Raw genomic sequence first — 72089 nt, 5'->3', positions numbered from 1 at the left:
GCCACAAAGTAATTCTGTATGTGAATAAAATATTGCAAAAAAATCATGACTGATATTACATGGATAAAAAAGTGTGGACATGTTAAAAATGCGAAGAAATCACGTGAGTGACGATGGTCATAGCCCGGAAAAATTTAAATGTTTGGATGTTTCATACTAGATCTCAAAAGCGATGCATGATGCAGCAATTAGGCCCGCTTTTGTTTGTGTTCAGTTGTGCAAAAGCTTGCGATTGGCCTTTGTTAAATCTTTCTAGCTCCATGATCATTGCCACGTTTATATGATAAGGGGTTAGGTCCCCCTTGCACCCACGACACCCATCGTCAAACTGGACCGCATTATTAAGGCACTTAATGCATCATCAAAGTGATATTGATATCCAATCCATATTACGAAAGTTAATATGTTCACAAAGTTGCGTTACATCTATCCTAACTAAATTTAAACTGCATGACCTGATATACAATGAAAGGGCGATACCCTATTTACGTGGAAAGGCGATAACCCAAAGGAAATTTGCTAAAAATTAATATTTTTAATTTTTAGGGGGTCTAAAGGAGGATGAAGAAATTCTCCATATTATTTAAATGGGTCCTTTTTATACTTATAATCTCATATTTTAGGCACTTGAAATTGGAATAAAAGCTTTAAATTCGGTATGCTTGTATGTTCCCGTTAGCGTTAGTTAAGTAAATGACCAAAAATAAAGTTTTTCAACCGTACAGAGGTTTCATGGAGAATTGAAAGGTCTTTCCAATGTTATTTATATGGGACATCTTCTACACACCAAAATGTTTAGCACTTCCGGTCGGATTAGAATGATATAATTTGGCATGATTGTAGACTTCCGGGACTAACCCACAGAAAAGTTGCCAAAAGTGAATATTTTTAGTTTCTAAGGTATCTATTGGGGGGATGAAGTAATTTCCATGTTATTTAGATGGGTGTTTTCTTGCTATACAAAATCTTATCTTTTAGGTAGTTGAAATAGGAAAAGAAACTTGAAATTTGTAGAATTGTAGGTTTTAGATATTCCAAGCCATAGACCAGGCAAACACGGAGGTCTGGGGGTGGAGCTCCCAGATAGCCAAAGGTTAGTCTATCATATATAACGCAACCTTGTGAACATAATAATCTCCGTAACTGGGATCGGATTTAAATGACACTTTGCTGATACATTAAATGCCTTAATACCGTCGTCCAGTTCGACGATGTATGTCCTGGATGCAAGGAGGACCTAACCCTCTTACCATATAGACATGGCAATGATCATGGAGCTAGAAAGATGGAACAAAGGCCACTCGCAAGCTTTTGCACAACTGAACACAAACAAAAGCGGGCCTAATTGCTGCACCACGTAGTTTTTCAGATCTAGCATGAAACATATCCAAACATTTACATTTTTCCGGGCTATGACCATCGTTACTCACGTGATTTCTTCGCATTTTTAACATGTCCACACTTTTTTATCCATGTAATATCAGTCATGATTTTTTTGCAATAGTTTATTTACATACAGAATTTCTTTGTGGCCAAAGCAGCAATTTTTAGCACTATGCCCTCCTGAGATATTACGCCCCAAAAATGGCATCAAAATCATAAACTTCAAATTTTGGACCCCCATAAAACTACAGTGTCAGTAGTATCATAGGTGTGGATATTTCTACAGACTCTTTACATGCAATAGTGTTCAGCACAAAACTTATGAGCCCCCCACTTTATCCCATTCCAAAATACAGCCCGTTTAAAAGTGTAATTTTCTCAAGTTTTTCTGGTGATTTCATGTATTGGTTTGCAACCTTGCATATTTATTTATACTCAAAAGCTTATATTTTCCGTGCAGCTCAGTCTCTTGCCTAAACATTCGTTTTTTTGTGTGTGTGTTTGTCTGATTAATACATCCTGAGCAACTGTAGTTTTCGTAAACACTTGCAAATGTAAAAATTGGCACTCCACCGACAACAAAGATGGCCGTCATTCAGGAACACTTGTACATACGACAACATGAATGATGTTATTGACCTTCTCATACAAAAGGTTCACCACACTCAATTTTTTATAATTTTCGGAGGTGCTCGAGCAAACAACTTTGGACCACTTCGTATGGATTGCCCCTAATTGATCGATGAAGGTTTGTATACCTACTTTCGGGCCAGCCTGTATATCTCACCTCCCAAAGTTGCGGGGTTTAATTTAAATTAAACCAACATTGGAAGCGTCACTGTTCCTCTCACCTACACCGAAGACTATAGATTCGACACTATTATCGGTCATTTTCGATCATTTTTATATATCTCCCTCTTCCCCAAGATGCGGGTTTGAATTTGGATTTAAACCGTCTCGGAAGTATCACTGTTCATCTCAGCGATCCCAAAATCTATGGATTCGACACAAATATCGGTCCTTTTCGATCATTTTTAAATATATTCCCTATACCTTCCATAAGTTGCACCGTCAAAGTAACGTACCTAGTTTTTGGAGCAGTCAAGGGAAGGACGATACCATTGGGGGAGCCCGCCCCCGTGCCACAATTCTGGTGTTGTTACTGTATATGACACGTGGATATATACTTTAACTTTACTTTGGATACTTTAACGTGGGACCCGAACCACGTGAACTTCCACAGGAAACCAAACCTGGGTCACCCAGGCCAAAGCCGTGTACGCAAATGACTTATCCACGAGGAAGCTCTTGTCTTAATCATAAACATCAAATCACATTCATGGTTATTATGATTATTATTCGTTTACAAACAATTAAATTGAAATAATGCAGTTTAAATTTCAATTAAATCATCAGAATATGTTACTGTAGAAACACAAATATTTATACTCAAATCTAAATATAGTTTCCGCCTTTTTCGTGTTTTCAAGTAATTAAAACGAAACAATTCATTTTTTATTTGTAATTAAATCGCTTGTACAGTAGCGACATATGTTGGCGTCAGGCAGGCAGGAACTACAGCTAGCGACAACTATTAGCGAGACTGTTAACTATGAGCAATTACCGTAACGCATGGACATGTTTCTCTTTTTAAATAAGGATTTGTTGACAGTACGTTTGGCAGTATTTCTACGTACTCTTACAAGAAAAGTGGTTGCGTTTCCGCATAATTTCTTTCATGATGATTACAATTTTTCCAATTCATTGTAGAAGCTTTGATAAACGTCGATTCTATCTAACAATATCAAAAGGAGACAAATTTCTATGGAGAAAAGAAAGGTTTAGTTGAGAGCTTATTAATAATTTTAGTACTGAGCTATGTTGTTTGGAGGCTGCAGTCATGTCATGGGACATTAAGAAGATAAAATAAATTGTGTATGCAGAATTTTTCGCAGACAAGTTGCCACAGGCGCCGGTATTAAAAATAGTAATGGAATGCTGCTTTTAATCCTACTGAAAGACACACAGAACGAACTCAAAAAAGAGGTCTAGAAACATGTTGTCCTGCCCTCACCTACAAACCATATGCGATCTGGAAGACAATGGAACGAAGATGCTTTTGCCTTGATAACAACAGATGTCTAGAGTGAGTTTCTGGATTGTCGCCAATCAATGGCTTTTCCATTGTTTCTTACCTTCGCTGTATCTATCACATTCAACGTGAGTGTCGGGTGCAGGTGCAAATGTTACGACCACATCAAAGCAATTTGCAGGAACATCCACTATCTCGATCCAGGACTCCTGCTTTCCATTACCACCTCCGACTCAACATGTCGTCGAAGCGAATGATCCAGAATACTGCATATGATCTGATTTTATTTGAGGTGCAAACCAGCGAGGAGCGAGACACCGAAAACCACAATAGTCAGTGTCAATCAGAATGATTTTGATCGATCTTCCTAGTTCTTCTCTCCAAAGGTTAACTTCACAAATATATCCATAGTTCATCTTAGAAGCATTCCTTTGTCTAGGACACAATCAAAAAGATATGTGACCTAAATTAAACAATCCACATACGCATGGGTTTTGTTCTTGTTCTGTTTTAAAATTCATTTCATGTCACTCTTGGTTAAGCACAATATTTTATCTTAGTGACAGTTACGAGTTTGCACATGTAGGAAGTATTCGAAAGAACTTGAATGTGGGATGATCATAACTATTGAAGTTACGCTTGAACAGTTATTTGGTCGCTTAATTTACGGAGTATAATTAGCATAATCAAGATAATCGTGTGAACCCACGTTCTTTTTGAGTAATCGAGCCGAGTTTAGTTTCTTACATAACTTAGTCTACTGTTTGAATTCCTGACTCAGAATCACATTTAAAAAAAAAAAAGTGTTGTTCGTCAGTTCAAAGAGTGTAGGAAGATTATTTTGCTTATAAAAGTTATTTATATGGTACAGTATTAATAGGTACAACCAGTAACGTATTTAGGAATTTTTTTGGGGGGGAAAGGGAGGACTATGCACAACACGTGAAAAAGCACTTATGATTTTCCTTTTCACCCTTTAAAACGTAAACACACAAGGGCGTCATTGGAGAAGCAAGGTGGGCAACTACTCACCCGAGTTTGGGAATCAAATATATTTTAATCGATTGTCTAGTAATATATTAAGAAAAAAAGTGAAACTCGTATGTCGGTGGAGGATTTCCCCCCCTCCCCCAGACAAATCTGAAATGATGCTCCTGCAAATACATGTTAAATATTTGTATTTTCATTTCAACTTAACTGATTTCATTTTAGAAAAAAAAATGGAACTATTCAGTTTTATCTGTACTCTTTTACCTGGAAGAAAATGTTGAGACAAGTTGAAGCTGAAATATGCCGATTGCAGTTTTAATGGCAAGAATTGCAGACTGGTGAATCTTATGTGATATGATACATACAAAAATTTAACAGTAAATCTAACCTTTCATTCTATTCATAGAAGAAAAAGGAAGCATTCTCTTGGTTCACCTAATATCCCGGGCTACTTATCCCCTCACCCTCTTGATTTTCTTTAATTCAAACATTTACTTTTCTTTATAACTAAACGATGTAAATATCCCTTTGCTAAATATAACTAAAGTCCCGTTAAGTTGATATCCGTCCAAGTTGTCCTTTGGCGCGGGAGACCCGGGTTCGATTCCCGGCGGAAGCTCATGTGGTTCGGATTCCACGTTAATCAGTAGGTCCACGTCTCACATAGCCTCGCTGCTGAAAGGGACGCTAAACTAAAATTCAACTCAACTCAACTCCGTCCAAGTTGGTGTGTAACACCAGTTTCGCTTACCAGTTCCTCTTAGTTTTGGTGTTACTCACGATGGCCGACTTGAATCACAACTAGCAATAGTCGAAAGTATGATAGGAGACATGAAAGAAAGTAACATCTAAGTAAAAAAAACAGAAGAGTAGAAAGGACGAAAGAAAGGAAAAAGAACGCAATTCTTATATGGTATGAAATTTGACAAATGCAGTATTATTTCTGAACCAAGAGCGTAAGAAAATTTTAAGTCAACGAAATTCTTAGAAATGTTAAAAAGAATTTATTGTTGTAAGTGGAATGCGAAAAACTAACAAATTTATTTCGAAGAAGGGGGTTGCTTAAATCCGATAGCCCCCTAAATATCCCACTGGACACAACAGAGAAAAATTTACAACATTGTAAGCACTTAACGATATATAATTGCTCAAAGATGAGGCTTTTATTAATCAGTATACCTCATTAAGGTGAACAAAATTATATGGGTTCAGAAGCGCAAACGCGAGAGATCCAACGGGTTTGGACCCCCCAAACTTCCTAACTCAACATGCATTTATATACTTACTCATTAAAACTATATTGTTTAACAAGGAAATGATTGACGTAGGATGAAAATTTAATCATACATCTCATCTGTACTCTTAGCCTTATAAAAATAGCATAATTATGTCATTGTTTTCTAAAAATAAAGGGTTAGCGTAAGTGATTTATTCGTTTTAAAAAGGCTATGAAAGATATATGAAAAGAACCACAAACGCGTCTATAGTGCTTCCAAAATGTCTTGAGCTGTGGCAAAAATGCAAGCTACAGCTCACACCCTCGACCCCCCACCGCGTTGAGCCAATAAGGATTCAGCTGTTGCTAAACGAGAGAGCCTTAGCGAAAGAGAGTGGAATTCCTTCAGCCGATAGCAGCGCTTGGAATGGAAGACTAGGTGTCAAGTCAATGTGGTAGATCTATAGTTTGTCTTGTGCATTCCAGGTGGCAGCACGAATCCATTATCTTTCCGATCGGGAGTAGCAGTACGAAATTAGCAAATATCGAAAATGGAGGGAAAGCGAGAAAAAAAGTTTTTGCGTGCTTGAATATGTCAGATGTTCGTATGCTATAGCTGTGCAATGCGCTTTAACAGGTTGACTGCCAAAGTGATTTGAGGGTACTGGTCCCAGGAGGCCATAAATTTCTTCTTCTCTTTGGTTCGATTATGGATAGTTATATCACATTTTTGTCGCGATTTTTTGTTTCTCCCGAAAATGTACCAATGGGAGCCGGGGACCATATGTGATGCTCATGGTCTCACAGTAATTTCTGACAATGAGCATCATATATGATGCTCAAGAACGTGAATATGTTATTAATTTGTGATATCAAACATGAGCATCATATATGGTGCTCATGACCCCAGAGAGAAATAAGGTGAGCACCACATATGGTGCTCACGGCAGTCAAGAAAAGAGTATGGAAAAGAACCGCTATGTAAAGAAAGTATTTTGCGCTGTTATCGGCAATTGAAGGACGCTGGTTGCTTGTGCGAAGGGAAAAGCATCTGGCCTCCCGGATCTCCTGGTTTAACTGAATTCTATACTAGGACCCATAAAGAAGATGATAATCATGCCCATGAGCTTTTCGAGAATTATCCGGTACTACTATCGAGCTAGTTTACACCTTAAGAATATTATTTCACTATAATATTTTCGAACTTTTCACTCGTTTTCGTTTCCTTTAGCTACTCTAACATACTCGTAAATTACTCACATTCGTCCATGTAAACATTTACAAATCGACATTTTGAACACATAAGTTAACATTTAAATCAACGGATAAACAGTTATGATAGTATAGTAATGATATACTAGTTCCAATTGACTGATTACTGAAATGCAACCTTGCAGCTTAACGTCACACAATTATGCTTGTTAGGCTAAGGAAGATGTATGATTGAGATAAGTGAATGATGATGGAGTAATTGGTGGAATGAAATGTGGGAAGAAATGGGAGTACCCTGAGAAAACCCACGATCTTGTCCATCACACCCCACGCAGCAGAGGTAAGCACTCTACCACAGAACCACCATGCTCCCCCCTATTCAAATCAGTAGTGGTAAAAAGTATATTAATTAGGTTTTAATATTAATTAAAGAGCCCACGCACAAGAGTATTTATAAATGACTTGATTTGATTTTGAGTTCAACTTCCCTTCCAGCAGCAAGGCTGTATGAGACGGGACCTACTGGTTAACGTGGAATCCAAATCACATGAGCTTCTGCCGGGAATCGTATTTATAAATGAATATCTCATTAAAGTCATATAATATTGCGTAAATCATCTCCATCAGAACATCCTCAAGAGAGGTATTGAGAAAAAAAACCGTTATCCCGACAACGATATTCTGTACAAATATACGGGTTCCATAAGTTTACAACATAAATCTGTACGGAGCATATGTTATCCATATGCAACATACGTATTATCTTTTTCCTACTTAAATGATACACCTTGTCGTTGCAGAATGTCTTAAATCTAAGTCTTCCGTATACGTGTATTGAATTCGTACACTTACGTATGTTACATATGTAATCTAAATGTTATATACGTCCATCTTTATGTGAGATCCTTACCGCAAAGAATGGCGATGCAAGGTCAGAGATTTTTTTAAATAAATAATACGTATAGAAACATTTGGTCCCCGTTGCAGACAGTGCGTTCAGAAAGTAACTATGCACCTGCACGATTACAAAATGGACACAATTATACAGTGAGATATTTTTCCAAGTGATGCGATGCAAGAGAATGTTCACGTAACAGTTTGTTACAACGTTGTATGCAGTTGGATCCACTGCAGTTGCTTTGTCTGAGTCAGAAGGATGGTGTGTGTGGTGCATAGTTTCTGCGAGGTGTATAGTTACTTTCCGAACGCACTGTATATATATATATATATATATATATATATATATATATATATATATATATATATATATATATATATATATATATATTACTTTTCAGCAGAAATACCGAAACAAAAAGCATTTCAAGTTTTCAAGTTTATATGGTTGAAACTTGTTTGGATTATTCGGATACTATGGATTCACCCCGTAAGAGCTACTTACATAGATGTATACATACATCTTTGAAAAAAAAAAACGCTTTTTTTTGTTTTTAAAGTTCATGACGTTTGATGATTAATAACAATTCACATGTGATTTGAAATTCTGTTTCGAAGCTCGTCTTCTTTTCGAGCCGAGACGAGAAATTACTTGTCTCGTGAAAAACAGTAATTTGCGTAAGTTCGAGAGCGACAATCCCCTCGGAAAGGGAAAAATGTGGGATTAGACGTGTTACATTCCCGTAAATTCTGTGTTCTTCAACATATGATAATATTCAATTTGTGTCTGTCACCACGACCGTCCCTAGGCAATTTGCCGCCCCTTGCAATCGCATCGTTTGCCGTCCCCCTCCTTTCTCCAGAAAAAACAAATCCTAAAAGCCACGATTTTAAATATGCTACCCCACCATGAAGAACGAAGGGGAGGGAAAGGTCACTTGCAATCACAAAGGTCTAAACACTATAAATAGAGTCTCGTTTTGTAATAATTTCTTATGTTAGTGAAAGACAAACATCCTCGTAGAGGAAAGATGGTAATCCTTTATATATAATTCAATATCGAGTCTCAATTTAATATATCAGTTTGCAATTCCAGTGCAACTAGCTCTTTTATCTTTATTTCTTGATTTTTCTTATACATCTGTTAAAAAAAATAAAAAACCTTGTTTCCGCCTTCAATGATTAGGAACTTGTTTGTGACAAAGACAAGACTAGTTTTCATATCAAAACTGTGATAAGTAACTAAATGGAACTGGTGTTCGCTACTGTTCGAGAATTGAGTTCTTGTATTTGACAACAACCAAACAGTTCATACTGGGATTTGTTAGAACATCTGCTTTAGCACAGTCCATGTGACCTTAAACTGATGCGACCTAAATATGATTTATGAATGTAGTAGTCCAATAGGTCAGCTTAGTAAATTTAAGTAGCATAATCATGAAATCTCTTTCCAACAAGAAATATTTATTTTAAATAATATAGTTAAGACGGATTTTGCCGCATCTCGAAACTTACCACCCCGTGCAAATGCGTGTATTGCACATACAGTAAAGCCAGCTTTGCCGGTCATCACTCACTAGTATTATGCTAAAATTGCCTGTAATTAAAAATAATGACAACTTGTACGGATGTCTGTGTACCTAAGGTTCTTGTTTGTAGAGAAAAGCTACTAGTATCTAAAAGTTTCGTAAGAAAGACAGAAGCATGGTGCTCTCTGCAAGTAGGAAGTAGGAGGTGTGAAAAGATAATTAAGCGAAAAGGAAGAGCAAAAACAAGACAGAGGGATAAAACAAGTGAGAAAGAAAGAAATCGTGAGTAGCTTTGCTACAAGTTGACAGTTTTAAATTTCAAATTCCTTCTCATTTCTCCTCTTGTCTTGCTTTCTTTCCCGTCTGTCCTACTCTGTCTCTGTCTTCAAACCTTTTCCATCTCTTACACTGTGTCTATGTAGCGGGTTGTTAATTTCTATCAATAGCGCAGTGACTGAGAGCTCCTGGCTTGGCTATATCAATGGATGACTTTCCCATTTAATGGCTCATTTGCTGCATTTCCTTCGCGGCGTCTGCTCAAAGTGCAGCTGCTTCTGAGAAAAATAGCCTTAATTCGCATGAGCTCCTCGCTGAGGGAGGACACTCCTCGATCAAATGACAATGTTGAGAACCATCTAGTTCGCGTCCAGTCAGTGCTTGCGTGTTTGTAATCTTAGCCAAAGAGCAAAGGGCAATTAAAGCCGAGAACGCCTCTGTCACTTCATACGAAATGAGGCAACTAAAGAACTCAGCATTTGAAGGGATTTATTTAAATTTATTTATCACACCACAGACGGGTCACTACCTGCTGCACTTTTTCCACCTACAAAGCAATTGTCTGTAACAAACGCCGTGAGTGACATTTCCCAATTTTACATAAAATAATGTCACCTAGTTTTAGTGTAAGATCTCGGAAACGGATTCTAGTAAATACGTAGGTAAATGATTGGAACGGCAGAATCCGAACGTCGCTAAATAGTACGTGCTAGAAGCATTCGCAGAAACCTAAAGATAAGGAACAGGTCGAACATTGAGCGCATTGTCAATATTATCTAGATATCTAAAGTACAGGTAAAAGTTTCCCCGTTTCAAAACAGGCCATGAAGTCCTGAGGGCTGTGTGTGTGGAGGTAGAGTTTTCACTATTTTTTGACTTTAGCTCACCTCTAGTTTGATTCTAGTTTGTGCCAAGTGGGCTTTGTGCTGGACACACACCACAGGCGTAAGGTTTTCACGGTGTTCTGTCGTTTCCTTCTACTTTCTTAATTCCGCAATTTCATTCATTATATTATCATCATCGTGTTTCTTAGTCTCGGTACATAATGTGGAATGAAAGATTAGCATCTTTATTTATTTATTTTTTTTAACTTTTATACTCAGAGTAATGATACAGTCAGCTTCAGTCTCCTGCATTTTTAACATCCTGGATGAACATAAGAACTGTATTAGATCTAAAATAGAACGAAAAAAATCAGCCTTACCACGGGGCGAATTCATGCCCCTTAGTTGCAAGAAAGACACCTCACTACTACATTATCATGGCTCCCTCTAGAAATATACAAGGGTGGATTGGAAATTACATGGCCTAAAATACAAAATTAGAAAATATTATGATAAGTTATGTTTTATTTTTCCACGAAATCCCCCTCGACGAGATTCATTTGTCACCTCTCCGGTAACGTTTCTATACCACTTAAAAAAATGATTTTTTGAGGCCAGCAAAATATCTCAGTACAGCACTTTTCACCTTTGCATCTGAAGAAAATCTCTGTCCCGCAAAAACTTTTCCAGATTTCTAAACAAGTGAAAGCCTGAGGGGGCAGATCAGACGAATAGGGCGGGTGATGCAACAGTTCGAACCCATAGGCATAAATTTCTGCCATGGATGCAAGGGACGTGTGAACGTGCGCATTGTTCTGGTGAAACAACAGCTTTCTTTGCAACATTTCTGGCTTTTTTCATTCTGATTTCCTCAGGCAAACGTCCCAGAAAGGTGCAGTAGTATTCAGAATTGATAATATTTTCCTTTTCCAAGAAATAAGTCAGGAGACTGTCACTAGCATCCTAAAAATTTGATACCATAATCTTGTTTCCTTCAAATTGTTTGGTTTTCTTTGGGACTGAGATAAAGGTCGTTTCCGTTGCTTCGATTGTTGTTTTGAATTTGGTTATGATGGTGTACCCATGTCTCGTCCACAGTCGCAAACCTGCCAATAAGCTTCTACGGATCACTTTCAAACAATTCCAAATAATCACTGGGAAGGGTGAGTCGATTCTTTGGAAGTTTTCAAGAAACAATATCAAGGCGCATCCAACGGTACTAGAGCGGTTTCCAGAAAGTTCCGGAATATTGATTAAATCGAGTTGGAATTTGCTGAAATTGTTTCAAAGTAGACGTATCTGTCTACACAAACAAGAATTTTAGGAATGATCTAAAAAAATGGATCAAAAGATTGCGATTTTGATCAATAATTAATTAGCTTTTGGACCACTGGCCACAAGATTTTTGAACAGACCCTCAATCGAGGTTTTTATTTATTTATTTATTTAGAAATAAGGACATCATATCGAGTTAAGAGATAGTTTCGGTTTGGCTACACTATATGTAGTTCTCCAGGTATAAAACCTATAATTAGGGATTGTACCGAGTCCGAGACGAGACCAAGACTAGTCTCTGACTCGGTACCATCTCTAAATATTTGTTAATTTAATTGCTTACTTTTCCACCTCACAATTGTTTTCACTTTACATTTTTTTTTCAACTGTATGTTTGAAGGAAATGCTGCATCAAATAGTCTTATCTGGCTTTTGTGTTGGAATTGGTTTTGCAATAAATTCCATGCCGATTTAAGCAATGTTCCGTTACTTTTCGGAAACCCGCTCTAGTAAAATTAGATATGGCTTGATGTTATCTCTTGGAAACTTTCTTAGAACTACGTTTCTCTCTCTTACCGCTCTTTTAAAATTGAGAAAAGTACTTCTGGTCATATACTCTAACGTTACATTCAACATGCAAAAATTTTCGAACGCGCTGACTCAGCTTGGTGATTAAGGTGTCTTTTTCTTCAGTACAAAAAGCTACGTTGATTAGTAGATATTAATTTTCTGTACTGCTGTGGGGGAGTTTTCAGTGGAAAATGGAAATGGCTTTCTATAAGAATTAAAGGATGACTTTGGTCATCTCCACAATTCAATATGTTTTCCGATAATTTCCATAGAACTCTAATAGCACTAAGTTCCCGTTGGTCTAGTGGCTACCTCATGTGCCTTTGGTGCACATGGCCCCAACTTCAATTCCCGGAGAAGGAATACAAAAAATAATTTCACAGTCATTCGCTTTCGTAATCATCCATCCCCTTTACCCGGTAGGTCATAGTCGTGTCACGTTAAACTTAAATATTCATTATTTTTTCATAATTTTCATTTAAGAGTCTTCATTACGGCGAAATTAAAATACCACTAATTTTACAGTAATTATGTGATATCTTCAAATATATAAAAGATAATTGAAATATGGAACAAGAGCGCCCTAGACAATATTATCTTGCGTGAGGTACCATTATCACAAGTCACCTAGTGGCTTTCTGTTGTCAGCTGTTTAGAAACGCGAAAATAAATGTCGATTTTCAAAATGGCTCGAAATCGAAAGCAGATAAGTAAGTTGTGATAACGGTTCCTTATGTAAAATAATATTGTCTTGGGCGCTCTTGTTCCACATTTCGATTATCTTTTATCTATTTGAAGATACCACTTAATTGCTGTAAAATTAGCGGTATTTTAATTTCGCCGGGACGAGGACTCTTAAGAAACAAGTGAGTATTGTTTAACAGTGTGAAACTAACAAGACCTCCAACCTATGCGAATTCAATACTCAAACTTGAAGTAGTACATCTATAATTAGTAGCTGCAATAGATTAATAAGATCAAAGATAGAACCTGTTCCTCGGACGCAGACTCCATATCAAACAACCAACACTCGCCGTCCCTTACAGTTTTTGTTCTGTGGTAATAAGCGTTGGAACCAAAAAATCGTTATTTTCGTCCACTTCAGTTTGATTAAAGAAGTAAGGGAAAAGATAGCACCTATTTTTGGGACACAGACTCGATTACAAAAAGCCGCTTCTTGATATCTTTTACCGTTTTTGCTCTACGGAAATCAGCATTGAAACCAGAAATAATAGTAAATTTGAATCACTTCTGGTTTTGGTAAAATGTAGATATGTTGTTTTAAGACGCTGAATCGCTTGCAAAAAAAATCTCACTTTCAATTACCGTGTTATTATGTGGCGATAAACAATGAAACCAGGAATGCCTAATTTTAACTACTTCTGGTTTGAAATCGAAGACGTTCAGACGTTCCCCTATTTATGAAATTTAATATCATTGGACAGAAGAAGTGAAAAAGACGTAAGCTCCAGAATAGCGCAGGTTAAACAAGCATTCAATAGGAAAAAGAGGACTACTAACATCAATAAATGTGTCGCTGGACGTTCGTAAACGATTTATGAAGACACTGGTATTGTGTTGGGAAATGTGTTGGAAAACACATTTTTTGGAAAAAAAAATGGATAAAATAATCTGTGATTAAGTGAATTTAAAAAAAAACGAACTATTAAAATGTTTTGTTAGAATAACTTGGCCTAAGGGACAAGATTAACAAATAATCAAGACCTCTTAATTATTTAAAGCGTGATAAAGTTGGGAATATAAGGAGGATCCAGGATGGCTACGGAGAAACGGAGGCAGCCATAACAAGTAAAAAAGTTATTCAGCCATGTGGGTAAAAAAATTCCACACACTCATGTAAAATCATTTCCTATTTATAAAACTTAACTAAAAAATCTCAACAAAAAAGTTAGGTCTCCTTACAAAATTAGTCTTATAACCAAAATTTATATTTTGTAAATGTTCTCTCATTTTTTTTTTTTTTTGTATATCTTAATCATTTATTCTGTGTAAATAAAATTTAAAAACTAAATATTATTTAGGTTCTTTTACTAACTTCTATAAAAAATTAAAACAAATCCCTAATAATTATATAACAGCATAAAATACTGTCTACCAATACTCAAAAATTTTATATTATCATTTTTATTAATCAGTATGGAGCGTGGCGCTTTACGGACCAGAGACGTGAACATTGAGAAAAGCTTAAATATCCAAGCTGGAAGCGTTTGAAATGTGGTGTTGACCTAGAATGCTGCGCATATCATGGACCTAAAGAGAAAGGAATGAAGACGTACTAAAAGCAGGGGTAAAAGTGAATCTGAAAATGTAAGGGGGGGGCGGTAGGTAATGGCATGACGTCACGCTGTCCTTCCTGCCTATATTTGCCTATTGTATTTTTTTAGGAACTGGGGGACGCCGTACATTTAGTTTCGAGGTGGGGGACGGCGTCTCCCTGCGTTCCCCCTCACTTCTACCCCTGACTAAAGGAAGCTAATGAAAGATGGAAGATCATGAAGATAATATAAAAAAGAAGAAATAGCATGCTTGGCAGTCTTTATTCGGCACTCTGATTGGATCACCGTGCTGATAGAGGGAAAGACAGAAGGAAAACCAGGAAGAGGAAGACCAAGTATAGAATATTTAGATATAGTTACGAAAAATAAACCTTATCAAAGTATAAAACAGCTCTTCCGTAGGGAGAGAGTGGTTTTAAAATTTCCATGTTGTCCACTAATCTACTGTTGAAGTTAACAAGAAGAAGCAGGTTTGAATAGAGATTCAGTGCAAAGGATTAAATCTACGAGGTGTGTTCAAAAAGTATCCAATGTTTAGTTGGCAAAAATACATTTATTAATTCGGAAATCGAAAATACTAATCCCCTTCAAAGTAGACTCCTTAGTAATGCATACACTTCACCCAGCGCTCCCGCCATAGTTGGAAACACTTCTGGAACCCAGTTTTTGGAATTGTGAGCAAGCATGCCGTCGCATTTCCGCATGATGTCTAGGGATGGGCACGAGCGAGTTCGAGGGAGTTTTCTTTGAAACTCGGCTAGAAAAATATCCTTTAACTCTACTCGAAACTCGACTCGAATTCGGGTTCGAGTTTCGAGCCGAGTTGAGTCAAAACGAGTCAAATCGAGCTAGATTCTGTGTGTAGTTTCAAGTACTGTCTTCAAGTATCCTTGACCTGACTTGACTTGATTTTGAGCTTAACGTCCCGTTCAGCAGCGAGGCTATATGAGACGTGGACCTACTGATTAACGTGGAATCCAAATCACATGAGCTCCCGCTGGGAATCAAACCCGGGCCTCCCACGCCAAAGGCGCGTACGCTAACCGCTTAGCCACGGAGGAGCTCTCAAGTATCCTTCATAGATAATAACAGTATAATTATCAATGATACTACTACTAAAACTTATAATAATAATAATAATAATAATAATAATAATAATAATAATAATAATAATAATAATAATAATAATAATACGTATTACTATTATTATAGCAATACCGTATATAATCATGAAAGAAAGGTGGTTTGTGTCTGAACACTAAAAACTAGTTGACTGCCGATCTCGGCCGTAGAGAAGCCTTCAGGAGACAAGGACATCGTTCAGGAAGGTCTGGGTTTGAGTTCCGGAGGAGCAGTTATTCGAGCTCGAGCCAAAAATTGTTAAAAGTTAAAGGGAACCAGGCAAACATGTTGAAAACTGCTTGGTCCGAGTTTAGGGTTGTCAACAGCTTGAGTGGCTCAGCTCACAGCTTATTCACTATCGAGCCGAACCGAGAAGTGAGCCGAGCTAACAACTCACCCATCTGAGCCGGCTTGAGCCTATGGCTCACCCGAAATGAACCAAACAGAGATGATGGTTCACTCAAACCGAGCTGGTTGGATCCATTGGCTCAGTTGAGCCGGGTCAAACCTAGCTGATGGACTCGTTTCAACGGAGCTGACTCGAAGCAATGGTTCACCTGAGCCGAGTCGGTGGCTCATCTCAACCGAGAAGGCCTGAGCAGTTCGCTCAATTGAACCGAGACGAGCCGGTTGATATCAGTACCCGGATGAACTCGTGCATGGGCTCAAAAATTCGACCGTACAGGTCTCAGCCTTGATTGTAAGAAATACAATATATATTGTTATCTCGTTATAGAGAAGAGACGAGATGCGAACAGTGTTCCCTTTCATGAGCAACACTAAAGTTATTCCATATTACTGCTTACATTTCTGATGGTTTTCGCTTTCTAGTCTAATGAGGTCATGATTTCGAAACGAGTTAAAATGAGTTGAACGAGCGAGCCATTCATCAAATTCGACTCGACTCGAAATTTAACCTCAAAAACAGTGACTTGGCTCGAAACTCGATTCGAGGTTTGAGTCGAGTCGAGTTTTAGCTAGACTTGTACCCGTTCCTATTGTTGTCTTCTCTTGACTCAAATTAGATCCCTTTAAGTGGCATTTTCAGCTTGGGAAATAACCAAAAGTCACACGGAGCCATGTCGGGTGAGTAGGGAGCATGACGACACAAGGAATGTTGTGTTTAGCGATGAAAGCCTGAATCAAATTTCGTGGACACTCTTCTCATGCATAAATTCTCGTTCGAAATTGAATGTACCGATTTGATTCAATGATTTTCGCTTGAGTATCGCCAAGCTTTTGGCAAAATTTGATGCAATATCGCTGCTCAAGTTTTTCTGACAGAAACTGATATCCGAAGACCGCTCACTACACGTTTTCACTTGTTGACCGACTGCCAGAGACTCACACTTTCTTAGGGCGGGAAAAAAGAAAATTCGCGATTGCGCATGAGTGTACCCTCTGCGCTACACTGAAGAAAATCTCCCGCGCTTCGTTGGTTTACGTAGGAAAAAGTAAGGTTCGATACTTTTTGAGCACACTTCTTATTCTTGTGGCGCCAAATCGATTGCAAAAAGACAGCATCTTGAAAGCATTTTCCGTTTTTGCTGTACTGAAATCACTATTGAAACCGGAAGTAATAGTAAACTTGAATCAGTTTCGGGTTTGGCAGAGTGTCGTTGATAGTCGTGTTATGTTGTCTTGAGCTGTTGTATCCTTTGCAAAAGAAAAAGCGTCGTTAGCAAATGTTACCGTTTTCGTCCTATGGCGATAAACATTGGAACCGGAAATGACTAACTTTAACCACTTCCAGCTTGAATAGAGGGTTAATGGAGTATATGAAACCTATTCTTGCGACGCTGAATCGATTGCAAAAACCTATCTTGATAGCATTTACCCGTTCTTGTTGTACGGAAATCAGTATAGAAACCGGAAGTAATAGTAAATGTGAACCACTTTTGGTTTCAACAGAGTGCTGTGGTTAGTCATGATATATTTTATTAAGACATTGAACTGTATGTAAAAAAATCGCTTCTCGCTATTTGTTACCGTTTCCTTTCTATGGGGATAAACGTTGAAACCGGAAATGACTAATTTGAACCACTTCGTTTCGAATAGATAGTTAACGGAAGAGATAAAACGAATCCTTAAGACGCTGAATCGATTGAAAACAAAAACGCATTTAGTTTTTGCTCTGATATCTCTTGACAGACGGACAGACGGACGGACAAAGTCATTCTATAAGACCTCCGACACTTCTGTATAGCATTGTCTGGAAGTGAGGGGTCTAATATCAAAACCTACCATATCCAATTTTTACTTTTACTACCATATTCTGCGTATATTGTCTTAAAAAAGCGTTATTATTGCTCAGTGCTCGATTTTGTGCGTGCGAACATTTTTGTAGACAACAAGGAACGTATTTCATTGTTGAAAGAACAAAATTAAAGTCGCTTGTTATAACCAGGGGCGGATCCAGGACCGACTTCTGGAGGGGGCGGTTGGTTGTCATATTGCTACTTTTAAGGGCTCCAAACTTTTGGATGGGTTATATTTATATATATAAAATAAGAAAGTTTCCTTTTCTGGGGGGGTGATCGCCCCGATCGCCCTCCCCCCCTGGATCCGCTCCTGATTATAACAGAGCCACATGTTTTTCTCATTTTCTCAAAAAGTGAAAAAATGTATATGCTAGGTTTTGATACTAGACCCCTCAAGTCTAATATATTCGATCTTGATACATTTCGGTGTGAGGTTTCTCAATAATTTTATCTCCATGACGTAAACATCAGTAGAAAGTTGGTTTAACTCCCCCAGCTCTTTAAAACAAAGTTGTGACATCTTTTGTAATGTTATTCCATTTTTATACAATATTAATATGTTTTCTTTGAGATTTTCCCACAATTCTCACTGTATGGGATCGAAAACTATCAAGATAAGAGAGTGTCGATCTTTGAGATTTTCTTACAATTCTCAGTGTATGGGATTGAAAATTATCAAGATAAGAGAATAGCGATCTTTGAGACTTTCCCACAATTCTCAGTGTATGGGATTGAATACTATCAAGGTAAGAGAATTGCTATCTTAGAAATTTTCCCACAATTCTCACTGTATGAGAATGAAAACTATCAAGATAAGTGAATGGCGATCTTTGAGATTTTCTTACAATTCTCAGTGTATGGGATTGAATACTATCAAGGTAAGAGAATTGCTATCTTTGAAATTTTCCTACAATTCTCACTGTATGAGAATGAAAACTATCAAGATAAGAGAATGGCGATCTTTGAGATTTTCTTACAATTCTCAGTGTATGGGATTGAAAATTATCAAGATAAGAGAATAGCGATCTTTGAGACTTTCCCACAATTCTCAGTGTATGGGATTGAATACTATCAAGGTAAGAGAATTGCTATCTTTGAAATTTTCCCACAATTCTCACTGTATGGGATTGAAAACTATCAAGATAAGAGAGTGGAGATCTTCAAGATTCTCCCACAATTCTCAGTGTATGGGATTGAAAACAATGGAAACTATGGGATTGAACGATTTTCGCCCCCATAATGCAGGAAGGTTTGTGTTTCACAATATCTTTCGTAATGAAAAATAATATTATTAAACTATAATTGAATGGGGTATATATTTTTTGACCCTTCATAATCATCCCTCTTACCTTGATTTAAAGTCACTCAAGAATAAAGTAAACATTCTTTCAACTGCCAAGTTTTAAGAATGTTCCAAAATATTGTTCGTAAAAATTATTCAAAATATTTCACTATAACTCCGTGATCGTGGGAAAAGATGTATTCTTTCTTGGTGGAATATGACGTAGCTACTTTTTTGAGTGTTGCAATCATCTCTATAGAGTGTTTACCTCTGGTAGGCTACGTGGCAGGGGCGGATCCAGGACCGACTTCTGGGGGGGCGGTGGGTTGTCATATTGCTACTTTTAAGGGCTCCAAACTTTGGGATGGGTTTTATTTATATATATAAAATGAGAAAGTTTCCCCTTCTGAAGGAGGGCGATCGCCCCGATCGCCCCCACCTGGATCCGCCCCTGGTACGTGGTGTCCCTGGTTCGATCCCAGCTTGTGAGAGTGGGATATGTGATGGACAAACTTCGTTATTCATGGGTTTTCTCGGCGTTCTCCCGTCCCCTCTTACTTTGTTCATTCCCAAATTGCATTCATTTATTTCTCATAATTACCGTCTCCTTAATCTAGCCGGCTAACCGTCGGACATAAAACTGAAAGGTTTCATTTTGTTAACCATCTCAAGTGCTGCTCCAGACTTTTTTTAGTGTAACGTCTGACGTTTATGCTCCCAGACTAAAGAATGGTGTTGGTGATGATATGATCTATTGAAAATGTGGGAGAAAATAGTAGAACCCTGAGAAAATCCACGCATATTATATTTGTTCATCACAAGCTCACTTAACGCGAGCGGGAATCAAACCAAAAACCCGATGCACAAGAGGTGTGTTTATAGCTTAAATTGGATGGACAATATTGAGTTGAGTTAAGTTTTGAATTTGGCGTCCCTTTCAGAAGCGATGCTATATGAAACGTGGACCTACTGATTAACATGGAATCTGAACCACATGAGCTCCAGCCGGAAATCGAACCCGGGTCTCCCACTCCAGACTCGTATTTGGGCAATAATGAGAAAGTGAGTATGCTACCCTTGATTTTAAATGAAACATGTTCTTTGAAAGTTTCGTTTTTTTAAAAAAAGAAAAATATTGAATTCAAATAAATTCCACGGTAAATCAAAATAATAAATAAAACATTTGAAACAAACATTTTAAAAAAGTGCCTTTAACATTTGTAGAGAACATTTTATTCGTTGAAGATCTTTTATCTGGTGAGAGGCTAGATGGAGACATTAAATGTGGCTTGTAAGACGAAATAAAAACAAATGTAACCGGGCATTCACGGCGTTCAACTCTGGTTGGCCGGTTTCACCATGAATTACTCTGCCTTCTCAAGTATTTCCCGTGTCACAGAGCAGTTGAAGCCACGCTTGACAAACGGGGCTATTTTCGGCGTTTAAAAGAATTTGAAGTCTAAAAGGGAACAATTGCGTTCATTCTGTTCCTTACGTATCTTTAGTCCGTAACATCATTATAAAAGTAAATACGAAAATAATTAGCATGCATTTAAAGTTTAAAATTCTTCACCTCGATCACTATTTTTGTCGATATAACTTCCAGACGTATCGTATTTCTTTCACAGTATTATGGTATTGTTTTATATACCAGAGTTTTTCAAACTGGGAACGAGTCGCGAGGGAGGTGAAGAACATAAATACAATTAGAATATACTGGTGAAAAATACAGGGTGTCTCAAAAGTCCCCTGACGAAGGGTAACTCTGTTATTATCAGAACTACAACAAAATGTACGAGTGAAATCCGTCTCCAAATATAATGTTTTCAATACTAAGTGAAGGTATTTTTTTCTAAATCTGGCGAGCCGTTTTGGCTGTACACTCTTTATGCGCTCGCATCTCTTATGGATCAACCTTTACATCAAGAGTGAATTTCGTGCATTTGCTCCTAATATTTCCTGAATTTCGCCAGCTGGGGGCTTTGACCCCAGACACCCTTGATTGCTCGGCCTACCATCTCGCATCTCTTATACCCACAATTCTACTGAATTTCAAGTTTCTTTTCCCATTTCAACTATCTAAAATATAAGATTTTATATACCAAAAAAACGCCCATTTAAAAATTATAGGAATTTCTTCATCCCCGCTTTAGACCATTTAAAAACTAAAAAATTATTCAGTTTTAGCAATTTTCCTGTGGGTTAGTCCCGAAAAGCTACAATCATGCTAAATTTCATCATCTTGATCCTGCCGGAAGTGCCTAAGCATTTTGGGTTGTAGATGATGTCCCAGCTAAATAACATGGGAAAGATTTTTCAGTTCCTCATAAAACCACTCTACAGTTGGATTTTTTTTTTGAAAATTCATTTAGGTAACCTAACGAATACGTACAAGCATACCAAATTTCAAATTTTTATTCTAATTCCAAGTACCTCAAATATAAAATTATAAGTTCAAAAAAAGTCCATTTAAATAGCATGGGGAATTTCTTCATTCCCATTTTACACGCCCTAAAAATTAAAAATATTCACTTTTGACAATTTTCCTGTAGGTTAGTCTCGGAAAGCTATAATCATGCTAAATTTAAACAATGTATCCCTACAGGAAGTTCCCAATAATTTTGGTGTGTAAAAGGTGTCTCATATAAATAACATGGGAAAGATTTTTCAATTGTCCATAAATCCGCTCTAAATTTAGAAATTTTTATTTCTGGTAATTTACTTAGTTAACGCTAATTAAAAAATGTAGAAGCACCCAATTAAGTTAAAATGGAATTAAGTTTTTATTCAAATTCCAAGTACCCAAAACATGATATTATAGGTGCAAAATAAGGTCCATTTAAATAACATGGGGAAGTTCTTCATCGCCCCTTTTGGACCCCTTAAAGATTAAAAATATTCACTTTTGGTAATTTTCCTGTAGGTTAGTCCCGAAAATCTACAATCATGCCAAATTTCAACTCTTCACGTCAAACGGAAGTACCCTTTTTTATTTTATGTCAGTTCATGTAGTTTTATATAGGCCTATAGTTAGGATCAGGATAGGAAAGTATGTACGTGAATGTGGTGTATTTTCTTAACACATTGAATCGATTAAAAAAAAAAAAACACTTATCGTTATATTTTACCGACTTTATTATGTGGTGATGAAAATTGAGGGAGCAAATTTTTAAAATTTCTATCACATCTGGTTTCAATAAAGATTTAACGAAGGGGATTGTACATATACTTTGGCTTGAATCGATTCCAAAAAAAAAAAAGTACTATATTTGATCATATTAACGTTGAAACAAAATGAATAGTTTCTGCTGAAAAAGATACGTTATCCGGACACCGGTATATTGTATATACATACAGACCTATATTCAACCATCAGTTTTGGGGGCAGAACATTTTTAGGGTCATTTTGTTTTCACACTCTAGTTCTGAAAATTTCATAAATTTATTATACAAGTTCATATAGATTCTCTATGTCTGTATATCTGTCTGTTATTTGCGATTTTTTCAACCTTGAGCCCTCCATTCAATAGAACATCAAAAACTATCTAAGAATTTTTCGCGTCACTCTTACCGTCCCCGAGATATTGGCCAAAAAATGGACGATTTCCAGAGATTAAGGAGCCATATTTCTGGAACCGTAAGTCATAAAGAGATCATATTAGTGTTGGTCAATACCTAAGAGGATGGTGAACATTTTGGTACCAAATAGTAACCGGTAGCCACTGGACAACTGCCTACTGGCCAACTGGCCATCGTTCCCCAGATGTTGGCCAAAAAAGTTCGAATTTCGGGAGATTTAAGGAGCCATGTCTCGGGAACCGTAAGTCATACAGAGATGATATTTTGCGAGAAACAGAAGAAGGTGCGAATAGAAAGATTTACTTTTACATTTAGGAACAATGACAGTTATCCTTTCCGCTCCATCTCTCCATTCTTTTTAAGTTCGTTCTGGCAATGCTCTTGGAGCATTCCCAACTGGTTCTACACTTATTTGTTTTATATAATACTTTCCATTTCCACTTTGATTATTCACTTCGCTATCCCAATTTTCTACATCCTTTCTTTTTTTTTTATTGATATTAAAAGTGTGGCAAAAATGTTAAATATGGCCCTTTGTATAAATGTGAATTAATTATGGCCCTAAACTATAGCTAACTATTATGGTCTCGTTACATATTTATCTCATCTTGTGAAGCTACAATTAGTAAAGCGTGGCACGGTGGTTCAGTGGAGCGCGTGGGGTCCCTGGTTCGATCACGCTTAAGTAAGTTGGTGGTTTACAACATCGTGTCCTTGGGTTGCCTTCCACATTCACATTCCACCAAATTTTCCATCGTCATGCACTTGTCTTAATCATCGTCTCCTTTAACCTACAGGACATATATAATCGTGGGACGTTAAACTAAAAAAAATCATTTCATTTTCATTTTACAACTAGTAAAGACTTTATATGACTATGTTCATTAATCCCCTTCCCTGCAGAAATTGTAGGCACCAAATCGATAATATTACCTTTTGCTACAGAACTACAGTTGAAAATCGCGGTAAGGACAGTGATGTATCATTGTTACGTTTTCCTATATTTTACGAAACGAACTTCTGGGAGCTGTCTTCCATAATAATTTTCCCTGTGAACATCAATTATGCTAGCCATAACAAGCTCTGTAACGAAGTACAACCAATGAAATGGTTTCACATTTTCTAACACTATGAGAAATGCAAGGTATGAGTATACGATATATGGTATGTGAAGGGGGAAGGGGGTACGCGTCGGTTCCCAAGGCCTTTCAAGTACACTTAGAATCACATATCCACTCACACATGATAACAAACGCCTCCACAATGTGCGAGCGTTATTCCCACACATACTGGGACAATACTGTGGTGGGAGTGCGTTTGCACAATCTGTGCCACCCTTCCCTAAGGTATGAGGAGATCGTATTGGAGTCCCTGCGGATCTGCTTTGGGCAAGCAGGTGATGGCGTCTGGAGGCGTGGGTTCTCACGGGTTTGACACTCAGCTAGTTATGTCAATAGGTAAATCCTCTTTCCACTCTGCACACAGGAATGGAAGAGCCGCAGAAAGGAATTATGTAAGGATTTCATTTCTCCTTTTCAATCTGTCAAAAGAAACCTAATGTATAATGTTTGAATTGCGGCTATTGAAAAGTGGAACTATTATCATTTCAATAGAGTAAAAGAATGAACGATCTTGTTAAAAATCAACAATTTTTCAATTCAAGTGATTTTCGCGGAAGTTTTCCAAAGCCTGTATCAAGTCCTCTTCTTTCGATTAGTTAGAAACTTGGCGTAGGTGATAAACTCGATACGTGTAAAAACTTTCCATTCGGGTTTTCTCATAGTCGAGTTATAAAATTTTCTTCCACGTAAGAACAGTAGATTCGTCCTATTTTATGAATATATTAGTCCCATTTTTAAGGTAAAATTTACAACTAAATATGTAAAATTTTAATCAAAAATTGCTCTATTTGAACTATACCACTTATTTTGAGAAATGATTTATTTATTTATCAATTTGTTGGATTATTTTATGTGAATTACTATCAGAAGGCCCATATTTTTTACAGAAAGAATAAGATTTGGTGAATATAAAATCAAAAGCTTGAATATTATACATGTTCTACCCTTTCGAAAATACTGCGACAAGTGTTCGTTCATAATTAAGGAAACGTTTCTATACCAATATTCACGCCATCCACTTAAGCAAATTCTCACACTCATCATTCCCCCCCCCCCCAAAAAAAAAAAAGAGAAAATAAATAATTGGAATTTGGAATATTATTGTAATTGCTCTCTGTTCCCCGGAGCGGAATTTTCGAAAACACTGAAACACATATCCCGTGATTTTTAATTGAGTTTATGTAACAAACTAGTTGGCTAGCTGGGGGATCCTTCCGTAGACCCCCGCGTTTCCTCGGCCTACGGCTTTGCACCTCTTTAACGCACCACAATTCCACAGAATTTTAAGTTTCCTCTTTTATTTAAACTATCTAAAAAATAACATTTTGTATCCCAAGAAAACGCAGATTTAAATAACATGGAAATTTCTTCATTCCCCTTTAGACTCCTTATAAACTAAAAATATTCACTTTTGACAATTTTCTTGTGTCTTAATTCCGGAATGCTACAATTATGCCAAATTTCATCATTCTAATTCTGTTCGAAGTGCCTAAACATATTGTGGTGTAGAAGACGTCCCATATAAATAACATGGGAAAGATTGTTCAGTTCCCAATAAAACCACATTTAAGATGGAAATTTTTATTTTTAGAGATTTTGTTAAGTGGTCCTATCGAAAACCTACAAACATACCAAATTCCAAGTACCTAGAACATGAGATTATAGGTCCAAAAATGTCCTATTTAAAAATGGGGAATTTCTTCATTCCCATTAGACAACCTAAAAATTAAAAATATTCAGTTTTGACAATTTTCTTGTGTGTTACTCCCGAAAATATACAATCATGCCAAATTTACTCATTGTATCCCTACAGGAAGTGCTCAATAATTTTTGGGTGTAGATGTCCCATATAAATAACATGGGAAAGATTTTTCAGTTCTCCATAATACCACTCTAAAGTTGGAAATTTTTATTTTTAGTGATTTTGTTAAATAATCCTGTAGAAAACGTACAATCATACTAAATTTCGAGTTTTTGTTCCAATTCCAAGTATCTAACACACCAGATTGTAGGTAAAAAAAAAAAAAATTAAAAAACGTAATTTTCAAAAAGTTAGGTGCTGTATCTTTCATAACTAATTGCTGTAAGGAAAACGCTTTGATTTATAGTTCAACTAGCTGAAATACCCATTCTATGTAAACAATCCATATAAACAAACTGAACAACGAAAGAAAAAATATCGGCCATTTTCTACTACTTTTACATATCCCAGTAAACGCCCCCTGAGACCCCTGTTTCGAATTTTTTAAAAAAAGCCTCTGGCCCCCAGCTGATGGAGGCTGTACAGGTATTTGGAAGTCAACATCTGTGGGAGTATCATCATTCATATCAGCGACAGCGAAAATTATGGATTTGACACTAATCTCGGTCGTTTTGGATTATTTATACATGTTTCGGTAACCTCCCCTCTCCGGTGAACCCCGGCACGCAGCCGAATGGCGTGAATGCAGAACTTAACGCAATCAGAGTGTCACCATTGATCTTATCAAGCGCGAAAACTATGAATTTGACACTAATGTCGATCATTTTCTACTATTTTTACATGTCCCTGTAAACGCCCCCCTGAGACCCCTGGTTCTTAAAAAAAAAAAAACTTGGTCTGGGGCCTGGACCAAGGTAACGGTTACCAAAATTTGGTAACTCTCGGTCCACTTGTCTGGTCCCCAGGCTGCACACACACATACACAGAGGCAGAAAGACACACAAAGGAACTATTTTATTTATATTAGATTATGAAATAAAAGATCATATATGAAATAAACAGTGAGCTCACAATTTCAATTTGAAAACTGTCGGGAGTTTCTGCTAGATTCTGTAGAAGCACAACAGAAAGTAATTCATATGTAGTCCTTCCTATGTTTACAATATAAGTCACTCCTCAGAAACAAAACAAAATTAGTGCTCCAGGTGAGGCTTGAACACACAACCCCGGCATAGCTCACAAATGGTGTCTTATAAATACCGTGCGCTAACCGATTGCGCCACTGGAGCACACGAGCTCTAACCGCTGACAAGTCCGTTACTCGCTTTTTACGTAATTTTGACATTTTAACCAATTACGTTTTTTCTGTTTCCTACAACAAACAGTTGAAATGTTTGTGTTGTTTGGTTCTCTTTTATTATTTCAATAGGGAGACTTTTAGACTAATAGAAAGAAATATTTCTCGTCTAATAAAGGCAAGAAACAAACATGGTTGGCCCTAGGCAATTTGCCGGCCTGTGCGATAGCATCATTTGCCGCCCCAGCCCCTTTCTCTACGAAGAACAAATCTGAAAAGCCACGATTTTAAGTATGCTACTTCATCATGAACAACGAAGGGGAAGGAAAAAGCACTCGCACTCAGAAAGCCTCAATCTCAATATATCAGTCTGCAATTCCAGTGCAACTAACTCTTTTATCTTTATTTCTTGATTTTCTTTCTACATCTGTTAAAAGTTCAAAGAAAATAAAAACGTCGTTTCCATCTTCAATGATAAAGAACTTGCTTTTAACAAAGACAAGACTAGTTTTCACATCAAAACTGTGATAATTAACTAAATGGAACAGGTGTTTGCTACTGTTCGAGAATTGTGTTCTTGTATTTGACAACAACCAAACAGTTCATACTGGGATTTGTTTGACGATTTGCTTTAGCACTGTCTATGTGACCTTAAACTAATGCAACCTAAACATGATTTATGAATGTAGTATTCAAATAAAAGTTCAGCTTAGTAAATTTAACTACCATCATCATAAATTGTGTCTCCAACAAGAAATATTTATTTTAAATAATATAGTTATGACAGATTTTGCTCTCCCTTGAAACTTGCCACCCCATTCAAATGCACGTGTTGCAAACACGGTAGAGACAGCTTTGAAAAAAAAATGTCTACATAATTTTGTTTAGTAGTTGTAGTATCGTCTCATTAGTATGATAAACAGTATCACGAGATCTAATATGACTTTTAAACTGCAACTGTGATCGGCTAGCGCGTTCGTCTGTTAATCGAAAGTCTAGTGATTCGCCTCCACCTGCAAGCGAGTGGCATTTTTTTTATGTTTGCTTGTGGGTTTATTAAAAAATTTTAAACCTTATTTGAAAATTCATGTAAACTACTGTTTCGTGTTATGTTTGCTTTCTTTCGAAACATTTCAGCGAGAAGATAAACGTTAATGACATGAAGTAGGTTCATAATTACTTTCAAGATTCGTAATTACTTTACTTTGAACATCGAGGCTATGAAGCAGAGCCCTGCACGGGCCGGGCGCGACGGTTTGGTTCTGTGGTTTACCCGGCCTGGCCCTATCCGTTTCAAGTATATCAAACTAGACCGGGCCCTAACCGGGCCGGGCACATTCCGGGTCGGACACAATTATCATAGGGCTGAACCGGGCACGTGCATTTCCAGGCCGAGCACTGTGAAAGACTTATCGGAAACTAATGTTGTCAGCCTATGTTGTTAATCGTAATGTGTTTGGGAAACTGATTCTTTATTCGAGACTGCAAAGTACTGTACTACCAAGGACGTAGCCAGAGTTCTGGGTCTGCGAGACCATATTTGCAAATGAAATAACACACACACACACACATATCTATCTATCTATCTATCTATCTATCTATCTATCTATCTATCTATCTATCTATCTATCTATCTATCTATATATATATATATATATATATATATATATATATATATACACAAAAATAATTGTGTGTGTGTGTTATATTGTGTACTCACGATAATTCGCTGAATCGGGCAGCGCGGCAACCGCGGATAATCAACACGAAAAATCGTATGGAGAACTCACCAAAAATTGTTTTAAATTAAACTTTAACTACTCTTTCGGGGGGTTAGAAGAGAAAAGTGAACCTCTCATACGAAATGCGATAATGAAACAACAATTTAAAAACTATGTGTTAATAGTGTTGTTTATTTATGCAAGGACATCCAACTAGAACATTAAGAAACGCAATACTTCATATAAATACTTTTTGATACATTTGTACAGGGTGTTTCAAAACAGCACCGACAACGTTTGGGAGGTAATTCCTGACACCAAAATAAGGCAAAAAGTATACACCAACTTGGGTGCACAAATGCTTCCTTTCAGAGTTATAGGCTGCCAAAAACATGAAAAAAATGAACTTTGAAGGTCCATATCTCCAATACTATGGGAGCTACCGTAGTCGGGTCAATACTTCACTTACGAACTACTATATGCCCAAGTTTCATAATTCTGTGGTACTTCCACAACAATTTTTATAGATGTACTTTGTGAGTACTTCAGATTATATGCACGCAGCCAAATTTCCTCTATAAAAATTGTGGAAGTATCGCAAGATTCTGAAACTTGGATATTTGGTTAAAGCACATACTAGTTCCTAAGTGAAATCTTGAACCGACTACGGTAGGTCGCATAGTTTTTGAGCTATGGACCTTCAAAATTTATTTTCGGCAGCCTATAACTCCGAAAGGAAGCATTTGTGCACCCAGGTTGTCTTATCTTGGTGTCAGGAATCACCTCCCTAACGTTGTCGGTGTTTTTTTGAAACACCCTGTATATACTGTACATTTTTGCCTTGTATCTTTATATACTTTGTAGCTTGAGAAATAGTTACAAATAATATAGTACGTAATAGGTAACAGGTAATACATCAACTACCCTAAAAAAAAAAGTGACAAGACTTCCATGAGGTTACCTAAACTGAACACACAAGCTCTCATACTTATATTTTTGCGTTAAAATGTAATATTCTACATAGTTAAAGAAACATTATAGTCTATATTAGACTAATAAACTTCAATATAATTTCAACTGACTATCGTGTAAATTTAATAAGCATTAACAAACTTTAGCATTTATTAAATATCTTGAATACCTTCATATACATTTTTATTGTTCACAAAATCGTTAACGTCTTTCTTGCATCTCAAACATATGAATATTAAAGAGGCCTACAATACTTGAACGTCCGTAAGCATAAGAAATCTAATCAACGAAGTACATATAAAATAATAATTGGTAAAATATTGGTCTAATATTACACCACCACTTTTTATGCTGTTCTTGCATCCATCTGACAAGGATATGCCACATTGCATTTACAAATTACTTGCTGGACACAAACTGTAGCGCATCTGCGACGACTTTCTGAATAGGCCTATGTCAATAATTTTATCTTCTTCAGGCTTAGAGGCTATCTCTTGTTCTATTTCAAGTGCGGCTAATGCTGATGTTCTCTCCTGACCATACTTACAACGAAGATATGATTTGATCATTGGCGTATTTAGGGGGGCTCCGGGCTTAAGCCCTCCCCCCGAAATTGTATTTACTATATTAAAGTAAATTACATATCTTGCAGAATTTTCATATTTCCAGGACTAAAGTTAGCAAAGCCTCCGAAAGAAAATCGTAAATACGCCACTGGATTTGAGAGTCTTATGCATGCTGAAAGAACACTCACAAGAAGCTGATAACACAGGTAGCGTCAAGACTATTTCCAGCAAATTCGTAATTTGGGGGAAAATTGCCTTGGGCAGAACAGCTCGCAGGTCCGAGATATTTGTAATTTCTTTCTCCATAAGAGATTCTACGTAATTTTTACAATAATGAATTCAAATTCAGAAAATCTATTTCGAATTGCGTAGCAAACTCTTCTATTGCCTCCTTCATCAAGAACAGTTTTGTTTTAGGATGACATGCCACCAATCACATATATATTTTCCTTGCAGAATTTTCTGACAAACTCGTTAACAATGTTGTCATCATTCTCCTAAATTTTCCAAATAAGTACAGATAACGATCACTAAAGTTCATAATTGACTGCTTAAGAACATGTTGGCCCTAATTGATATATCACGTGAGTACTTTTCCATTTCAAAAAAAAAAAAAGATCAAAATGGCGGATTTCAAAATAGCGGCGGAGGTTCCTGATCTACTTTGCCCATTTTTCTCTTGTCAATATGTGAAATTACCACTGTTTGAATTGTCTATCTTTCACTATTTTTACGATTCAACAGTTTATTTGATGTATTTCCCTAACATAACATAGCTCTTCTCCCACCAAATTTGACCCCCTCCCCCTCCGTTCCTTATGGCGCTCAGCCGCTATAATTTTGCACATAAAAATATTTTCACAAACTCTATCAGGTGCACTATGTCTCATCCTGTATCTCAACTCATCCATTTGGCCCCTTTACTTGTTGGTCGGTTATAAAAAGTGCATTCGCATAGATTTTTAGCCCTTGGTACCTCAAGGCGACTATAAGGCTGGAATCACTATGGGCTGGAAGAACCTAGCAATGTTAAAAGTGACGACTCCCAGCCCCAAAGGTACTGATCTTATACTCAAATTACCGTTCACTTAATGTTTAAGAAATAGGCTATAAATTGGTTTAAAAAATAACATTTTCTTAGAAGTACGAATAATTTCAGTTTAGTATGGATAATTTTTTCATTTATTGTCGGATAAAAACAATTTGTAATATAATTTTAAATAAATATTTCAGTGTGTCAAACCAAGATTTGGGGGAACCGGTGCCTCCTGTGCCCCTCCCTAGCTAAGTCCCTACATTTCCCAACAGCTTTCCAACGATATGCTACTTGATCCCGTTACAATTTGCAAGTTATGAGTTGGACCCTGCCTGAGACCCTGTGGGTGACCCTGGGACAACATTTTCCACTTTGATGCGTTGTACTTTTGAAACGATGACAAACGTGTTTTGCTGTTTTGGCATCTGTCTCACCGTTTGCGATTTCTAGGGGTGGCAACGGACTTTCTGGACACCCTGTATATGCATATAGCTCGTACAGTATACGAATTCGGAAAATTTTTATTACAGTTTTGTAATAGGTATTATTAGTGCTTTCGATTGGTGTTTAAGCAATCTTCCACTTCGATATATAATCTCCCTCTCTTCCTTTGTCAGTGACAAAGTGTTCATCTCTGGTGCGTGGGGTTCCTGGTTAAATTGCAACTCGCACCATGTGGGCTTTGTGGTGGACAAACACTGTGGGAGTCGGTTTTCTCGGTTTTGTATTTCCTTCCACTTTCTTCATTCCACCATTCCATTCAGTCTCATGATTATCATTTCCTTTAGCCTATACGGTTCATGCCTGTTTCGCAGATTCCTGTTTCTCCGAAAGCCTTAGGCTATGAAATTATCGCACACGCAGACAGTCGGAATTCCAGTTTGGCCGAATCCCGTTTGGCAGAAAACTAGTTAATGGGAAATTTACGTACAGAAAGGGATTTTTCCTATCTAAGTCTTCATTTTCTCACGGTTAATTTATGCAATGTTGCCAATTTTAATGTCCACCGTCGAGTGTTATATTCAATTTAGATATTGTTAACTACAGATTATTTCTTTTTTCCTTTCCAGGAAACTTCTAAATGAGCTCTTTCGTGGCTAAGCGGTTAGCGTACGCATATTTGCCGAAGGAGACGGAGGTTCGATTCCCGGCGGGAGCTCATGTGGTTCGGATTACATGTTAATCAGTATGTCCCGTCTCATACAGCCTTGTTGCTGAAAGGGACGTTAAACTGAAAAACTCAACGCAAACTTCTAAATTGATTGTGCTAATTCTTGATTCTCACCTTTCATTAACTTTTAAATAGAAGCATATAATTAAAGTTTTAATTTTGCTTACCATTTTCCTGACTTGCCCATCCTCAAAGAATATCTGTGATTGTACATTTTTTTTTCATTTATTTATACAGATGTGTAGACATTATCAGAATCTACAATCTTAATCCCGTCCCGTATAAGATATGGCGTTCCCAGGAGCACACTATTCTGGAAAGAAAGAAAAAATGGGGAGGGAAGGAAGCAGCCTGGGACCTGTATGTCAGGTACCATCCGGCATTTGCCTGGTGTGAATGGGGAAAGCCCAAGAAGAACTTCATCCACGATAGCTAGCCTGAAAAAGCTGTTACACCTTTTCGTCCGAGTGACTCCACTGGAAATCAAACCCGTAAGGGGATATACTTTTAACTACTAAGGGAACATTATTGGCATTCTTCAAGTAGATGTCATTTAAAAATAATTTCATTTCTCTGTTAGTAATAGAACATTACTTACATCATTTCTCTATCATGAAACAGCCAATATAATTTTTAAGAGATGAAATTCCACACAACACATTCTCTCTTCAAAGGAGTTCTCAATAACATTTTTTTTTTTTTTTTTTTACAATTCATTCGGCCGGTACTGGAAGTTTATAAAATATGAATATTTACGAGGAAACGGTTTTAAGTGTAAACAACCGATTTGGCTGGGGTCGGGATATGCGTTACGGGAAACCAAAGTAGGAGACACGTATTTTGGCGTTTGGGCCCATACGCAGAAATTTCCGAAATACAGGACCCCAAAGTGGCCCTAAATGCTATAACTAGGAAACGAATGACGTTACTTGTACACAACCGGTTTGGCTGGGATCCGGATATGGGTATTATAAGCCCAAGTCGAAGACATGTAGTTTATCTTCCGACAAAACCTGACAGGGCGGCAAACTTTACTTCCGCCACTGTGCCCGGTTTCCTGACAGCACACGTATCGATTAAATATTAATGTTCACTCTCTTGCACAAAAGTGTACCGCCCGGTCTCCGCACATCCTAGCCATAGAAATACAAGCGAAAAACGCAAACATTCTTTCGCTCCGTTGACATCCTCGTGGTCAGCAGATCCCCCTCGACGGCTCGTTCCAGCTGAACATCTGTTCAGAATTGCATGGGTACCACATACGCCAACTTCATGGCCTTATTGAAAATCTACCAATATCGGACCCTGTACATTCGACATTCCTTTTTGTGGGACCTAACAACAAACACAAGTCTCATACCTTTGGATATATTATAACATATTCCAACCCAGGCCAACATTCTGCACCAGTAACGCCATTCGCTTCCTAGTTATGGTATGTAGGGCACTTTGCGGCCCCGTACTTCGGAAATTTCTGCGTATGGGCTCAAACGCCAAAATACGTGTCTCCTGCTTTGGCCTCCCGTAACACATATCCTAACACCAGCCAAATCGGCTGTGTACAAGTAACGTCATTCGCTTCCTAGTTATAGCATGTAGGGCCACTTTGGGGCCCCGTATTTCGGAAATTTCTGCGTATGGGCCCAAACGCCAAAATACGTGTCTCCTACTTTGGTCTCCCGTAACACATATCCGGACCCCAGCCAAATCGGTTGTTTACCTCAACTGCAGGGTAACTGCACGCAGTGTAAGGTTTCAAATTTCCGTCTGCTATCGTATAACGGAGAGTAATTATAGTTCCGAGTTATTTCATAGTAAACATACGTAGGTATGTACAGCACTATTCATTAGATTCAATGGTGCTCTCTCATTGCTGTTCTGAGCAATTAAAAAAAAAAACGCGTGTCATAAACTCCTTTTCCCCTATGTTTTGCAAAGAGTCTAAATAGTTTCATTAATTTGTCCATCATACAGTCAATCTTACGAAAAGCCAGCATTTCCTCTCTTAAGTATTTGCAGTAGTCAATAATAACCTTCATTACTTCTCGATGATGATTTACAAGTTCATTATTTTGCACCATAAGACTTGAATCAATTCGATTTCCTGCTAACCATTATATTCTTGCAATTTGACATTCCAAAAGGTGTTTTGATACCTTAAAGAGCTCTATATTTTTAGAAGCATTTTTTTATCCATTCTTTGTATCCCGTTGTAGACCATATAATCTGATTTCTTGGTAATGCAAATAGCATACAATGCATGCAGAAAGCCGCATCTTGAGATTTATTGTAGGCCCCAAATTTTCGTTTTTCGTTATTATAATGTAATAATTGAGTGAGTAACTAGTTTTTTTTTTGTCTTTGCGTGAAATGACGCAATTAAAATTAATTTAAATTAAAAAAAAAAAAACTCAAATTTTAATGACGATATTGGTGCCATTTCCCCCCTTGTGGGCACACATAACTGTAGATACTTCCGTTAATTTTCATTAAATCTTTTGACACAAAGTCGCAAGAAAAGATATACGTATTTCTGTAAAAAGCCACCATATTAAAAGATTTTGCCAGAATCATAATGATTTTAATGCACAACTGAGACGTTGTACATACTCATTTTTATGCTAAGTTTGGTTTAGTTAATAACTAGGAGAATTCCCATTCTTCGCACGGGAGGAATACGTTTTATTTTGGACATAAAGAGCACCAAAACTATCACGAGTCAACTTAGGGACTCCAGAAACTATGAATTCGATACTAATATCGGAAGTTTTCAATGATTTTTACCTATCACCATCCCGCCCTTAGGAGTAGTAATGGGACTGGATTTGAATTTAAACGGTAATGGAAGTGTTACTGTTCATCTCAGCGACCCCGAAAACTATAAATTCAACAGTAATATTGATCATTTTTATGTATCTCCCTCCTTCCCCAAGTTGCACCTTCAAAGTGAAATGATAAAAACTACCCCACTCTCGAAACTCATCCATGTTGAAAATTTCATTGACATCAGTCGGGTGGTTCAAGAGTTATTAAGTTACAAACACAGTAACTTTCATTTATATATATACAACCTAGCTGGCTAACAAAAATTCTAGAGGATGACGAACTGAAAAATTACATAGAATTGTTCACTAAATTTCTGATATGAGGGTTTTTGCAGTAAGTAGCGTTGTAAAGAACTGTTTCTTATATAAAACGCACTTAGAAAAGTCGGTTTCTTTTATTGTTAGACCCCATATCTAAGAAATGGCTGCAATATATTCATTTCTTTTTAAAGAAGTTCTTTTCTGATGTATTCTCTAAGAAATGAATAAAAAAATGTAACTTTTCTGTACATTTCTATACCATTTCTTCCGAGTTCACCCTTTTATCTACTGTACTAGGTGCTGGAAAAAAGATTTGTTATATATTTTTATTCTATTAAGGTTGTGGTTAAAACCATTCAGTTAAAAAATATCAATAATAATTATATTTTTCTTGCTGGGTCACTACAATGAGAATTAGTATTATGCATTAGAAAAAAATATACATTTTATTATCCTGTGATTAATTTTGTGCCCTTGCAGAACCCTGGAAGTAAAGATGGGCAGGAGCGAGTTCGAAAGAGTTTTCTTTGAAACTCGACGCGACGCGAAACAGACATTTTTGAGCGCAACTCGAGAACTCGGCTCGAAAGATTTCCTCCAAGTCGACTCGAATTCGGGTCGAGTTTCGAGTCGAATCGCGCCAAAACGAGCCAATTCGAGCTGAACCTTGTGTGTAGTTCCAAGTACTCTTTTCAAGTATTCTACATAGATAATATAATGATACCACTACTACTAGAAATTATTATTATTATTATTATTATTATTATTATTATTATTATTATTATTATTATTATTATTATTATTATAAACATGAAAGATAAGGGGTTTGATTCTGAATACTGAAAACTAGTTGACTGTCGATCTCGGTCGTCGAGAAGTCTTCAGGAGACAAAGACATCGGTCACGAGGTTCTGGGTTTGAGTTCCGGATAAGCAAGTATTCGATCTCGAGACGAAAATTGTTAAAACTTATAGGGCGCCGGCCAAACATGTTCAAAACTGCTCGACCCGGGTTTAGGGTTGTCAACGGCTCAAGCGGCTAGGCTCATTCACTATCAAGCCGAACCGAGAAGTGACCCGAACCAACAGCTCACCCAAGCGAGCTGGCTCAAACCTATGGCTCATCCGAGCAGAACCGAATTAAGCTGATTGCTCATCCAACCGAGCCAGTTCGAGCCACTGACTCAGTTGATCTGAATGGAACCGAACTGATGGACTCGTTTCAAAGGAGCTGGCTCGAGCTGATGGTTCATTTGATCCGAGTCGGTGGCTCATCCCAATCGAGCCTGCTCGAGCATTTCGCTCAGTTGAACTGAGCCGAGCCGCTTGACATCACTACCCGGGTTGGACTTCTGTTTGGGCTCAAAAATTCGACCAGCAATCATAAGAATATTTTTAACAACACAATCCTTTTATCTTGTCAAGGAAGTACCGAAATGATATCGAATAATAAAGCCATTATTGATCGCCTCTCTTCCTGGCCGTCTTAAATACAGTTAGTAAGGAATAACAATTAATCAAAAGTTATTTCCTATAATTTAGAAATTTTGTGGAAAAAAATAAAATATTTTTCTATGCTTAACACTAAGTGGAGTGTTTTGTTCCCTCAATCAATCTAACCCTCCATGAAAATTGACAACACCGCACAAATCAAGCTACAAAAAAATTAGAATTTGCTGGGAAAAATCCGCTTCTGAATATAAATTTACTATAACTAGTTTTCGGCTAAACATGAATTCCTGATTCGCCGAACATGGCCGCCTGCCCAGGTGTGCGACAATTTAGTAGCCAGAAGCATCCGGCGAAACAGGAAGACACGAGCCTATACAGCATAATCGTGGGACGTAAACTGGAAAATTTCATTTGAGAGAAATCTTGTGAAATCATAATTGTCAGTAACCACTGCTCCTTGTACAGCGGTGGACACTTCCAAATGGTACAGCCATATGGAGATTTACGGCTAAGGTGTACCATTTAGAAGTGTCCACCGCTGTACTGTTAAAGCCATGAAGAAGAGAATTTGGAATGACAGATGATTCCGTCTGTTTACATTGACACAGAAGTTCAACATTTCGCACGTACAGTATAAAACACTGTGTATGACAAATTGAACTTACAATGGATGTTTAATGCTTTCGATCCGACGAGTATTTAAATTTGCTGTACTCCCTGTTCGGTTCTTTTCATTAAAAAAAAAAATCTCGCTACCCTTATGCTGTAATTGATTCAAAACTTCACAACTTGAGAAACTGATTCCGTTCTTTCTATTTTTTTAAACAAAATAAGTTGTGTATCTTATACTGTCTTAATATAGTAAGTCTGTTAAGTTTGGTGCTTTTCGGTGTGATCTCTAACATATTCTAGCCGAAGTTCAGTCTGTGTTAAATAAACCACACTGAGAAAAAAAAATGTAGGTGGCGTACTTAAAAAGATAGGTTACATGCGTAATTCCTGTAGTTTTTGGACAACGTACAGCAGACGTATAACTGAAAACGCATGTTTTATAATACTTTCCGTATAAGTGTTTCATCTATACGTACTTTCCGTATGAAACAATATAAGCGGTCAGGATTTCACATATAAATGGACGTATATAACATACAGCTGACGAAGGTAACATACGTATATGCATGTGATATACGGAAAACTGTTAGATGTCAGACATCCTGCAACGGCATAATGTTACATCTAAGGGCAGTGTGTATGTAGCATATGGATAACGTATGTTCTATACTGATTTCTGTACTAAGCAAGAGGATTTCATATATTTGTACAAAATACCTCTGTCCGGAGAACGGAATTTCTCTTCCAAAACTACATGCATGCAAAATTTCAAATTCCTGCATCAACCGGATTTTATACAAGTTGATCTAGCTTTATATATATACACAGTGGCGGATCCAGGATATGGTCAATGGAGGGCCTAAACCATAGTTTGCCGCTTTATCCAGTGTAAAGCAGGATTGGAGACCATTTATCCAGTGTATACCTGAACGTCAAGAGGGCCCGTATAGCCCACCTTGGATCCGCCAGTGCATATATACACACACACACACACACACACACACACATATATATATATATATATATATATATATATATATATATATATATATATATATATATATATATATATATATATATATGAACTAGTGTGTCCTATCAAAAAATACATCTTTTAGTATCCTGTGGATACTATTTTTGTAGAGGTAGTTGGTATTTAGTTCAAGTGATATGCCCGTAGCCAAACTCCCTCTATAAAAATTGTTGCGTGAGTACCTTAAGATTCTGAAACATATATTTCTGGATAGCGCACATATTAGTTCCTAAGTGAAATCTTGACCCGACTACGGTGGGTTCCATAGTATAGGAACTATGGACCTTTAAAGTTCATTTCTTAACATTTTCGGCAGCCTATAACTCCGAAATGACGGGTTTCTGTACCCAAATTGGTCTATACTTTTTTGTATTATCTTAGTGTCAGGAATTTCCTCCCGAACTTTGTCGGTGTTATTTTGGAACACCCTATATATTTATTACAGTGGAGTTCCGCTAATTCGAACTAATAAGGACCGAACCCTGTTCGGATTACGTGATTGTTCGGATCAGCCGCAAGAACAGTAAAATCGCGGTTTGAATTGGGAGAACGGTCTATTATGTTGTAATACATAGCGTATAGTATTTCAAAACACATTTCCTGACTACAGTACATATACTGTACTAGAAAAATCTTTAATATGTTGGATAAACTTGATGCCTTTATTCTATTTCAGACTTTGTGTAATGTTGTAATGTGGCTTAAGGCCTAAATACAGGTATTTAAAAAAAAACATTTGTATTTAACGGAAGTTATCTTTGTTTTTCACGAAAATATGCAGAAATTTTCATTTATCCTTTTAGTTACTAATTTCCTAAAGCTGTGTATTTTCGACATAAATAAATAAATAAAATAAAATCCTCCCGAACCTGTTCGGATTAACCGGATGTTCGGATTAAACGTGTTCGGATAACCGGGATTCCACTATATATACTAGTCTTCGGCTAGAGTATGTTAGATTTTATACTGGGAAGCACCAAACTTAACATGCATACTATTAAGAGAATATAAGGACAATTATTTTGTTAAAACTAGAATGCATGGAATCAGTTTCTGGAATGGTAAAATATTTTCCTCGTCACTGTGTGGATTGTGTACACGCCTTTGGCGTGGGAAACCCGGGTTTCATTTCCGGCGAGAGCTCATGTGGTTCGGATTCCGCATTAAGCTGTAAGTCCACGGCTCATATGCTAAAGGAAACGAAGATATTAAGAGTGGATGAAATATAGTAAAATTTCTTAGTTTAACTTCCCACGATTATATCCTTTAGGCTAAGGGAGACGATGATTAGTGGTAAGTGAATGATGATGGAAGAATTGGTGGATTACGAATGTGGGAGGAAACGGGAGTACTTCGAGAAAACACATGGATACGAAAATGGTAGAATGAGGAAAGTGAGAGGAAACAGAGGAAGACCGGGAAAACACACGGATACATTGCATGTCCGCCACAAGCTCCACTTGGCACAAGCTGAGATCGAACCAAGAATTTCACGCAAAAAGATGAACGATCTACCACTAAGCCACTGTGGCCATAGAAAAGATTCCTCCAGGGGAATATTTCCAACACAGGGGAAATAGAAGTAGCACTGCCTAAATACTGGTAACCCACGCTGAACACGATTAGAGATATATTCCAAGGAGAAGTTACAGGTTAACTGGAGAGAGGTGAAATCGGTAAGATATTAGTCAGTTTTCTTTAATAAACTTGTGTCATCTGATATTGCTCCTTTGGCTACGCATTCAGCACCATAACCGTTTGTTTTTTTTTGTGTGTGTGAATTCTGCTCAGAGTTTATCGTTTACAAAAATTCATAAGTGGTCTCTGTATTATCTAATTCCCAAGTGTGTTTTCATGGAAAAGTTAGAACGATTTTAGTCCTTCATAACCTCGTTGTTCAAGAGAGTTTGGAATCAAATCGATCAATCAGCTATAAATATGTTCAAAGCAATAATGAATCCACTTCGTGGTATTATAGATTTGTCTTCTGACAGAGATGTTTCGAAAGAAAGCAAACTGTGACAAAACTTAGCTTTTATGAGCTTTGAAACTAGATTTTAAAATTTTACTCTACCTATAGGCAATCATACAAAACTACCACTCACTCCAGGCTAGGCTAGAACCACCAATATTTCGGTTAGCAACCGAACGCGCTAGCCGATTGAGTCACATTGAATACACGTATACATTTTTGCAATTAGTAGTAATCTTATTGAATTACGTGGTACTGTTTATCATACTAAAAAAAAAAAAAAAAAAAAACTACAACCTAGACCTATAACCAATAGCATGTGGACGTGTTGTTTATTGCTTTGATTAGGCGAGTAATACAGTAGATTCCTAAAATTCGGCACACGATAACCTGGCAGGGAGAGAAAAACTCGCGTGTCGCGTTAATTTTCATTATAGACAGATTTATGCGTTCATAAAGTATTTTTTCTGAGATCTGTCTTATCAGGTAAATTATTGTACAGAGTGTATTCATTAATTTTCATTTACATGTATAGAAAAGGCTCTATGGCTTCATAAAGTACATACTTTTCCTTTGTTTAAGGGTAATTGGACAGTTTATTCTCTGTTGTATTCTCAAGCAACATATACATACAAGCAACATATGCAATTCACCTGCTCCAGTGGCGCAATCGGTTAGCGCACGGTACTTATAATGCAGCATTTGTAAGCTATGCCGGGGTTGTGAGTTCGAGCCTCACCTAGAGCAGTAATTTTGTTTTCGTTTCCGAGGAGTGATTTATATAATAAACATAGGAAGGAATATATATGAATTACTTTCTGTTATGATTTTACACAATCTGACTGAAAATCCTGACGGCTTTCAAATTCAAATTGTGACGCCAACCTTGATTTCACACATGATTTCACCTTGATTTTTCATTTCATAATTGAACCATAAATAAAAGCGTTTTGCTTACAGCAATTAATTCATTAAATTTTGTTAATCTCTTTTAGAGTTTAGAACCATTCTTTAACAATTCCATCAGATAAATATTTGGATTTCATGGTACAAAGTCATAAGTCCTTGTGCTCAGTGTAAAACTGTTTCAGAGTAGTATATACAACTATGTACGGCGTATTAAAATGAAAAAAAAAATGAAATGAAATCGTTGAGTTCTACGTCCCACGGTTATGCCGGTTAGGCTAAAGGAGACGGTGATTATGAGAAATGAATGAAATGGTGGAATGAAGAAAGTGGGAGGAAACGGGAGAACCCCGAGAAAACCCACGCACACGGTGTTTGTCCACCACAAAGTTCACTTGGCGGGGGCTGAATCGAACCCGGGACCCCAAGCACCAGAGGTGAACGCTCTACCACTGAGCCACCGCGGCCCCCGTATTAAAATGAATTTAGATTATGTGGGATGAAACAAACCCACGAAATAAGAATTGTAGCACATGATTTCTAATCAGTTCTTAATCATCCCTGAAACATATTATATGCATTGCATACATATTTAATATCAACGCTAATCAAACACTTGGTCAGTATATCAAATATTTATTTACTGTTTGAATTCGTTCCAGGGAATCTACCATGGGTAAAATGTCGATCTTCTGGAAGCAATCCATTTGTTACTGGTCCACGAAATAACTTAAATACAGCCAAACAGATGAACATTCTGGCTTGTTTCCTGTGCTCTGACACTAAATGTTGTAAGTGATGGACATAATTCAAAAGTTATATCTCACCCTCTATGATTTAAGCAAACCAGTCACAACCATGTCGCGAGCATCAAAGAGAGTTCACTATGCGTTCCATCGACAGGTCTGTTAAAGTTCTTTTATTTTATTGGTTTCTTTACTTATACGTGTTTTAGGGCATTACCAGTATCTACCGCCTTAAGTCGGTCATGTATGAAGGATTTCGTCTCACTTCTAAAGTCTTTTTTATTTCAAGTGTGCCCTTGTTGGCGCTGCTGTCGATGTATGTTTTTCCGTACCTCCGAGAAAAGCTGCTGTGGTCGAGAGCCTTCAATAGTGGGATACGGACATGGTTGCCACATTGAATTATTTCATGGGCTTAGTTGTGCGATGTCTTGTTAGCCATTCTAAGTAGCGCACCATCTTCACTTACTAAGACCAAACGACTGAATGACAAATTGGCAACACAGACCAGGTCATTCACTTCTTTCCCCAAAGCAAAGGGAAGGTTTTCTCCTTAAGGGGCAGCAGGGGTGGGACCGAATTATGTTTCACATGTTTTCCGAGGGCACATTTGAAATGGAAGGGTTCTAGCATACTATCCGGGGAAAGGAGGAAGGAAGGGGTCTGGGATGGCAATACTTCATTATCATATGGTTTGCTAAGGTGTATTTGTTTTCGCTAATTTTCATGCTTATTTATGTAATTTATTATGCATATTTGAATGCTTATTTTATTGTTAGATTGCGCTTACAAATTCACGCTGCAGTTATAAACTAACTCACGCATATGGTTAAGGCAAATAAACTTTCAGAGGGGTTGACATTTATTTTCATAACATTTTCATTGCACCGTCTCTTGCAAAATTCGTACTCGCAAACTTGCGAATTATCTGACCTCACTATTGTACGGAGGCTCTTTCTGTGGCAAAGAAAACTGACTAAATTAGAGGTTGAGCGCTCTCCTCTGGTGCGTGAGATCCTAGTTTCGTTCTCAGTATGCACCAAGTGAGCTTTGTGGTGGACAAATACCGTGTGCATGAATTTTCTCGGGGTTCTCCCGTTTCCTCTCACTTTCTTCATTTCATTCATTTCTCATCATCACGCCCATAATCGTTGGACGTAAAACAAAGTTTTTAATTTCATTTTCAGAATTGGCTAAAATTGGTCAATTCAGCTCGTTCGGGGGTCGTTCCGAAGTTACTGAGGAAATAGTATGTGGGATATGTGTTCGAATTTTTGCTAGGAACTCTACTTAGTATTCTCGACTCCATAGTATATACAGGTCAAAACCCCTGGGGGAGCTCGGCGTAGATTTTTCTTTGAAGAAGCACATTCTAGAGTGCTTACATGATAAATATATTCTGCCTTCGAAGGTTCCGTATCCCCCAACATTGAAAATATATGAATTCACCACTGTATATGCATTAACCAAGTGTGTGAATCTTTAAATTTGCTATTATATATATATACATATAATCTAACCTGTATTTATCAGTTAACCAGGCAGTGATCATAATTTAATCTATGCTGTAATAGAATATACAGTAGAACTTCCCTGAAGGTAGAACTTAATGAGCAAGCAAGCTAAAAGGAAAGGAATATGATTGTTTCCCCTCTTTTCGTTCCATAAAGTTGTCCAATAAAACTTAACGGCTCAACCTGATTAAACGTACACGTGCACGGCCCCTCATAGTGCTTCTAGATGCGGTTCGACGTACATGTATACGTCTCGTGAAATAGTACGAATGATGCGCATTCTGTCCTCTGTTGCTTTGCACTGAACCAAAACGCATGCCATTCAAGAGTAGACTGTAATGTGCTGCCATCTGTTTGTTTTCCTTCTTATTACATGAAACTATGTTCAATTTTGTGATATTATTGAAAAATTGCAGTTTTGGTGATTTAAAATTACCGCCTCCTGCATCGACTGATTAATATTCAACTCCCAGCTCGGAAGGGGGGTTAACAGTGTCTCTCATTAAATACAAGTAAATCAGACAAATTATAACGCCTAAACTGCGACTTCGAGAAAGAATTGGATACACTGCAGCAGTGAAACCCTTCGAGTTCCTGTCCCTGCACACCTAACCAATATCTGCGATGAACACAAAGCTGGAGTCCTCAGCTGAGATTAGCACTTGTAGGTTGGTCGGGCTATACGCAGTCATGTCTCATGTATTTGTGCAAAAAAAAAAAAAAAAAAAAATAAAAAAAAATAAAATAAAATAAAATAAAAGAAAGGAAAAGAAATAAGAAATGAAAATTTTAAAGCTTTCGAGTTCTTTTCGTTTGTATGTTTGTTTATTGTAAACTAGCCTAAATTACATACTGGGTTAAAATAATAAGAAAAAATAGTAATATGTTCCATTAGACAAGCTCTTTTACATATATATACAGAGTGTTCATTTATTATGTATAGCCAAAATCCACTGGCGAAATCCTCACACCTAAGCAATAAAAAAGATTCATATGAAGATAGGGCGAAAAACGCTTTGTCTCAGAGTTATGAGATGCCGAAATCGAGACAATTGTAACTTTGGGGCTGCCTAGCTCGAAAACTATGAGAGATATCAACGGTGGTTAAAGAAATATTAGAGGAACTAGTACACTGTCTATCCAGCTAACCATGTTTCAGAGTTGGGACGTATCGGCGCAACGGATTTTATAGAGGGAGCTGTGGTATAGATTTCGCTCTTCCACCTCTCTCTCTAAAGTCATGTGCGCCGATACAATCCAACTCTGAATCATAGGTATGTAGATAGAGAGTGTGCTAGTTCATCTATTATTTATTTAACCGCATTTGATATCTCTTATAGTTTATTTATTTATTTATTGCATGTTGAACACAACAGGTATATACATACCCATTGACAGTGTTCAGTAGAATACATAAATGAATACATAATATCTGTTCTTCATGCTAATTTATGCAGTCAAAGTATTTTTTTTATTTGTATATCAAATATATCTACTGTAGGGCACTTTATTTGGACATTATTACATATTGTGCACATTCTCCTAATATGCGATATATTTAATGCATTAGTACGCTAGCCCAGCTAGGTAGCCTCAAAGTTACAATTTTCTCTATTTTGGCATCTCATGACTTTGAAACAAAGCGTTTTTCGACCTATGTTTATATGCACATTTTTTATTGTTTAGGGGTGAGGATTTCACCAGTGGATTTTGTCTACATAATAAATGAACACTCTGTATATATATATATATATATATATATATATATATATATATATATATATATATATATATATATATATATATATATATATGTGTGTGTGTGTGTGTGTGTGTGTGTGTGTTTAAAAAAAACAGACAATGTTTGGGAGGTGATTCCTGACAAAAAGATAAGACAAGAAGTATAGACCAACTTGCGTGCACAAATGCTTCCTTTCGGAGTTATAGGCTGCCGAAAACATGAAGAAATGAACTTTAAAGGTCCATAGCTTCAAAACTAAGGGACCTACCATAGTCGGGTCAAGACTTCACTTAGGAACTAATATGTGCCCTATTCAAAAATACATGTTTCGGAATCCTAAGGTACTCACGCAACAATTTTTATAGAGAGAGTTTTGCTACGGGCGTATAATTAGAAGTACTCACCAACTACCTCTATAAATAGTGTTGCGAAAGTAAAGCAGGATTCTGAAACTTGGATATTTGGATAGGGCACATATTAGTTCCTAAATAAAGTCTTAATCAGACTAAAATAGGTCCCATAGTATTGGAGCTATGGGCCTGTAAAGTTCATTTTTTCATGTTTTCGGCGGCCTATAACTCCGAAAGGAAACATTTGTGCACCAAGGTTGGTCTATAGTTTTTGTCTTATCTTTTTGTCAGGAATCATCTCCCAAACGTTCTCGGTGTTGTTTTGAAACACCCTATATATATATATATATATATATATATATATATATATATATATATATATATATATATATATATATATATATATATATATATATATATATATAGCTCTTTCCCCAAGTTACAGGGTTGAATTTGAACTTAAACGGTATCGGAAATATCACTGTTCATCTCAGCGAATCCGAAAACTATGGATTCGACACTAATATTGGTCATTTACGATACTTTTAAATATCTCCCCCTCCCTTAAGTTGCACCGTCAAAGTGAGATAATGACAACCATCCCAGGCCCTAACCTCAACTACGTTGAAAATTTGATCGAGGTCTGTCGGGTGGTTCAAGAGTTATTAAGTCACAAACGCAGTAACTTTCACTTTTATTTATGTCGATTACAGTTCTGTGGTTAAATGAGACTTCACGATAAAATACAGCCATCCTAATAATACTGTCAGGTGCTAATATATAGCACTTTCAAATTTCATACTATTAAAAAAAAAATGCGTCTTATATTAGGAAAACTGTATATTGGCGCCTGTGCGATATGCATCCAGACACACATATACTTCACGCGGTCAGTGATTATGACAGTCCACTTCATGCTTTTGTTGTTTTGTTTATTGTTCATTGAGAACGGTGATTTAATTATCATCCCAGTTGTTTTATTCTCATTCAGTGATCACCCGGACTTTGACAAAATAATTAAAGCTCAATGAAGTTGCAAGATTTTAAAACAGATCCTTCATGACGTAGCGTTTTCTGTTGATTACTTCAACCTCTGACTTTGACTACATAACAGTCTTCTTCCCACATAATTAATAATAAAAAAGTAAATAAAATATTTTTTGTGAAGAGGGAAGTAGTTCGATGCCATAAACGAACTGGATTTGTAACACTAATTCTCAATAATGAAATTTGAGCTTCATAGTTCATGTAGGTAACTATAATGTTTTAAGAAACTTGTTCGAATCACGTCTAAAGGCCATATTAAAGATATATACGAGAAAGTGCTGAAACGTTCCTGGTTTTGCCAAGAACAAGTGTCAGTAGTCAGATATTACATATTTATTCAGTGTATTCCCATTGAGATCAATGCACTTTTGACAGTGTTGTTAAAGCTTTTTTAATCCATACAAAAGAAATTATTTTAATTGTCCCTCAAACCAGTTCCCAGCAACCTGTGTGACGTCAGAAATGTCCTCAAAACGGTGGCATTTCAGGTATTTTTTCAAGTTGGGAAATAGAAAATAGTCAGAAGTGTCCAGCTCTGGGGAGTGAGGTGGTTCGTGAACCAACTGAAATCCCAGAGTGGCCAATTTGGCAGCATGTACTGGACACATGTACGGGTGCATTATCGTGCAACGTCATAATCTCTGTTGTCAGCTTTCCACGACGCTTCCTCTTAATTGCCTCTTTTAGTTGGTCTAGAAGATTAGCATAATACTCTCCGGTGATAGAGGCGCCATTCTGTAGGTAGTCCACCATTATAATGCCATTTTTGTCCCAGAAAACGGATGGAATAATTTTTTCGGTCGATTTCTGAGTACGGAACATTTTGGGAATCAATATGTCGTCATTCATTTGACTGCTCCTTCGTTTCGGATCATAAATATGAAGCCACGTTTCATCCTTTGTCACTACTCTAGCCAAAAATTCATGTGTGTTTTCAAAATGGGCCAAAGTGCTTTGGATGCAACGACACGTTTCTCCTTTTGATCCGTACTCAAAAGTTTCGGCACCCAATTCGCTGAAAGTTTGCGTATGTTTGGACTGTGATGACAATATAACTAACACGCTCCCTGGAGATGTCCAGTACCTGGACAATCTTTTTGGCGGATATTCGACGTCCTCAAGAATCACTGCATGGACTGCATCGCATGATTGCTGGTCTGTTGAGGTTGACGGCCGTCCGCTGCAGGGCTCATCTTCCAGCATGAAATGGACAGTTCTAAAACGTGATATTCACTTTTTTTACACAGCTGTATGAAGGAATTTCTCTCCCAATATTTGATACATCTTCATATTAATTTCCTTTGCAGACTGTCCCTGGAGAAATAAAAACTTTGTAACAGTCCTCAGATCCGACGACGTGAAACTTCATCGTGCCTATTCCTTCTCACCTTCCACCTGCAATGACAGATGTTGTACAATTGGGATTCAATTGATTCTAACACAGTTACATATCAAGATATGAGGCTTTCATATGTCAATAATTTTATTTGTCTACTTTAATTTAAAGGAAACAAAGCCAGGAACATTTCAGCCTCCCTCGTATATATACCCTACCTTTTCACACGCCTTCATTGAACGTATTTCAAAATACTATGTTTGAAAATATAAGTTGATGAGTTATTTCAAAGTAGCGTTACAATTTAAAATCAAAAAATATTATTCTGTAACTAAAGTTAACTTCTATGACTTGAATAGCTGCAGTTAGTTTTACTTGAAAGGGTTTTTCAAAATCATTGTCTGGATTGCGTTATTGTTGTACTAGATCTGAGAAATGGACATAGTTAACGGATACGCATATAAGTGTAGCATTAAGACGCATCAGTCGGTTAGTAACGTTAATATATAAACTTAAAAAAAATATTAGATTTGCTTGTTATATAAGCGTCTAGTCGAAACTATTTAGCTATTATTATTCCTTATAAACGCAAGACGCATCAGTTTGTCATCCAGACTAATAGATGTCCCTAGCCGCGCTGTCTTCTACATTACACCAAGAGATGTCGCTAAGGTACAAACAATTTGCATGTGCGCCAAAGGGTTGGGGAACAAGTAGATAATTTTTAGTCACGCTGTTAAACTTCAAATTTTCGTCTACTATCAGGCCTGTTCTATTTTTTTTTTTTCTAAGTAACAATTAACCCTTTCATGACCTAATGTCCAATGGGGACAGATATGGGGTTGTCACGTACTTAATCCTCTAGTGTGTGAACGCTAATTAAGATATTGGGACGATTTTTCGATGCCAAATATGGCTGGACCATAATTTATCCGGATTGTATTTTTTTTCTCTAAGTGTCGAATTTCCTTCTCAAATTTGAGCCCACATTTAAACAATCTTTAAGTTTTCTAAATTCTAATTTTCTTTTTTAGTTTTTTTCAGTATAAATTCCTTCGTTTTAGAGAGATCTACTTAGGAATTGTCAGGTATATACCTTATATACACACCTAATGTTTTATACCAATTTGAACAACTCAAAATCAATGTTGCCAACTATGAAAATTAAAATATTCTTATTTTTCGGTCAAAAAATCGAAATTTTCAAAATTTACGTACGAAGCAGTGGCGTAGCACACTTTTGCGGCCCCCCCGCAAAGTATAGAGAAGGGGCCCTAGTTGTAAAGCCGATAGAAATAAGATTGAAGTTCTACTTCTTTAAATCTTTATTCATCGCCAGACTTCGGGGCCCCCTATACGTTGGGCCCCCCCGCACTGCGGGGGTTGCGGGGGCAGCTGCTACGCAACTGGTACGAACGCAAGTCTACTTACACCAGTTGAACATCAGTCCTTACTAAACAAAAGTAAGTATAGATCGTTACAATCGAGTAATTAGGGGACGCACGAAAAATTCGAATTAATATCCTAAACCTTGATTTTTTTTTTTTTTTTTTTACTTTTCTGTTTACCATAATCATCTTTCTTAATTACAAGCTTTGTTTCTTATATATCAACACGATACTTATTGGATATATTAGTATTGTACCAAAGTTTATTCCAAAATAGATTTCGTCTGTCTGGTAGCAGTGTTTCGAACCATAGAAAATTTTAATTCCCTATTTTAGGGTAAACAGTAAAATATCCCTTTTTCCTTCTATAATTTTCCTTCCTTGTTATTAGATTGGAACAAACGTACCAGTATATGAAAGGCTCGTCGTTGGCCTACATAACGTACCATAGAAAGTTTTACTTGGGTAATTAGGGGAGTACTGTTGAGGTTTACAATAGACCTTGTTTGTAAGTGGGAAGATAATTGTGATTTTTCTAGGTAGAATGAGTTATTTATTTTAAATGACATTTCTAGTTTATTATTCCGTCATAATACTTCTAACATTTATTAGTGGTATACCAAAGTTTATTTTATGATACTTTGAATCTGTCTCGTAGCAGGTTTTCTAGCCACAGAAAATTTTAATTCCCGATTTTAGGTGAAAAAATCGGAAAATATCCCACTTTTCCCTCTATAATTTCCCTCTTGTTGGCAAGATTGGTACAAACAAATTGGTACTGAAAGCCTCGTCTCTGGCCAACACAACACATTATAGAAAGCTTCAATAGGATAATTAGGGACACTGCAGCACCTGCATAATTGTTAATTTTTGCTTCTGAGCTGAGAAAGTATCAAAATTTCTTGTGTACGATGAGAGATATTTGTTTCTTTCTGTTTTTGTATGGCAGCCAACAACTTCACGTTTTCACTGTGTGTTGTCGACACACTAAAGAACTTTTCGAGTGACTTGAACTTATGTGGCAACAGTGGTGCAAGCTCCAAAAGATCTTAAATTTCGGTTAGGGATTTTTGGTGAATTTTCAACCCTACATTTTCCTCCAGTTTGCAACACAGCATTCAAACTTACGCCATAAAACAGCCACATTCCTCTTTAAAAATAAAGGTCTTAGCCATATCAATCGAACGAACAGTCTCTGAGTTGTAATTTATGAAAGTCTACGGAAACACCCTAAAATGACTAGGTTCGGAAAGGGTTGGGAGTTTTTTTTTTTTTTTTCAAAAATTCGACTAAGTCGTAACCTCTATTTTGATAGATCATAAGTAAAGAAGGAAACTACTATACGTTCTATTTGAAATGTGTACTAAGCACGTCACAATCTAACACCATGACAAACTTATCTAAGATAGAATGAGTTAATCGTTCACGTATGGTATAGGCAAAGGAGGATCTAAAACTATGGCAAATTTAGCTATGGAATCCACTGTTTTGCAACTATGTAGCTATTTTTTTTAATGCATTAGATACCAACGTACAGCATATCTGACAACCACTAAAGCGCGACGTGTTTTTTTTTTTCTCATTTCGTTGACTAAGCTAGACGAAACGCTGCGCTGCAATTTGAATATTATTCAAAATTGAAGGTGCAGAGTGTCATTTCATTCCTGCGTTGGAGGAACTTTGTCAAACGGAAGAAATCTGCAGAAACTTATCGAGAACTAGTAGAGATTTATGGATAGGATATGACGATACGTAAACAGGTGTTTGAGTGGGGTAAAGTGGTTTCCAACAGGATAATTCATGCGGTGGATGAGAAAAAAAGTCGAAGATCCACTCCATACTGTCCTGATTTATCTCCCTCTGACTACTCTCTTTCTTTACTCCTGAAGAAACACCTCCGTGGACAACGTTTTGATATTTTGAAGCAGTGCAAGATTCTGTTGTTATCTAACTTAGGTAGGGATGCGCACGAGTCGAGTCGAGTCGAGATTTAAGCCTGTCTCGACTCGTCTCGAGAAAATGTAACTCGACTCGTGTCTCGACTCGAAAATATGTTTCTGTCTGGACTCGTCTCGAAATTCGAATCGAGACAAAATAAGAGTTAAAATATACCCACACATCAGCCAGAACATTATGACTTCCTACCTAATTCTCAGTATGTCCACCTTTGCCACGGATAACAACTGCGACGCGTTTGACATGGACGCAATGATCCTTGGTAGGTCGCTGAAGAGAGTTGGCACCGCTTGTGCACACACAGGTCACCAAATTCCTGTAAAGTCCGACGAGGGAAGCGATGCTATTCGACGTCACGTTCAATCACATCCCAGATGTGTTCGATTTGATTCAGATCCGGCGAGTTGGGGGCCAGCACATCACCTGGAACTCGCCCCTGTGTACCTCGAACCACTCCATCACACTTCTGGCCTTATGAAATCGTGCGTTATCTTGTCGAAATATGCCACTACTATTGGTAAACATGGTCGTCATGAAGGGGTGTACGTAGTCTGCAAGCAGTGTGCGATACGCCTCGGCCGTAATGGTGTTTTGCTCGAGCTCCATTAGACACATGGATGCTCACGTGAATGTTCCCCAGATAATAATTAAGCCGCCACTAGCTTGTCTCCGTTTCATACTACAGGTGTCAAGGAGCTGTTCCCTTGGAACACGATGGATTCGCATCGTCATGATGAAGAAGGTATCGGGATTCATCAGACAATGCAACGCTCTCCCACTGCTCCAAGGTCCAGTGTTGATGGTCACGTGCTCATCTCTGTCGTAGTTGCCGATGTCGTGGTGTTAACATTCGCACATGGATAGGTCGTCGGCTGCGGAGGCCCATCGTTAGGAGCTTTCGGTGCACTGCCAATTGCTCATTCAGAGAATTTATGAAGTTCGCTTTATCGCAATTGTTATATACAAACTAGATAATCTATTATTATTATTATTATTATTATTATTATTATTATTATTATTATTATTATTATTATTATTATTATTATTATTATTATATGAAGTACAATCAAATATCACGACATTAATTATTAGTTTTAATTAACTGAATTGAGCTGAAAATTAAATCTTGATCTGGAAAAATTAAATTTCTGCGTTCTGTACCTTTCTAAAGTAATAAATGCTGGAATTGATTTCAAGGCTGTTTCTGAGTGAGTACTTTCTTCAAAATAATATTAAAAAATTATAGAAAGATTTTCGAGATATTCGTGTCAAATCGAGATTTTTACACTCGACTCGTGTCTCGACTCGAAAATTCGAGTTGAGAAATACGTTTGCCTTGACTCGTCTCGAATTTTACAAAGTGCGTCTCGACTCGTGCGCATCTCTAAACTTTAGTTCGGAGCAAGATTTTTTTTTTTTTTTTTTTTGCATTTAGCATATGAGCGATTTGGTCTCCCGATGTAATAAATAGTTGTACTCCAGTGTCGACTATGTACAACATTAGTGTAATGACATATGCTTAAAATATTACAGTTATATGCATATGCATATTCGTACTCCTTCATCTTGAAAAAGTAACAAGCGAAAGTATAGTGCATAAAATATGTAATCAAGATATTATTTAATTAAGACATCATTAAAGCTCATACAAACACCTCTTTACCACCGTCTGCCTTTCATTCTTTCTTCACGCACAGTTAATTATTCATAAAGGAAATGAGTAGTCAGTATGAAGTTGTGTTTTTGAACACGTTCCCGTAATTAACATTGCAAATTAGAACAAGAGCAACAACAAAACTAATATAAAAAAAATAAAACAGTAAAAATTACTTGTCATGATAAGCTCAATTACTCCAAGATTTAATTGAAACTAATGTAATATAACCCCTGCCTTTGGTCTCAAAATGCACTTCTGTGTGTCTATCTGTTGCAGACAAATCCCGTAAAATTTACCAGATTTGGAGTGTGTTTCCTCTGTGGTTGGGAAATAAACTTTTTGCTAGTAATTAACCTTCTTGAAGAACTCGGGAATAAAAAGTTGTCAAATTAGATGAAAGTTAAATATAAATAATACAACAGCAAAATAATTTTATGCAGCAACCCTCCCTTCCCCCCCAAAAAGAAAGAAATATTATAGTGGAATATGGTATATATAAGGTGTTTCGAAACAACACCGACATCTTTGGGAAGCGATTCCTGACACCAAGATAAGACAAAGTATAGACAAACCTGGGTGCAAAAATGCTTCCTTTCAGCGCTATGACCATAATTTGTCGGAAAAAACGAAAAAAAAAACCAGCAATAACTCGAGAACAAAATGTCGGATCGAAGTTGGGTAAAAGGAAAAGTCCATTATATTCAGTCCTGGATTCCATTAATGCACAATTCGATTTGGTGCAGGGACGGTGCAAAGGCCAAGATCCTTCGGCTTTCTTCGGAGCACACGAAGTTTTCCTCCTTAGGAAATAGTGCAGGAAGCAGCAGCGGCATGGCACGGTATATATGAACGGTCGCGGCCGTGCCACGGACGGAGGATGCCAGAAAATGGCATTGGCACATCATAGTATGTGTGGGTGGTTGCGGTCGGGGCACGGAGAGATCATGGCAGGGAACGGCATTGGCACGGCATGGCAAGTGAGAATGGTCGCAGTCGTGGCACGGACGGAGCATGGCAGATAATGGCATTGACATGGCATAGTATGTGTGAGTGGTTGCGGTCGGGGCACGGAGAGATCATGACAGGGAACGGCATTGGCACGGCATGGTATGTGTGAATGGTCGCGGCCGTGACATACGGAGCATGGCAGTGGAATAGCGTGTGCACGACAGCCTACTACCATGTATGAATCAGCATTTAGCCCGTTTATTTAAAAGGAGAATTTGTTTCCCTATTTTCTTTGAAATGAACCAAACCATCACACCAATTAAATTTATTGTTATCTACATATTTATCACTCTTTTTATTATAACTTTTAGGCAGGTAAAACACTTGAGCATGTTGATGTTCGATGAGGATTTCCTGGATTCTCTTCTAGGTTTATCCTCTCATTACTCAAACCAATGGTGAACACTTTGAAATGCTTTCATTTCTTCTAGTATAATACTTAATTTTCCAGAGGTGCAGCTATGCAGGGGGGAGGGCATCGGGTCCAGGTCCCTCCAAGTGATTTCCTGGACCCCCCAAAGGACCAGCTTTTAAAACATCATCCTAAGATGAAGTCTCTTCAGTCATTTAAAAATAGCCAAGTTTACATATAATTAATAATTTACAGTAAATTATTTACCGAGCTCTGCCGATCAGATGGGAAATTTGATTAAAAACAACGTTGTTATTCAGTTTTTCAGTTTGTATTTCATTCACTATATTATTATTATTATTATTATTATTATTATTATTAGTAGTAGTAGTAGTAGTAGTAGTAGTAGTAGTAGTAGTATTTTCTACTTGTTGAAAACAGGAAGTGAGATATAGCTGTGAATGAAATAATAATGGAGTTTTTTTTTTTTTTTTGTCACGAATAATAAATATTTTGTCAGGAAATCTTAAAGAAATTAAGTGAAATTTCAAGGAAAATGTGTGTTATGTAGATAGACTGTGTATACAAGATCTTAAATTAAAATAGTTATGCACAAAGGTATAAAGTTTGGTCCAGGTCAGTAGTTCTTGGTTAAGTATGATAAAAACTGCCGAAATAAAGCTAGAAAACAGTGTTTTTAGTTTTCCGGACGGAAATCAGAATTTTCCGTTCTTTTCAGGCCTTAAAATCACTAGGTGTAACACGTTCTTTTTGGGCTTTGTTCATTGTATCTGCCCCTCCTCAAAAACGACAGGTCCCTCCTAGATAAATTTGCTGGCTACACCCCTGTAACGTACAGTAGCATAACTAGGATAATTTTTAGTGAAATAATAGTGGCGCCACTAAAATGTTTAGGGGTAATATATAGTATATTATGCGGCCATGCTTCGGTTGGTACATTATTGATTTAACATTGAGGAGATCCTGGTTTTTACAATGTTTCTAAAAAGTACAAATACTTTTTAAATAGCAAAGTGAAAATATTTAAATAAAAGAATCACAATACCGTAGTTAATACTGTAATATGTTCTATTCAAGTTTTCAGAAAAAAAAATGTTTTTCTAATCCCTAAATCTGAAGTCCGTTGGCACTGACTGTACTATTAGGGTGCAAATAACTCTCTTGCTACTAGTGAGAAGTCTTTCAGGAAGTTGTAGCCGCCAATTTTAATTACAAAGTGATGAAAACTTGGACATGGCTTTTTTCTTTTTCTTTTTCTTTTTTTCTTTTTTCTTTTTCTTTTTTCTTTTCTTTTTTTTTTGTCGTACGAAGTGTTGCAGTATAGTTTTACAATGAACATTACACTCTAGAGTCACAATTGTTTTTGTTTTCTAGTAATCAACTCAAAATTTTGTACCTTAGGGATTACCTGTAGTTGCTATTATATTTTAAAAAATGTTTTAGATGCGTGATAGCACGAAATATTTATCGTTCAGTACTACGATATTCAATATTTTAATTAGTAGCAACATGGCTACTGTTGGGAAGAGAAGCTACTGGGAGTCTGACCCCCTTACTGCTCCGGTACTGCTTACAAATTCATATCGTTGAGGTAATCCTTCTTGAAGATAGGAGTGCTAAGTACACGCACACACATACACACACTTCGACATACGTGTTTATTGTACTACTTGAATGTAGTACATCTATCTTCTAATTACATTTCGATAATATTGGGATATTTGGTAGAGGAAATGTGCGCGGTTTTTCTTTGCCTTTTTTATTATAAAAGACCTTATACACTTTATATATACAAGCTTACAAATAAGTATTTATGTAATAGTTCTGTTCTCTATAAGTTGGACCTCCTGACCAAAGTAGCTCGAAGATTTAGGGTTTATTGGTCAGGAACGACCATGCTCGTTGCAGTTGGATTTAAAGAAACCTCTTACCCGATGCACCTCAGAGGTAGGGTAATGTCTCCTGCCAGATGTTGTTCAGAGGTAAGTGCAGATGAGTCTCTCCCGTGGAGTGCAGCTTGGAGAGATAGGAAGGATATGACCAGTTTAGTGGAGTGGATTAGAGGAAAAATTCATAAGAATCATGCATATTGTGATAAGAACAAAATTTTTCACAGAGTCTACTAATATATTAACAAATAAATTCTGACGTAGACCCCAAAAATCCGATGCTGATTTCCTGGAATTCCAGGCGCTGGAACATCTGGAGCACTGGAGAACGATATGTTATCGCTGGAATAGCCATTATGTGAAAACGGCTTGACCTACAGAGAAGTGAGACTTAAATGCAAGAGAAATAACAAGCCTTTAATTATATTCTATATTGTCTTAATTGAACATCATCCAGGGCCGCTCGAGGGACCTAAAATTCACTAAAAAACAAAAAAACACCTATTGCGTTTGTTTATGGTTTTATCCATCTGGAAGCTTTGGTTTAACAGATATCGCAATAACACTCTTGTAAATCGTTTAGCAAAACCTTAAGCTTTACGTCGATATCCTTTTAATTTATATGAGATCAATAGTCTTGGAGCTATGTGCATTTAAAGTGATGCGCTACATCACTGGTTTCCGTTCATGTTAGTATTGAATAAACGCCTGCAGGCATCACACTTTACTTTATCATTTTGTGGGCAAAAAATGAATGCAAAAGTGACCCACCCAGTGGTTGTATCTGACACCGAAGGAAGCATAACAAAGGCATGTAAGTGTTTCCTCCCAGTATACAGTTTAAAATGTTTAGGCAGCAGTGAGAAATTAAACGCGGCTACGTAGATGTTTGTAGATAATTGCAGTGGCTGGCTACAGTGACTCTCAGCTGAAAATATGGTTGTAATGATAGCAACTTTGCGTCGTAACTGAAGAAATCTATTTATATTTGACAAACGAGATGTTGTCTTGAAAAATCAAATTATATTTTATCATCAAGAAAGCCTTTTAATATTACATATGTGAGAAAGAAGCTTGAAGGTGGAACTTTAAATAACCAGCCGGTCTTTGTGCTGTTCATTGGGATGTATGCTGATATTCAGGTAATGTTGATAAAGTTTTTGTTTAACAGAAACAGAGTTGAGAGAAGATTTATATGTCACAAGAATCTTCGTTGCCTAAGCTACCAGAATATATAAAAATTCCTACTCAACTACTGAATAACTTTCTCGCAATCTGTATGAGAAAGTGCATTACCAGCGTGGTATACAAATGTCCCCTGGATGACTCCACTAAAATCCAATGTGCCCGTTTCGACCATAAATCCTGATGAACTGCCTGAGCAAAGTAAGCTATTGTCAAGCAAGTGGCTGGAACACATCCAAGCAGTTGCAACAGAAAGTCCTGGAAATACGCCAAACATGACATGGACAGCTTTTTATACTTGTGAGTATCGTGGTAAGGTTCCATCTAAAAGTCAGTGTGTTTTACTTCCGTTACTTCCATAAATTCGCCTGCAATGATTCGGCATTGCTTTGATATAATCAAGAAAATTTTATCTTCATTGAATCCATCTCAAGTACCTGTCATTACGTGTGATCAGCCTGTTTATGCGATGGCAAAGCAAGTACAATGGATGCTGGTCAATTTGTATGAAGAAGACTTAATTATAGTTATGATGGGCCCTTTGCATATCGAAATGGCGTCTCTGGAAATGTTGGGCACGTGTTAACTGGGAGTGGATGGACGGATCTTTTGGTTGAGGCAGGCGCAACTTCTGGAAAGGGCGATCAATGTCTTCATGGTTCTCACGTTAATCGAGCTAGATATGCTCACGAGGTAACATCAGCAGCATTGTACATTATACTAAGGAAAGCGTACGTAGAGTATGTGGCTTCTGGTTCTGACAAACATCTATCATTTGAAGAATGGATTGATATTCGACAAAGTGAATCGGTTCAGTTTAAATACTGGTACACAGTATTACAGTTGGAATTGAGGCACTTAAACTTCCTACACAGTGTGCGAATAGCAGATTTGGAACAGTATGTAAGCTCACTATCTCAAATGTGCCCTTGAATGTTCGCTCTTGACCATACTCACTACGCGAGATGGATGTCAGTGTTTGGTAAATCTTTACAGGAACTTAGGGTTAGACATCCTGCCATTTATGAGGAATTTGTCCGTGGAGCTTTTGTAGGTTCCAAAACAAGTCGACTACATTCTTGTATGGGACATGATCAAATGCACGAACAGTGCAACAAGACGGTGAAGTCTGAAGGTGGTGCAATTGGAATTCTCGATAACTCAAGTGCGTTGCTAAAATGGATGGTGTCCGGACCTGTAATTGCCAACCTTGTATCGGGTTTTGAGGAAGAGTGTGGATTGATCTCTGATAATGATGATCTCAGAATACGCCACAAAGAATCATCTGTTGCTAATATGCGATTTAAAAATGATGTTACAGAACTGGTACGTGTGTTCTCAGAGAATGGCAACAATCCTTTTATTCAAGAAGGTAATGAACATTTTGGTGGTGCGACTAATTCTATAATGCCCGAAGATTCAGTTAAGTCGGTATACATTGCTGAAACTCTTGGAAGAGATCAGTATAACAGTTTTAAACAAGAACGATTGCAGCTGTGCAGTAAATCACTGTTTGAACCAATTAAACGAAACAACCTTGCTCTTTGTCGCAAGACAATGAAAAAACTTAATCCTGAACACCGTAAGCTAGCCATATTAAAAATGACTATGCTCTCTTCAGTCGTCTCCATAGCATGTCAGAGTCGACAGGGAGATGTATCCGACTTTTTTGCTCATGAAAATCTGGGATATCATCCGTCAATATCTGAAGGTGAATTCATACGCAAAGGAACTAAATCAGATGTAGTTACATGTTTAGAAAACTACGGCGATACCCAATTTACCCCTCCACCTGCTACATGTATGATATCGGACGGCTCTACTATCATCTATATGTTGAAGCCGTCACCATCACAAATATTCCATGATTACTTGCAGATGAAAGTACATCCTTATATTTCATCCATTCTATCAGAGAAGAGCAGAGTAGATCTGGTGTTTGATCGTTACTTGCAAGTTAGCTTAAAAAGTGAAGAGAAACAGAAACGAGGGTCAGCATCACGAGTTCGTGTTACAAACTCTACTCCCATCCCGAAAAATTGGATTCTGTTTTTGCAGAATGAAGAGAACAAAACAAGTCTTTTTCATTTAATTGCAGAATCGATGAACGAGGCTAAAATACCCAATGAGAAAACTTATTTGCACTAAAGGTATTGACATATGGGGTACATTTGACGTAAATATACACGGTCCACTAGCACCGTGCACGCATGAAGAGACCAATACGGGGTTGCTTCTGCATATCAAACATGCCAGTAAAGCAGGCCATAAATCCATTATCATCAAAACGGTAGATTCAGATGTAGTTGTCCTGGCTTTGCATGCTTTCCCCAAACTACTACTGTCCCACCTGTTGGTTGAATATGGTGTTGGTAAGCATAAACGCTTTTTTCCTATTCACCAGTACGCGGATAAACTAGGGACAGAAATCTGTGACGGCATCCTGTTTTGGCATGCATTCACCGGATGCGATACTGTATCTGCCTTTGCAGGTCGGGGAAAGAAAACAGATTGGGAAGCGTGGCGGACAAATCTAGAAGTTACTGCTGCATTTGTAGAACTTTCACATGCACCTTTAAAAGTAGACGATACTACATTCATGAAATTGCAAGGTTTCTCCGTGTACCTATATGATCGAACCAGCAACCTGCAAAATGTAAACGACTGTCGTCGAATGCTAGTAACTAAAACAGGTCGTCAACTGGAAAGCGTACCTCCCACTGAGGCTGCGCTTCTTCAACATGTAAAAAGAGCCCTTTTGCAAGGAGGATTTGGTCACAGTGGTCTGCGCTACAACCTAATTTGCCAGATCCTGAACAGTGGGGCTGGAAAAGAAGTGATTCAGGGTATACATCTTTATGGTCTGTGCTACCAGAACTTTCCAAGCACTGCCAAGAACTTGTTCGTTGCGGATGCAAATCTCTGTGCACTAATATGTGTCAATATGCTGGCGTATTCCTTCCATGCACAGCCTTGTGTGTCTCTGATGGTATGTGTAAATGACTATAAACTGATGCAATTACTACAGGAAGAAACTGGGGTGTACTTAATTTAAATTTTGACTTTATTACTATTTAATGTAACTTTTCTTCATGAAGTGACCAAATAAAAAGCACAGAGAAAAAGCACGCCATAGTTTTTCTTTTTTGTTTTGTAATGAATTTTAGGCACCTCGTGCGGCCCTGGATGATGTGCAATTAAGACAATATAGAATTTAAATTAAAGGCTTGTTATTTCTCTTGCATTTGAGTCTTACTTTGGCTCTGTAGGTCAAGCCGTTTTTACGTAATGGCTATTCCAGCGATAACATACCGTTCTTCAGTGCTCCAGATGTTTCAGCGCCTGGAATTCCAGGAAATTGTGGTCAGATTTTTGAGGTCTACGTCAAAATTTATTTGTTACTATGTTAGTAAGCTCGGTGCAAAATTTTATGTTCTTATCACAATATGCATGATTCTATCATTATGCTACCCCACTAGTTAACAATTGGTGTATTCTGCCTTGAGGTGTCCCCTTATATAGCCAGTTTTCGGAGGCGAAGCCTGGGAAAGGATTGAAGGGTTCCTCTTCGTATATCTTTGTGTCCACTTCGTGTTCAATCGGTGACGGCATCAGTCGGCTGCTTGCAGGTGCTTGTGCCGACGAACGTGATTTAGTTTACTAATATAAGGAGATATTGCAATATTTTAGTTAATCAGAAGTTAAAATTAAAAAAAAGAACTGATAATGATATGGATAATACTCTCATTAACCATACTATCCACTTTCGTCTTGCTACTGTCGCAATTAAGAGCTAAATGACAATATATTTGAGTACCAGTTTCACTTCAATAAGCGACGAGCTCTCTTGTAGCTATGTGGATAGCATAAGCTCTTTTGGTGCGGGATATGCGGGTTCAATTCCCGGCAATGGTTCATGTGGTTTCGGTCCCAAGTTAAACTGTAGGTCCTCGTTTCATATAGCATCGCTTCTGAAAGGGACACTAAAGTAAAAATCCAATCAATCAGTGATATGGTTCTCACACTGCATCATTTTTTTAAGTATACAAATTAATTGTTCCTTCTCAAAATTTTGAAAATTACGCATGAGTTTTTGAACTCATTCATATAATTTATTCAGTTTGATAAGGTTTATTGATTGGTATTGGTCTCGTCTTTGAATTTTCTCCCTTATTAATTGCTAATAATAATTAGATGTTAATAACATTGCAGCTTTACTTCTCTTCCTCTGCTGGCAGATTGCTTACCTCTGGTGCTTGGAGGGCTGGTTCGATCGTCGGCCAAGTAAGATTGTATTGGACAACATCGTGTCCGTGAGTTTTCTCGGGAAACTCCCGTTTTCTCCCACAGTAACATTCCACCAGTTCTTCCATCATCATTTACTTGCCTTAATAATCATTACCCTTAGCCTAAAGAGCGTAATCATGGGACGTTAAACTGAAAGATCTTTCTTCCCCTGTCTCGCATATATGCATGTTAGATTCTATATTGTCAATCATTTGTGTGTGCTAAACCATGGTAGCAAATACACATTCAATTCGGTTGGTAACATTCAAGGACAAAAGAAAAGTTCTGAACAACTAACACAGTCTAAGAACTCTTGATTTGTTTGCGTTGTATAAGAATGTCAACAAGCTGTGCTGGCACAAAAGCCGTTCTCTTAATCTCTAACGTGAAGGATTCTTCTCCAAACCAAAATGTGGCAGAATACACAGAAATTCATGATGTTTTAGAATTCTTCAATGCGCTTATGTTCAATTGTCTGATGCGCTTAGAATAGTGAATTGTTGAACAACAGTGGTTTGTGGCGTACAAGTTGCAGGGATTAGTAAATGGCATGACAAACCTCTCTAGTGCTCATTAGATGAGATACAAATTTTGTTTACTTTGATCAGAGTGGAATATTTAGCATGCCTGCTAAAGAGCAGCTTTAAACTATTTTGTATTTCCTCATTGCATTTTCACACATTCACAAACATTGCAAGCAGCAAGATACAATATTTAGAAGAAAATAAATATTAGATAATGCTATTGAAAGATAACATAACATTAACAGCAGCTTTACTTGTTTAGGAGGTATAACACCGTATTTCGCTGCACAAAATCAAAGAGACAAATGCAGACGAGAAATTAGAAGGGACACGGTGGATCATTGCTAAAGTGTTCACCTCTGGTGCGTGGGAACTCTGGTTTGATCTCAGTTCACGCCAAATGGATTTTGGAGAGGACAAACTCTGTGTGTGGGGTTTTCGTGGGGTTCTCCCGTTTCCTCCCACTTTGTTCATTCCACCATTTCATTAATTTCTCATCATTACTATCTCATTTAGTCTACATACCATAAACTGAAAGAGAAATTAGATACATCTGTAATTATAATTTATTACCAAAGAGAATTATTTCTCCGACAAGAAAAAAAAAATACTATTGCCTCATTCCTGATAGAACAATTCTCTTTAATTCTCGCATTTATTCTGAAATCCAGTGATAAATCCCGAAAATCAAATATTTCCACTTAGGTGCCTTCAAAGTTCTCAAAAACATAAATCAATCTACAACGAACTAAACAGCAAGTTACTGAAAACTGGTCGTAAAATTCATAACAAAGATTCCATGTTCTCTCCGATAATTTCTTGCATCTGGAAGCTTACATTATTGCAATATTTTCTCTAATTTACAAACAACACCACGTAATTCTCCACAAGGATTGTTAAGCAGCATACGGATGCCGTCTCCGTAGAAATACGAGGAAGACACGACGAGTCACGAAGATAACCCCTACAACCCCTTCACAGGTCCCGCCTCCAAAACTGGCTATAAAACAGCACGTCCAGAGGTAGAAGTCATCAATTCCATCTGACCGCTTCCTACCTTTCTCTCTAAGCTGCTCCCTAAGGGCGGGAGAGACTCCCTTTCCTTACTTATAGACGAGGGGTTCCCTTCTAATCTTCATGCTGCACTGGGCAAGAGATACCAACCCACCTCTGAGCTGCTACGGGGAAGAGGTTTCTTACTAATTAATTTCTGTGATGTTCTGGCAGGAGGTCCGACTCATAGAGAAAGGTACTCACAAGTATCTCAGTGTACATACAAAGGTAAGGGAAAACCCGAGTACTGCTTCTATATCATACATTACACTATTATAATTTACATTGTTATTAATAATAGAAATGACAGAAGCGTGTCGCGATGTCCTAGATTTTTGGCAAAGTCTGTAGTCAGTCAAAAAAGGTTGGGAATCACTGCCCAACCCCCATGGCGACTAACTTTCTTACACGCATACTTCTCGCAATATAGGAAATATTTTAAAATCAACTAAGATTATAGTGCTTTGTAGTAATATTGTAAATTATTATTATAGTTATTATTATTCAATTTAACTAACATCCTTAAAGCTAATTCTTAACGAACTTAAAAAGTTAGTTACAGAATTCTCTGTCTGTCTGTTGTTTGCATTTTATTTTTCAGTTTTCAACCCTGCATTTGATAGAGCATCAAACACTATCAGAGAAAATGCTTAATTTTTCGCGTAACTCTTACCGTTCTCGAGATATTGGCCAAAAAATGGCCGAATTCCAGAGATTTAATTAGCCATATCTCGGGAACCATAAGTCATAGAGAGATCATATTGGTGTTGATCAACATCTAAAAGGATGGTAAATATTTTGGCACCAAATGGTAACCGGTGGCCACTGGTTTAGCCAATGGCCAGTTGGCCAGTGACCACCAATTAATATCGGTACCAAATGTTTACCATCCTCTTTGCTATTGACTAACACCAATATCATCTCTCTATGACTTACCGTTCCCGTGATATTGGTCAAAAAGATAGTTCCGACTTCGGGAGATTACCGCACACACTAATAGTTCAGTTCATTGTTCAGTTATTTTAAATTATTTTTAATACAGTTGGGCTGTGCAGGAATACTGAAAGTGTATAGATCCCTTTTTATTTCACTGACTCGCGCGAACATAGTCCTAAGCGCCACTTTCGGTGAAATTGAGTTATTAGGTGGAATGGGTTTGAGATCGAAAAACAGAATAGTATGTAGGTAGTTTAATTTCGGAAATTTACCTGCAGATGGCAGTAAAATAATGTTTGGTAGGTGTCATTGCATTGCATTGCACGGGATATGCAACCTTTCTTTTTTCGAGTTTAGTCAAAAGTTACTAAATGTGACATGTCATTGTGTTTCCCCGAGCCGCTCATTTATAGCGTAGCAAATTTGCCATTTGCACTTTTGGAAGAGAACAAGCTTTGTGCACGAAAATATTATCTGGGGTTGTGAGTAATAAGAGTGAACTCAGAGAAAATCTTGTTTCCTAAAAGTGTCTTCTGAATGGTCAAAATAGTCGTTTTTAATGCAAGTCACCTTAAATATCCAACACCAAGGACAGTGGCAGATCTAGAACGGGGCCGGGAAGGGGTAGGTGCTCCCAGTTTTTGAGTGACAAAAATAATTTAAGCTATTATTTATATATTTTTGAAACTGTATAGTAAACTCATGATATACCTTCATAGTTTGGGTTCTGGGTGCCCACCCCTTGTTTTTATCTTCTAGGTCCGCCACTAACCAAAGAGATATCGTAAGGAATCCAGATTTGCACAATATGCAGGTCATGGAAGGCTAAACAATTATTTAGCAGAACAGCGCCGTGAAGTAGCAGAAACGTCCAGTAGATCTATGTTAATTAGTGACAGCAAGCAGGGACCGGTCATACAACCATATTTTAGTTGTAGATGAACGAGTGTGTGCATACGGTCAAAATATACATTAAATATATATATATATATATATATTTCAATTCTAAAATTTCTTCGTTATCAAAATAATAATTTTATCACTTTGTGTTGGTCAGTACTTTTCAGTTAAGAACCATAAGGTAAGACGTAACTTTGCTTTCTCCTTAAATATACATAGGTCTACTATCATTGGGACTTACCATATTTGCCACCTGGAAATGAGGTATGAATGTTCATTATTAAATTTGATTGATTTCATTTTAGTATCCCTGTCAGCGGTGAGGCTATATGAGACGTAGCTCTACAGTTTAACGTGGAACCCGAACCACATGGGTTCTTGCCGTGAATCGAATCCGGATCTCCCATGCCAAAAGGCGTGTACTCAACCTGCTTAACCACGAGGGGACATTACTAAATTTCATAGCAGTAATTATTATTATTATTAGACCCCTATTCGTAGTAGCAGTAGTAGTTAATAATAATAATAGGCTAATAATAGTGGTTGAATAAGAACAGTAATGGACTTTTGTCATCTATGACCATTTTAGCCCGTTACGTATGAGGGATGACAACCCTCGGTGATTAAGGGAACGAAGAAAGAGTTGGGTAAGAAAGGAAGCGACCTGGGGACCTGTATGTTAGATAACATCCCGGCATTTTCCTGGTGTGAATTAGGAAAACCCAGGAAAACCTTATTCAAGATGGTTGGCCCGAAAAAGTTTTACAACTTTTATGACCGGATGTCCTCACCTGGAATCGAACCCAGGACCGCTCTCACCAAAGACGAAAGCGTTAGCGACTACACTACGCGAGACTACTAGTATCATTGGAATAAATAATAATAATAATAATAATAATAATAATAATAATAATAATAATAATAATAATAATAATAATAATAATGTGACTGCGCACGACTTGAATCAGCCAACCGATCTCGATCAAATTTTCATCATAGATGAGGTTCGTATCTTGGATGTCTTTATCATTTCACTTTGACAGTGCAACTTAGCGGAGGGGGAAGAGAGATATATGCAGGATGGCCCAAAAGTAGGCATACACCCCTGCATTGATCGAATATAACATTCTAGTTTATGGGTTTATTTTCTTTAGCTCTTCCGAGCTTAAGACGTAAGTAAAAACACATTAAGAAGTAATAATAAAGAAACTAAATCTACTTGATGGATAACAATAATAAATGATATAAAATGCAATGAGCTTATCAGTACGGTCGAGTGTGTACCTACTTTTGGGCCACCCTGTATAAAAATGTTCAAAAATGATCGATATTTGTGTCGAGTTCATAGTTTTCGGGGTCGCTGAGACGAACAGTCACACTTCCGATGCCGTTTAAATCCAAATTAATCATTTATGTCTAAAATGAAACTATTCTCTCTGTGTGAGAAACTGGTATTTTGCTATTTTACTATATTAATCATGGAACCAGCTGTCAAATAATTCGAATATTCCATTCCTGGTTGGTTTGGTTGATTTTTCAATTTTGTCTTCCCTTTCCAGCAGCGAGGTTATATAAGACATGCACCTACAGTTGAAAATGGAATCCGAATCGTGCTAATGCGTTTAAATTTGTAAATATTTCCATTCGAGAGTCGAACCCATTAACACGTGTACCAAGAGCTCATGTGGTTTGGATTCCACCTTAATCAGTAGGTCCCGTCTCACATAGCCTCTCTGCTGAAAGGGAAGTTAAAATCAACTGAACTTAACAAAAAAAATATATATATATGCACTAGTTACCACACTAGCAGAATACCACTGTTTGTTACTCGCACTTTTTCTGAAGAGCCCTTTTCCTACTATGGTGCGGAGCTTGTGGTGGTCGCCTTACTTACCCCACCCACGGGACAGACCTGTTGAAAGCGAATACCAAATTAATAGTTGCATTGTATTTAAAACTATCAGTCAAATGTTGATATATTGCAGTACACATGTTATCCACTTCACAAGAAAATATCAAATACGTGTTTTTCCAGTACGCAGCGATTTGCTGATACGTAACGATCACTTTGATTTAATGCCATACTTCTTGCTGAATCAAGTTCAACGAATTCGGCATTCGTAGAATATATATATCAGGGTACTTCTGGCAACACTGTTCACAAATTCCCTTGCAACTAACTGGCTTCTCTCCACCCACAACACAACCAATTCCTCTTTTGTTTCTAGCTCGAAGCCAGTTAGACTTCTCAGTAGCCATCACTCACTCCCACACAGCCTTTTTCCACTGCTTCTATCTTCGGCATCGACACGTTAGATTGTCTCCATTAATCTCTCCGTCTGTCTGTCTGTCCGTCTAGCCTGGAGATAAGCTTAGTCTTTTTTTAAAGCCATTTTTCACAGTGTGTTTTGCTGCATACTTGCATTCCAAGACTTTATTTTAAAACCATTGTATCGAGTCTACAAACTTTCGTTTCGCAGTTGCACTCCTACTTATATTACAGCATTTTCAGATTACCGGTTGTCTATGGCATTTTGAAAGAAATGTATGTATGTTAAACATGATTCACTATTTTTCTACACAACAATGGCGTGACCTAGATCCTGATCGAGTGGGGCTCAACCCTAAAAAAATTTGAGCCCCACTAATTATAAGCAAAATTATGTTTATTAAACAAAGGAATACACAGATCGAGTGAAATTCGTTACTAATATTAATGCAAAATGTGTTACAGGAACAAACTGTTTGTCAGAGTAAGCTTATCTAATCTGATTTCATGAACAACATTTCTGAATTACAGTTTTTTCTTATCTACTTCGATTTAATCAATTACGTTTCTGAATTGGCAATCTTTTTATCTACTCTGATTTAATCAATAACGTTTTTGAATTTGCAGTCTTGTCGTCTACTCTGATTCAATCAATAATGTTTATCAGTTGGCAGTCTTTTTATCTACTCTGATTTAATCAATAACGTTTCTGAATTGGCAGTCTTTTTAATCTACTTTGATTTAATCAACAACGTTTCTGAATTGACAGTCTTTTTACCTACTCTGATTTAATCAATAACATTTCTGAATTGGTAGTCTTCTCATTTAATCTATTCTGATTTAATTAATAACATTTCTGAATTGACAGTCTTTGTATTGGGCCTAAATAAAACGACCAACGGTTAGAGTGCCGAAATTTCGAAACGGTCAAATCAACCAACAAAATGATCAAACCGCCCAATTGCCAAACAATCAGGATGTTCAAATGCCAAAACAGGTCATATACACGCGAAAACGATCAGAACGCCAAAAGAAGAAACATTCGAACAACAGCGTCGCCAATTGAAATTTAGGAACAGCCCAACTTCACCAAATTAATGTGACGTCACCTGGTAAGCACAGAGGCATACAATCAAGTGGGGTTATATGTGTTCCACCCGAGACCGCGTTTCGTTGCATATACATTAATGTATTTTCTTCACATTACTTATTCCTTATAGACTAAATTTGAGTCTTTGGTACGGCTTAAACCGAGCAGTGTGCACGGATAAAAAATATAAAAAGAAAGAAAAATAAATTCAAAGTTAAAGTTAAAAATTTCAAGGTTAAAAATTTTGATGAAGAAAATGGCGTATACGTAAATGTTTCATATGCCTAAAAATGGGAAAATTTTGTATTGCTTTATTGGTATATACGTTTGCATCTCTACCAAAAATTAACTCATATGTACCCTGATATGTTACCAAATAACTATTTGTTAATCGAACATACGTCTATCAACTACTTTTAAAACATATCGTTAAATTTTCATTTAAGAACCTTCTCCTCTGTGCAGTGTTTGACAAAAATTCACACTATTAATAACACAATTATGTAGCCAAATATGAACTAAGTTGTGTAGAGATTTTAAGTATATCCACCATAGAATATAATCTCGCAAATTTCTACAATGAATCTTTTAAAAATTTGATTCATCTGCTATGACTGTTTCTTTCCCATATACTTGACTACTTTCACTGAATTTCAACTAACGCTAATACAATGCTGCAAATATTGTACTATTTTTTTCGATTATGATGGAATATGGCATACATAATATTTTTCTCAGGATTCTGAACAATCTTTACTGCTTGATGTTGAAATGAGCAAATAATCAGGCAGTGAATATATACTATCTTCATTTAATAAAAAAAAATATTTCTGTAGAAGTTTATAAAAAATCTTCAGAATTTCATGAATCAGAAAAGTGATGTAAATGTCAAATTAAAAACAAATACATAGGACAGCACCACCAGTTTCTAAATTTTGCAGGTGTTATGATTTTTAGCAATTTAATTTACTACCGGTACTGCATGCCGGATGATACTAACCCAATTCGGTCGCTGTTTATATTTTCACATTTCCTGAAACCTTACTTTATCAATATACAATACAATTTACTGAATCTTCTTGTAAAGCGATGATGAGTGACCGTTGTAAAGGTGGATTTTGATGAACTGACCAGAAGCAATTTATTGTGTAGAAACCTGTATCTTTCAACAAATCAGAGGACTCCTTTTGTGAATTTACAATGGCGAAGAGATCACCCATATAGATTTATAAATTTGCACGATTTCCAGGTGTTTTATTTATTTTATTTTTTCGTTGCATGTCAACTCGAACAGCTGTCGTGAAAGTAGAATCTACAAAAGAAAGAAAGAATAAAAAAAACACACGAGGCATCCTCCAACGCTGATGTAGAGAAGTGACAAGCTTAGGAAGAACATAACACGATCTTCCCTTCTGTTCACGAAGCCCGCACGCGACTGTGTTGCATATAAAGCCTTTTGTAGCGCTCCTCCATTGGAAGGTCGTGTAGGAAAGAAAGCCCTCTCTTAACCATATACCACAATCTTCAATGATAATAAAGAAACGTTCGCTACTCTTCCTTACGTACAAAAAAGAAAGAATATAAAGAAGAGTTAAGAATCATGGTTGTCGTGTGCCACGGACCTCTCAAAAACTTCTAAAGATGTTGAAGAAACGAAACATTCAGTGATGCAAATGGACAATAAAATTGTTGACAAGTATTTACTAACCGAATTCTCTGTCGCGTTAAACACCTTTTTATCTCATTATACGTTTTTTTACAGCTTCCACGTCTATCCTAATGTTTTATTACAAGCACACTATCAAGAAAGCATATATTCTAACAAGAGATAATCTACGAGTTACGTCATATGTGGTGACTAGTTCTGGAGTATATGTGTGCTTAATGTAAAGGAAGTTTCAGTTTCTCTTGCTGATAGTGGATATTTCTACAGATATTATTTCCACGGTAGTTTAGTAATTATGTTGAAGTTGGTTTCTTTTAAGGTGTGTATCTGCAGGTGAAAAATTGTGCTCACCAGATGTGTGTAAACTTTTGCTCAGGAAGTTTGAACCCTAATAAAATAAGTGAGTGAACCAAATTGAGGTTAGTGAGCCCAATTGGGCTTAGTAAGTATAAGCTCCACTGAGAGAATTCAGCCCAACCCCAAATTGGCACGAGCCCGAGCGAGTACAAACTCCAACGAGGTTAGTGATCCCACTGAAGGGTGTGAACCCGAGCCTCTACTAGCCCCATGCAAACGTTTCTGAATTGAAAATCTTTTTTATTTACTCTGATTTATTTGATAACGTTTCTGAATTGGCAATCTTTTTATCTACTCCGATTTAATCAATAGCATTTCTGAATTGACAGTCTTTTTATCTACTCTGATTTAATCAACAACATTTCTGAATTGAATATTTCTTTTATCTATTTCGATTTAACCAACGACGTTTCCGAATTAGCAATCTTTTTATCTACTGTGATTTAATCAATAACATTTCTAAATTAGCGATATGTTTAATTTACTCTGATTTAATCTATAACGTTTCTGAATCTGTTGTATTTTAATCTACTCGGATTTAATCAATAACGTTTCTGAATCTGCAGTCCTTTTATCTACTCTGATTTAATCACCAAGGTTTTAGAATTTGCGGTATGATACTCAAGTGCAGTATGAAATTGCCAAGTATGATATTCACACCAGAAATAGGATCTACGATAGTAGTGTATATCTGCATTCATGGACCATTTTTGACCTTGAAAGTGCTTATACTGTAGGTACTCTATGTACATACTGTCGTTGAAGTAATGAAACTACAGTCCGGTACAGCATTATTATAACCACGAGTAATTACATGTCACCAATTGTTCCTAAAGTACCGGTAAAATTACAGGTAATAATTCAAGTTCAATTACGATTAAATACTTGTACTTCAATTAAAACATTTATTACTTCAATGAAAGTACTTAGAGTAATCAAAATATTCATTACTTCAACAACAGTACTTAGAGTACTGAGTGTGTGTACTATAATAATTAGTGTATGTACTTTCAAGGTCAAAAATGGTCCACGAATGCAGATATACACTACTACCCTCAAACGGTTAAAATGTTTAAGATTAGCGCAGCTGTGTTCAAAATCCTTACAATTGAAGCTTCACAAACCGTAAATCGCGTTATTCATAATGAAACTCTCATTCAAATTATATTAGTTCAGTACCAAGTGGATACAGTGTTCGTAACAATAGTTTCCATAAAGGAAGCAAATGAACACAGCTATCAAGAGTACAGCTCTATAAACTAAGTGTTTATTACCTACAAAAGCGTGTTAAATCACAAAACACTTCATTTGTAAAAGAGGCATATGTTTTCCCTTGTGGTCTTTGTTGATATGAGGACTAACAAAAAGT

General features: G+C 37.1%; 1 protein-coding gene and 2 non-coding genes across 3 annotated transcripts; 1 reads left to right on the top strand and 2 right to left on the bottom strand.

Annotated features, from left to right (window-relative positions):
- Positions 1–26825: 26825 nt before the first annotated feature.
- On the bottom strand, positions 26826–26917 carry TRNAI-UAU (transfer RNA isoleucine (anticodon UAU)). The gene is given in 2 exon segments: positions 26826–26861; positions 26880–26917. It is a non-coding gene; the product is annotated as a tRNA-Ile (tRNA).
- A 14283-nt stretch (positions 26918–41200) lies between these two features.
- Positions 41201–41292, top strand: TRNAI-UAU (transfer RNA isoleucine (anticodon UAU)). Its single transcript is given in 2 exon segments — positions 41201–41238; positions 41257–41292. It is a non-coding gene; the product is annotated as a tRNA-Ile (tRNA).
- Positions 41293–47365: 6073 nt separating this feature from the next.
- Positions 47366–48049, bottom strand: LOC145674203 (histone-lysine N-methyltransferase SETMAR-like). The gene has a single exon (XM_081744034.1). The coding sequence runs from the start codon at positions 48047–48049 to the stop codon at positions 47366–47368; it is 684 nt and encodes a 227-aa protein (XP_081600160.1).
- Positions 48050–72089: the final 24040 nt, after the last annotated feature.

The sequence above is a fragment of the Thermobia domestica genome, chromosome 17 (assembly GCF_964235325.1).
Source record: "Thermobia domestica chromosome 17, izTheDome1.hap1.1, whole genome shotgun sequence".
Classification (NCBI taxonomy): Eukaryota; Metazoa; Arthropoda; class Insecta; order Zygentoma; family Lepismatidae; genus Thermobia; species Thermobia domestica.
The sequence above is the reverse complement of the archived record's forward strand: the minus strand, read 5'-3'. Positions and strand labels throughout refer to the sequence as shown.

Bases quoted from the DNA above. Each gene is read 5' to 3' on its own strand.
- LOC145674203 (XM_081744034.1), bottom strand. From the start codon at position 48,049: ATGCTGGAAGATGAGCCCTGCAGCGGACGGCCGTCAACCTCAACAGAC.